General features: G+C 37.6%; 1 protein-coding gene and 2 long non-coding RNA genes across 4 annotated transcripts; 2 read left to right on the plus strand and 1 right to left on the minus strand.

Moving 5' to 3' along the window:
• Positions 1–5,578: 5,578 nt before the first annotated feature.
• On the minus strand, positions 5,579–34,409 carry LOC137038623 (uncharacterized). The gene is made up of 4 exons (XR_010897528.1): positions 34,311–34,409; positions 25,977–26,333; positions 9,630–9,932; positions 5,579–5,738 (listed from the first exon to the last, which is right to left on the minus strand). It is a non-coding gene; the product is annotated as an uncharacterized lncRNA (long non-coding RNA).
• Positions 16,166–24,393, plus strand: LOC137038120 (sterile alpha motif domain-containing protein 3-like). The gene is made up of 10 exons (XM_067412564.1): positions 16,166–16,209; positions 16,303–16,428; positions 17,818–18,004; positions 18,766–18,924; positions 19,028–19,115; positions 19,230–19,385; positions 19,552–19,758; positions 19,868–20,036; positions 20,127–20,206; positions 21,347–24,393. Exons 2-10 carry the CDS (start codon positions 16,335–16,337, stop codon positions 21,644–21,646), a joined length of 1,440 nt encoding a protein of 479 aa, XP_067268665.1. The 5' UTR covers positions 16,166–16,209; positions 16,303–16,334; the 3' UTR covers positions 21,647–24,393.
• A 14,184-nt stretch (positions 34,410–48,593) lies between the features above and the next one.
• Positions 48,594–51,730, plus strand: LOC137038121 (uncharacterized). Of its 2 annotated transcripts, XR_010897392.1 has the most exons (5): positions 48,594–49,374; positions 49,553–49,614; positions 49,737–49,824; positions 49,934–50,050; positions 50,348–51,730. It is a non-coding gene; the product is annotated as an uncharacterized lncRNA (long non-coding RNA). The 2 variants fall into 2 exon arrangements; XR_010897391.1 differs by having other exon boundaries at positions 48,594–49,614.
• Positions 51,731–60,948: the final 9,218 nt, after the last annotated feature.

Consider the following 60,948-nt stretch of genomic DNA (forward strand, 5'->3'; position numbering starts at 1 on the left):
GCATATTACTTTTAAAACTATTTGGTTTTAGATGTCCAAAAGTCATAAAGAGTGATTACATCCTGAGGCTAAGTAAGCCAGAAATCCCTTCTCGATTGCTGCACCCTGGAGACCTATGTTCAGAGAACAAAAGTTTTGCTAGCCTGGAACATGAGCGAAACCTGCAAATGCCTAATGTGAAATAATATTTGTGGCCTGACCTACAGCTGTATTACAGCTGCTATGATACTGAAAACATGCAGTGAACTATGTAGTCATGGGAACCTGAAAATGTATGAGACAAAACTTACAAATGTCCATTGTAATTTGAGTAGATTGGAGATTTGCTCTTTTGGCTCTCTGAAAATGTTATGGTACCGGTGACATCAATACTTCATTTGGTTAATTAAGCCAACGATGTGATGCTCATTTTTCCGGATCAAAAAAATTGTGTTCCGGGAGGGGGGAGGGCGGGGCTGTCCTCTGGTAAAAATTGCAATCTGAGGGGTAAAAATCTAACTCCGGTAGGGGGGGTCCTCTGGAAAAAATTGCATTTCAGACAATAAATGATCGTGTTCAAGGACGGTGGGGGCGGGAGAGAAAATTGCGTTCTGGGCTGTAAACAACAAGTTCTGAGAGGTAGAGTCCTCTGGTAAACATTGCATTCTGGGGGGTTGTAATCGTGTTCCAGGAGGGGGGATCCTCTGGTAAAAATTGCGTATTAGCCGAGTTCTGTACTGTAAAAAAAAAAAAAAAGTCTCCAATTGAAAATTTTCTAGTGACTGATCACATCTAAATATTTCAGTTGGCCAAACTGAAATTCTGTGAATTGATGATTCGCAGAAATTCAATTCAGCCAAATGAAAAATTTTGATGTGATCAGTCACGTGAAATGTTCAATTGGAGACCCGAATTTCTTTTTACAGTGTGGGAGGGGTGTCCTCTGGTAAAAAATGTGTTCCGTGTAGTAAAAAAATCTTGTTCCAACAAGCAGCATTTGCCATCAAGCAGGTAGCTAACATATTTTTCCTAGCCCTGCTGCAAAATTACACCATTTTTGTACAAGAAGAGCTATTTTATCCAGTGTAATTTATTACCACCATCATGCTTTTTCTTATCTATTTTTGTTTTCTGACCACCGAGGAGGTTTTGTATTTTGCGGCAGAGATCTCATGGTTCACTGGCTGCTGTCAGCAACTACTGAGAGGGGCCTCCTTGAGGGGGATTCCAATAACAGGGTCATTGCACTATACTGCATTGACGATAAAAGGCGCGCTCACACAGTTTGTCGTTGCAATTTAATCTTAACCTGTCATTGTCTTGGGGCCCCAGGCCAGCTCGGGGCCCCAAGCAATTTAATTGCTTACACAGTTTGTTGTTGCATTTTATTCTTAACCTGTCATTGTCTTGGGGCCTTAGGCCAGCTCGGCGCCCCAAGCAATTGCTTGGTTTGCCTGCCTTGTTACGACGGGCCTGTCCAAGAGCGGGGTCCTCTGGTAAAGATTTCATATAAGTTGAGTTCTGGGAGGGAGCGGGGTCCTCTAGTTCAAAAAATGCATTGTGGCAGTTCTAGAAGTTCTAGGAGGGGGGTCCCTGGTAAAAGAATTGTGTGAAAAATCTAGCTCCTGGAGGGGTCCTCTGGTAAAAATGTATCCAAATCGAGTTAACGCAAATTATTTTAACTGCACTCATTTTATTAACGCATTTTTAATAAAGTGCAACCGAACTCAGAGCACCTCCTCCAGGATTCGGTCTCAGGTTCTGTGTTTCCTGGTGCGCTCACAGGTCTGCATGACAGCTTTCACATTACCAATTATTCATGCAACCTGTGCCCTCTTCTGAACTAAACTGCCAGCGTTAAAACTCCCTTTATTCATATTCTTAAAATGAGAAAAATCACTGCTTATTCTGAATTTTCAAGTTTAGGCTTAAGAGACATGAACAAGTTCTTTGAAAAACATCTATGACCTTTGATACATGTCTAGTCTTCATGCTCTGTTGAGTATGGTTTGACTAATAATAAACCTACATTTGCATAAAGCATTTGTCCATATACCCATGTTGATAAGAGTATTCAAAATTAGAAAAATCTTAATTTAAGGTACATTTAGAACTGATAAAAATGTGTGATTAAGTTAAGATTAATCATGAGTTAACTCATGACAATCATGCGATTAATCACAATTAAATATTTGAATCGGTTGGCAGCTCTAATATTTATATATAAAATTACGACACAGGAGAATAAATAAATATTTATGTATAGTATATTTATTTGTTTATTCTCCTGTATCGTAATTTTTCCAACACCATGCTCCTTATTAAGAAACGCCACATGATGAAGTTCACCCCAAGGTAACACACATGACTAAAACAATGCAATAAACATTCATTTAACATAAGATGTCGAATAAAATGTTACTTTCCTAAAAATTCCTTTCCTATTTCACTTTTTGTAGACGATGAATATTATTCTTTATTATGGACCCAATTACTGACTGAAATCAACTGAAATCTACTTGCACTGGCTTGCATTTTGAATGGGCCCGTCACCTGGCCAAATGAATAGGCTTTATCATAGGGGACCTTTGTGGGACCCCCTCAGCATGGGAGCTGAGACAATGTTCTTCCCTGACGACAGCCCTGCAGCTCAGTAATGTCTGTTGAGTGTAGTTGATGAGTTAAATTTACTTCATCTGTGAGCATCAGGTTCATGCCATTCCTAGCAAGAGTTACTCTAGTCTGGCCTCCTCTGTTGTGAGTTTCCATGGAAGTGAGAACATCAAACTGTCACCAGTTGAACGGCAGACACTAACCACATGGTTTACCCTGTCACTTAATACTGCCTCTGTGGCTCAGAGGACTCATGATATCACTCATGTATCCTTTTTAACCGCTTAAGGGGATGGATGAATGAGTCCATTATTGAATATGCTAGCCATCCATTTCGTTTCACATAATTTTACTATACAAGGGCTTTAGACTTAAAACATTCTCACTCCTAAGGTGTCCGATACTGCTGCATGTTAAAAAGCCAAGGCTGGCAATTGCTGTCAATGAGAAACCTGTAGAGTTCTGCATGGTTGACTTATTTTTGTAGGCTTACACTCAAGGCCTAAAGGTTCTTTATTGGCATTGATGGTTCCATGAAGAACCTTTATCTATAGAACCTTTCCATTTCACAAAAGGTTCTTTATAGATTGTTTAGGGAACCAAAAAAAAAAAGGTTATTCTATTGCATTACTGCAGACATTTATTTTTAAGAGTACTGTACCAGGAAGTTAGCACCACCTATGGTTCCCTTGACAAAAACCCAATAAGATTTTTCCATTGACTTTTGAATTATTGCATAATATAAGCTCTATGACCAAAAACGTTTTGTTTTTCTTCACAAAAGTTTTGGCCTATATAAGTTATTACTGTAGCACTCTTGACGTATGACTTATTGTCATGATTTTTATGAAATTTTATGTTGGGGAATAATTTGGTCAATGTGATATGATATGTTGAGGTATGATTTTTAGTTTAAACATCCAATTTTAGTAGCCTTTTTCACTATAGGATTTTTTTTGAACACCTACTAATTTCTTAAAATAAAACAACCTAAGATAAAACATGTAACATGCAATAATGTCTTCCATAAAATTACAAATATTCCTAGTAATTTGAATCCAAACTATCACACTGTGCGAGTAACAGATGCAAATAATTGATTATTGCATCCATCTGCCTGATCAAACCTTTTTTCACATATATGAATTTAGCAGATTTTCAAAGCTGCACTATGTAACTTTTCCATTCGCTAGAGGGCGCCTATTCAAAACAAAGGCCGAGTGTTAATATTACTGTAGTATGAGCAGGCCGAGTGTTGTGGGAGCGATTGGTAAATGAACCTAAACGTGCCTCGCGGGCAGCGGGATTTTTATTTTGCCACAGTCAACATCGGTGGTTGCAACCCAGGCTCATTGGAAATACGTGACTCTGCCTACATTTTTGCAAAAACCGAAATATGTACCTACAGATAAGTTTACCTGCACTTTTTGGGTGAAACGTCCACCGGAGGCGCTCCGCCAATCTGATAGAATGAATATTTATAGCCTAATTTTATATTTTGGAGCAACTAACTCCACTCCACTCCACTCCAACCCTAAACCTACCAACTCTCAACAATATAAAACACGTAACAGGCAAATAAATGTACAGTCACATGTATTTATTGCAAAAACGATCGCGCTCCTTTGAGAACAGAACACACAGTCTCACACACACACGCACTCTTTCATTCATATTTCTAATTCAAATGATACTCACGGAAAGTGACGCAATCGGTCCTGAGACACACGAGAGCCAATAGCATTTTACAATCAAAGCTGACGTAATGACACATTTGGTCACGAGACACACGACAGCCAATGATGTCAAAGCTGACGTGACGTTTCTTCCGGCGGCAATATTTAAAATGTATTATTAATATTCGGCGGATGGACTCGACGTTACTGATTGCTTTTGGGGAGTTTCTTCACACAAATCAATCGTTTGGCCGCGGAACAATTGGGATTTTTGTACTTTCTGAATAAATTGTGCCTGCAGTCGTATCTGCCTGTTATATCCTGTTTTTTATAATACACAAATGGGTATGTTTAGGGGAGCATTTGAGTTACGCGTTCAAAATGTGTCTGAATATGTGTGTGTCCACAAGGTAAATGGATTTATAAACATACTAAATTGTTTTTTTGAAAATGAATTGGTGTGTCATACATACGCCATTTCATGAGATCAGTTTGTGAACGGAGAAAAAAAACGTACCACTTAGCACCTCCGGTGGACGATTCACCCAAAAAGTGCAGGTAAACGTACCTGGAGGTACATATTTCGGGTGTTGCAAAAGTGTAGGCAGAGTCACGTATTTCCAATGAGCCTGGGTTGGGTATTTCAGCTTTTCCGGTTATGAGTATGAGGTAATGCAGCTCTGTTTATCATATTGGATACATTTAAGTGTGTTTAAAATTATGTTATGTGCGTTCGCTCAGTGGCTGCTGTGACACTTGTTGCACACTGCAGTTAGAGTAAATGTTTCTGCCAAATAAAACCAGAAATCGGGGGTAATGCAGATATGACGCAATTGACAGGACTCCCTCACACGTTCCAGGTCCTTGGTTAAAATCGCAATTTTCTCACAATTTACAAATAGTTGGAAACCTTTGTGATACTGTAAGTACTCAATTGAACAAAATATATAACACTGGCCTAGTGGTTTTTGGATATTTTACTGCAAAATGTTACATAGGGCACCTTTAAGACTTGAGAATCGCACCCATGGCCGTGGCATTAACGCTGTGCTACTGTTTAGGCTGAAGAAAAGTTGTAGCTCTGTTTTAATAATTTGTATACTGCACTTTAGTTTATAAAAAATGCTGGGTTAAAAACAACTCAAGTTGGGTTGAAAATGGACAAACCATAGTTTGAACCCACAGTAAATGGACCCATTTAAACATCAGTTTCTAGGTTTGTCCATTTTCAACTTGAGTTGTGTTTTACCCAGCATTCTTTAGAGTGTGGTTATCTCTATTAGTTCAGTTTTAGTTCGTTTTACCTATTATCCTGTCCCGTAGCTGGGTCTTCTCCCTTCTCCTGCAGCTGGTATGATGATGGCAGGTAGAGATGTAGTGATGGGGTTAGATTGCCCTCAGTAAAATGTGTATCTTTAAGAACATTTTGGTCATCTTTTCTTCTCCAGAGAATCTTAAACATGGGTGTTTCTCCAAAAAAAATGAAATGATTGAGAATTAGTGTGTGGGAAATGGATGGATGTTGGATGATCATTAAATTTGCTGCTCTTAATAACTCTCTTGTAAGCATTTCAAACTATTTACTTTGAGGAGAAGAACATAGCAACAGCTTTCTTCTGCTAGTTTATAATTTTGATCACGAGACCTTTGAGATGACATAAACAATTCATTCATTCGCATGTTAACAGTTCAATGATTCCACTTGTCTTAGATGCCAAACAAAACATGCCTTTGCTAATCAAATACCTTATGAATGTCAGTAGAAAACCTTTCTGTAGGAGTTTTTGGAACATTATCATTCATTTTGTTATCACAGTTTTTTTGGATTGCTTACACACTAAAATTAAAAGTAGTACACCAGCAAAACCTTACAATGAAGAAGCAAAACATCAGCCCATATTTGCACAACGATAAGCACATTGTCAACCTTACGCTTGTTGCAAAACTCTACACACACTTAACGTACATTACAAGTCATGTTCCTTCCAATACCAAAGCACTGAGTGTCAAATTAACGAACCGTCCAACCAATTGGTCCAACACAGTCATCAGGTGTGCAAACACAACACTTGTGTGCTTAAATGTAGACACACCAATCAGGTGTATAAGCACTATAAAAGCAGCAGGTGAGTTCATCGGTCTTGAGAAATAAATGAGTTTCTTCAGTCTGCAACATTGGTCTTGTGTAGTGTTTGGTGGATTTACATTATGTTTGTAGTTTGTTGATGGTAGCCTACTTTAATCATAGGGAAGAAGAAGTGCTAAAAGTGTTTTAGGTTTATCGCAGCAGAGTGTAACTCGTGCAAACAGAGTATGGTAATGTGAAACGTGTGTTTCATATGGTAACAAAGTGTGATTTTTAAACAGAAGTGTATCGTTTTTACAAGTGTTTAATTACGTCAAGGATTTGTAGTGTTTTGCTAATAGCGTGTGGTTATGCTAATTGTGCGTAGTGTTTTGAAAACATGGCCCTGTTTTAAAAATCGTGCTTACGCAATCCAAAAAAACTCTAAATATTTAGTGGTGTTATTTAATATGAAATGGGATTCCAATTTTTTAAAATTAAAAAGTGTCCTGAGAATATTTTAGGGGAATATTTTTTTTCCCACCATGACATATGTTGATATGTTATCAGTTTGAACATCCAATGATTTAAAGGGGGGGTGAAATGCTGTTTCATGCATACTGAGCTTTTTACACTGTTAAAGACTTGGATTCCCATCCTAAACATAGACAAAGTTTCAAAAACTAATGTTGGACGTTTGATGGAGTATTTCTGTGTCAAAAATACTCCTTCCGGTTTCTCATAAGTTACAGAGAGTTTTTTTCGAGTATGGGTCGGCTTGACGTTAATAGAGCTGAAGGTCCTTGTATGGGCCGTACGGGCTCTTCTCCCGGTAGGGTGCGCGCGCGTGACTAGAGCGAGAGAGGAAATGCACGCCCATAAACACTCCGCGCTCCACTTTATTCCTATGGGTGACATCAAGCGACTTCAACACTTCAGCACGGCATTCCGGGAAGGCAGCGCTGCATTTGAACCGATTTGAACCCAGAAATGACGGGAAGCTTCACAACATCGCTTCAGTCGCGTCGCAAAGTGGATCTCCACGGTCACTGCTGTCACAGGACTTCACCAAATCATACCAAAGAAGTGTGTTTTTGACGGAGCGGTCCCAGCGATAAAGGTTTGGTCCTGCTTTGGAAGCGGCCGGTGAGTAAAACTGCTTCAAATGTCTGTACTGTTGGCTATCGTCGCGTGAGTAAACATCAGTAAACGACACGATCGCGCGCTTCGTCATTCAAATGCGCTAACGGTTACTCCATTGTTGTTCCATGTATAACGTTACACTAGTCTGACGTGCAAAACCGTTTTGCTTGCTACTGCTAAGGTTTAGTCGCATACAATAGTCCATAAACCGAATCATGTCCTCATAAACTGCGAGTAAACACACACAAATGTTGACAGGCCACTAAATACAGTACATACCACAGAGACGGACGTCCTGCTGTTGCTGTTTCTCCTGTTCAGTTTATTTCAGCCTCCGAATGACTCGGTATCATATATCTATTAGCTGAGACCGATAGCAAGGGTTTCTCCATGCTTGAGGACGTCACCGCTTTGCGCATTTGTTATTCTTTAGCTCCGCCCACACGATACGCCTCCAGGCACTCGTTTTTTTCCGGAAAGACTCGGTACAGCCCATATTTCTTTTATAAATATAATAAAACTAAAGACTTTTCGGAGATATGAAGGATGCAATACTACTCTATAGGTACTCAAGATTGACATGAGATTGACTGAAACTGAGGTGAAACAGTTTCCTTTAAAATAGTATTATTTTGTGTGTGCATGTGTGTGTGTGTGTGTGTGTGTGTGTGTGTGTGTGTGTGTGTGTGTGTGTGTGTGTGTGTGTGTGTGTGTGTGCTCTTGTTTATATTACATTGTGGGGAGAGTAAAACCTGAGATTACCTACATTGTGGGAACCAGCCAGCGGTCCCCACTTTTCAAAATGCTTATAAATCATACAGGATGAGTTTTTTTTGAGAAAGTGAAAATGCAGAATGTTTCCTGTGATGGGTAGGTTTAGGGGAAGGGGCAGCTGCATTCAAGCCTTACATCACCAAAGCATCGCATACACCAGTGTAAAGCATGCTGCCACTGGATTTTCAGCCGGATCTCACGAAAAATGCGTATAAATATTATGAGTGTGCAATGTCGTGGAATGTATATGCCAAAACTCATTTTGGCGTGCATATGATACGCTGTTTTTTACGTGCATATGATACGCATTTTATGGCGGATTATACATACGAACCCCCCACCCCACCACCCTAAACCTACCCAAGCGTGTCATATATACGCCATAAAGTGCGTATCATATGCACGCGAAAAACAGCGTATCATATGCACGCCAAAATTAGTTTTGCCGTATACATTCCACGACATTGCACACTCGTACTATTTATAAGCATTTATGTGTGATCGGGTTGGGATTTTAGAGTTTTTTTTTTTTGGGATTTTAGAGCAATCCAATTGACAAGTCTGGGTTTGGCGGTTGACAGGAGAACGGTACTCGTCGTTCCAGTAAAAGGAACTCTCAATTTCATGCTCCCAACTTTGTGGGAACAGTTTGGGGATGGCCCCTTCTTGTTCCAACATGACAGCGCACCAGTACACAAAGGAAGGTCCATAAAGACATGGATGAGCGAGTTTGATGTGGAACACCTTTGAATTAGAGCGGAGACCGCGAGCCAGGCCTTCTCATCCAACATCAGTGCCTGACTTCACAAATGTGCTTCTAGAAGAATGGACAGAAATTCCCATAAACACACTCCTAAAAATTATGGAAAGCCTTCCCAGAAGAGTTGATTCGGATTAAACCCTACAGATTAAGAATGGGATGTCATCAAAGTAAATGTGCATGTAAAAGCAGGCATCCCAAAACTTTTGGCAATATAGTGTATATACATATATTCTTTTTTTTATGGAAATAGTATTTTGACACACACAAAAAATACATTCCCAATTTGACACAATATACATTCCCAAACTTGTATGATTTTTTTTCGTTAGTTAAATGCAAATGAAGATATTATTCACTTTCATTGAATGGAAATTTGGAAATTGTGTGTTTTGTTTATATTAAGTAAAGTTGCAGTATATAATTTCTGTGCCATTAGTGACACCAAGAACAATTGCACAAATGACTGTTTTCAAATGGACACCAATTCATGTCACAGTTCATGGCTTGATTGGTTGAGCCAATGTTAGGCTGTATGATCAGTTCAGTTCACTACAGCTTGTGGTTTAAAAAGGATATAGGTCTTACAGAGACATCGTGAAGTAATGTGTTCCAGTACCTGGTGTGTTTAGTGCTCGGCGTACCATCTGATTCTCTAGTGGGACAGTGGAAGGCCGGTGGGTTAAATCCAGCGGGACTCTCTGTCTGTGTACACTGCTCCTCGCTCTCTCTCTGTCCTCTGTTCTTTTTATTGCAGTGTATGATTCCCATACCCTTAGTTCACCCTCTTTTTCAAAACGGTCTCTACTGCATTTCTGTCCCCTTGCAGAAGTGGAATGAGGTCTGTCTTTCTCATCTTTATGGGGTGATGATGTGGAGCAGTTGGAGGGTCGTGGTGACAGGACACATCGCACTCCACATGCTGCGAGAACATAAACAGAGATCATGACTAATAGGGTTTGAACGTCTTTAACTGCAGCTGCTGCCAGCATCAGCTGAATCTTGTTAAAGTAGTTATATTTATTAAAAAATATATAAATTAGAAAAAAAATAGTTTTACTACTTGTTCTAATTACTTAATTAAAATGAGCTCAAATTGATGTTTACTTCATCTGTTTGTGTTGAGATTACACAAATGACTTGTGTTACATTAACTGAAACTGGGCAAGGCTTGTTAGTTCCCAGCATGCTTTGCATATGGCAAAATCAAGAGAGAGTAAATGTTGTTATCTTATATGTAAAAGTGTTATTTTATGTATTTTTGAGCAAGATGAGAAAGGTGAGATTTGATTGTGTTTAATAGTGTTTAATATTCAATTAAGTTGCAATTATTAGAGCAGTTTAAATTATAGTGGGTTACCATTGTGCAGAAGAGGGGAGAATTTGCTTAGGCTGTGGAATAATGTCAAATGGCTGTGCTGAAGAAGCATTTAATGTTTAGCATTTCAAATGGTAATGAGTGCTATTGCTCGCTAAAGGTTTACTAGCTAGTGCAGTATTATTAATTTGTGTAATATTCAAATATGTGGAATTGAAGTGGATGAATACATATATAAAATTGAATGCATTAATAAATGTATGGGAGGCATATAACATTCACGTTAAGACTACTTAATTGGGTCACTTAAAACGTAATTATTCCGTGATGTTGAAGTTACATGAGCAAATTATGTTTGTTTAACTTAATTGATTCATGTGGGTCAGATTTACAATTAAATCATGTATCTAACTTTTTTGTCTGTGCAATGCATTACAAGAGTTCTGTAATCAGATTACTTTTTCAAGTAACTAGAAAGGTAATACATTACTTTTAAATTTACAAAAAAAAAATGTCTGAGTTACTTTTCAAATAAGTAAAGTTACTTTGTTTTTCCATTTATTGACTGACAGCTCTCCTGTCCATATGTCGAGAGAAATTGGGAATAAGTGAAGATGGGGTTGTAAGCACTGTGTGAACGAAGGACTAAACGTGAACATGCATTTACTCATCTCACTTGCAAAAAAAAAAAGAACAAAAAAAAAAGAAAAAAATTATTACTCAAAATTATTAAACCCGGTGAAATGCAATCTTAGAATATTACACATACCTGCAATAATTAAGTATATTAAATCACGTATATTAAGAATACTTTATGTGTTTAATCTCACTTTATTAACACATATCTTCTCTGGTGACATTCGATGATTCACTTCAACCATACCAAAAAGCAAAAATTAATTTAAATAAACATCACATTTTCGTAACATTTCTTCCCCTGCATCCTATTCTTCTTCAATACAGAATAGCTGAACAGCTGAATTGTATTTTTGTTTTTTGTTTTACTATGCCCTCTACTTTACTGGTGTGAATTTTTATTTCTTTCAGTCCGAGGCTTATTAATTTTACTTTTGTTATGAAAGGGTCTTTTCATTTGCCAAAAATAATACTTTTTTTGTTGTTATTAAAAGTAATGTAACACATCACTTTCCATAAAAAGTAACTAAGTAACTTTATTTAAAAGTAAAAATTACTTTTAAAATTTCCAAAGGCTTTGGCTCATTTGCTTTTTTAGGCTCTTAGTACTTTTGAAATAGCTGAAATAATTTGGCGAAGTGATGGAACTAACTACAGTAAAATGGGTTCCTTTTTTTGTTTGTGTTCCTGTGCTTTTGTTTTGTGACTTTTAGTTTGACTTTTTAGTTTCCTGTCTTCTGTGCTCTATTTTGTAATCCCTTTGTAGTTTTCATGTTGATAAGTTCCCTGATTGTGTCCAGATGAGTCTTGATAGTCTGACCCTGTGTGTATAAACCCCTATGTTAGTCAGGTCTTTTCCTTCCATGGCTGTTTTGTCGGCGTCCTTTATTCTTGTTTCCTTAGTTCTTATAGATGTTTCCCCCCTTTTGTTTTGGTTGTTGTGTTAATAAATGATTACTGCAATTAAATACTATAGTCCTGCGTCTTTAAAGTTCACCAATCTTAACAGTTTGACAGACCTGGAACTACTTTATAGCTGTGCCTTTACTAGAAAACAATTGCCTAGAAAACAATCAGAAACATTCAACAATAACTGTCATTATACAAAAGGACAGTGGAATGTTTGTTTCTGATTGGTTGATGAATGTTCAAGGCAATTGTTTAACTATAGCATAAACTATATGCTAATTGTCTATATCGTCTTTGACGATAGGGGTCCTGATGATATAGACAGTTATCAAATAGTTAAAATTGGCAGTATGGTTCTGTTCTGGGCAAGAGCAAGGAGAGCACTGATAAACTTCCGTATTGCATATAGCATTAATGTCAATATTAAAATGTACACTGTAAAAAAAGGCACATTTTTTACTTTTGCAGTACAATCGACTTGGATGTTTAAGTTATTTCAACTTAAATTTAGTTAAACTGACTTTAAAAAATGAGTTACATCTTGTATAACTAATAAAAACAAGTTTAATATTTAAAGTTACAACAATGTAAAAACATATGTTGTCATAACTTATTGAACACATCATTTTTTACAGTGTACAATCTAATTCAGGAATTAAGTTTAATTCAGGGGGAATCAGAATGCCAGATCCTGAATGGACAAGAGGAGGAGATGGGGATGGAGGAGAGTAAAGCAAAGTTCAGCGCGCTCCACTTTACACAGGCATTCAGTGCCTGTTCGCGGCGACTCAGGAAGTTGTTCAAAATCCTGCCATGCCACAGAGCTCTATTTCAAGGTTTTATATTAAATTTATATTATATTTCCCTCAGATCGTCAATGTACAATACTGATTTCACCCGGTGCTACAAGATACACCCATCGTGCAGCTCTTCTGTCAGAAGTCGATTCAAAATTGAGCTTGCGCGTATATAATGTGCGCGTCCGGTGTGAGAAACCGGCGCTGAGCTTCGGGTCCGGTGTGCGACCCCCTTAAAGGGTTAGTTCACCCAAAAATTCAATTTATGTCATTAATGACTCACCCTAATGTCGTGAGAATTAAAAACTCACCCGGAAGAGAAGACAATGCTGAATAAAGTCGTAGTTTTTGTGATTTTTGGACCAAAATGTATTTTTTAATGCTTCAAGAGATTCTAATTAACTAACTCATGTCACATATGGACTACTTTGATGATGTTTTTAATTAGCTACCTGGACATGGACAGTATAGTGTGCATACACTTTCATTGAAGGAACAGAAAAGCTCTCGGACTAAATATAAAATATCTTAAACTGTGTTCCGAAGATGAACGGAGGTCTTACGGGTGAGGAACAACATTAGGGTTAATGACATTAATTTCATTTTTGGGTGAACTAACCCTTTAAGTAGCTCAGGAGAAACATGATACCAGCTGATAATACTGAAGAAGCTTATATATGTACGCTGTGATCGTATTCCTAGGTAAGCGACTTACAACTGAGGAATACAGGAAGCGATCTGTCGTGGAGAGGTCGATATCGAAGTTTTGGACATTGCTTAGAGTAGCATAAGCTAGAATAAGGATGGGGATAGAGGAAAAACACCCCCCCCCCCCTTTTTTTATTTAGATAAGTTTAAGTTATCACAGAAGAGATGAGTTTTCAGTTATCTGTATGTTGTCAGCAATTCTGTATTCCGGATGGAGGTGGGGAAATCTTTCATCTAACAAGGAACAGTGAATTATAATTCTCTGGAAAGGGATTGCCTCTCTGTGATGGTACCACAAGCCTCCATTCCTTAGCTGAGCTTCTGGTGGGGTGTAGTCTCGTAGGAACCAATCGACGTGTGCGGGTGCTGAGCCTATGGTGGATCCATTCCATAAGGAAGAGTCAAAGCCTTGAACTTGACGTGGGCAGCGAGTGGTAGCCAGTGCAGAGAGATGAAGAGTGGTGTGCCATGGGCCCTTTTGGGCTCGTTGAACACAAGATGTGCCATAGGGTTCTGAATAATTTGAAGTGTTTTGATTGCACATGATAGAAGTTCAGCCAGAAGGGCATTGCAGTAAAGCCTAGAAATGACCAGTGCTTGGTGAACAGTCCACTATTAACTATTTGTTTATTGGCATGCATATTACTAGGATATTGGCTGTTTATTAGTACTCATAAAGCACATATTAACGGCTAAATCACATATTGAACAGACACGTTTCGTAGCTCTAGCTGAACTGATTTAATGAAAATGAACGTGGTCGCGGTGGGAGAGTGAAAGTGATCTAGTCACAGTGATTCAGTAGAGGTGGCTTTGGAAGTGGACTTGTAGGGCAGCGAAGGATTCTGGGAATTGTTGTCTTTCATCCTCATGAGACAAAAATACATTTTCTGTCTTTTCTCAGTCTAGAAAGCACCAAATAAAAAAAATATTTCACATTCCTACTACATTAATGACCTAGTTTAAATACAGATTAATCTTCTCAGAGCTGAAGTACTCCTTTAATTACATTAAAAATTTAGTACTGTATACTCTTTACTCAAGTAAAAGTAATTCAAAGTTTTACTTAAAGGGGGGGGGGGGGGGGGTGAAATGCTGTTTCATGCATACTGATCTTTTTACACTGTTAAAGACTTGGAATCCCATACTAAACATAGACAAAGTTTCAAAAGTTAAGGTGGACGTTTGATGGGAGTATTTCTTTGTCAAAAATACTACTTCCGGTTAGTCATAAGTTTCGGCAAGTTTTTTGAGATCATGCGTCCCCTTTGACGTTAATGGGGGCGGAATTTCCTTGTATGGGCCTTACGGACAATTCTACCGGAAGCGCGTGAGAGAGAGAGGGAGAGAGCGAAAGTAACAGGCTACCCCCATTAAAGCGCTGGCTCGTAGGCTGCTGGACAGGTGATGTGCACATAACAATGTCACCAAAAAAGTGCGTTTTTTGCCCCGCGTTAAGGCAACAGTGGATGTAATTTGCTTTTCCGGATCAGCAACTGAGTTGCGCGAATGTTTATATCTGTTCGCTGCATTTCGGTGCCGACTGTTTCATAAACAAGGCCCAGCTTGACGCCGGCTTTTCCAATCGCCTAATGCTGAAGGATGGAGCAGTCCCAACGATAAAGGTCCTAACGTTAGAACCGCAGGCTGTGAGTAAGAGTGCTTCAAATGTCTATGCTCATCAAGTAGCCCAAACATGATCACGTATAGTTAATTGATCAATGGAGCATGCGATGTGTAGTGCGTGTACATTTGTTTAGCTGGCCACTATATGTGTAACTTTATGTTTGTGTATTGTAAAAGCACTCCAAACAACAATACACAAAGAGGGGGGAAATATGTTGAACTAAATAAGCACGCTTCTTCATTCAAATGCGCTACTATTCCGTGTCTTTCTATGTAAACACTAACTTAGCCTGCGGTGCAAAACCAGTCCGCTTACTAACGTTACAATTGTCTACACAAACCACGTGTAAACACACAAACACACGTGCACAACTGCACTTCCCACATGTACACCTTCAAAGACAAAAATACGACGATATAATTCAAGTATAAATATGTAAATAACACAAGCCGCTAAGCATATTATATAGTTAGTGTATAACTTCACTGTCAGAAAAAAAGGTACAGAGCAGGTACAATTTTGTTCCTAGAGGTACAAAACTCATTTAAAGGTCCACAATTGGTCCTTAGGGTACAAATATGTACCCAACATGGCTTATAAGGGTACAACATTTTAGGTTTAGATGTGAAAGGTCCATTTTTGTACCTTTTGAAACGTTTTTTTTTTCTTTTTCTTTTCAGTTAAGCTCCAACTAGAAAAACTTTTGTCTGTTTCTAAATTAATTAAAAGTACGTCAGGTCATAATAACAGCAAGACAACATATTAAGTATAGTTTTAAATGTTAAAACTAAAATGGTGAGATGTTTTAGGTATATATATATATATATATATATATATATATATATATATATATATATATATATATATATATATATATATATATATATATATATATATATATGAATAGGCTACTTCACACCATCACTTCATGTAGCCTATCCTGTCTGTAAAATAAAATTGATGTTATTTTCAAAACACATTATGATTCTATTAAATTAAATATATTTATAATAATTGTTCATGTTTGCTGTAATGCAGTATACTTTTTTTTCAACATTACGATTGTTGTCGGCTTGTCGCTTTAAGAATTTCCCGCTCTTGAGTTGTTCAGTCAGTGTGCGCGCGGTGCGCGGTCCTGCTGTCCTGACTCCTGACAGAACTTCAGAACACGATTTCGTCGAGCATTTTTGGACACATTTTTCAGGTAAATGCGAGATAATGTTATATATTCACATTTCTTCAAGTATTGTGCTGTGTTGTGTTGATTTTGTCTAATTCGATGTTCCCCTGCTTAAAGCCAGCGAAAAGTCAGACGTCAGACTGTTCAGAATGGATTTGGGAAAAATGAATACCACACAATTAATAAAGGAGCTTATGCAGTTTGGCATCGAAATCACTGATGAGGAGAGGAAAAAATTTGAGGGTGAGTATGATTATTATCACATGTTGAGATGTTTTAAGATAATCTAATGTAGGCCTTTCTCGAGGATAACACACTTCATCAATATAAACTTTCATAGCTTTTGCCTCACATACCTAACGTACTTTCATAGCTTTTGCCTCACATAAGTTACCAAATTTAATTGATAAAAAACTGTGGCCGCCACTACATATTGGCAGGACTAGTCATTATAATTAGTGGTTATCTCAGTGTTTTACATTTTGAGACTAAAAATATCCTGCCTGTGATTGCGTGGTTTTGTTAGGCCGCACGAGACTAACTTAACGTACTCCGACGCAAACTTAAAATCAAGTGATTAATAAGTAAGGTAAAATTTACAGCACAGAGGCGGTATGAATATTTATTCATTTGTTAAGCACACTTGATAATATAAAAGTATTTGATATTAAAGCAGCAGACAGCAGTTCGTATTTTTTCCTCTTTGTCGCCATCTCTGTTCGAATTCTACAATTGCAGCTATTCGCGGATTTAGCAACTTTAGTGAATTGTGCCTCGGCTCGGCACATGCGCGGATGAATCCAAATGAGATGTGCTGTCAGTCACCGTGCAGGTGTGGAGACTGTCATTCGGAATCACAGATTCTACATTTTGAAAGTATGACCTACATAATAATTTTCTGTGTAAAATGTCATCTGAACAAGTAAGTAGCTAACATAAAATTTTGTTCTGACCAACTAAGGGGAAAAAGCATTGCAATAAATCACGATGATTAAATCTAACGATTTTAAATCTAAATTAATCAATAAATAAATACATGTAAAATAAATAAATATAAAACAGAAAAAAAATGACTGACCGCACACTGAATCCAGCAAAGACTGAAGTCTAGGAAAATACAAAAAACTTTTGTCGACTTTTTTTTTTAATTCGAATATTAATTTTCACCTTCGAAATTGTTTTTTTTTTTTTTTTTTTTTACTATTTGAATTTAAAATTATTAATTGACAGCCCTACATTCTAATCTTGCATTAAGCAGCAGACAATATACAGACAATATACAGCTCAGTGTCTTCATGCAGTTAATTAACAAACCATCGGTTTATTATATCGGCCTCTTTCATGCTATAGCCGATTTGCCGATGGTTGTGAATTGTCAAAAATTGGGCAATAATGTCTAAAATTAACTTAGTGATACATTGTCCTGCAGCGCCACAAAATCAGGTGCTGGCGCCTCTGTAGAACTTAGTAGCACTGGTGCCACTGCTCTCAAATGTTAGGTTACGTTTTTGAGTGTGTATTTTACCTGACAGGCAATGGTGCCGTGTTCCAGCCTCAAAAATAGTGGTTTAGTGCATGGTTATAATGATGGGTAATTCAGTTGTACTTTTCATGATCTCTTTTATGTTATAGACAATGATGTCGATGGAGAGACTGTTGACATTGGGCTGACGGAGTCAATGGTTTCATTCCTCTTTGAGGGATCATTTAAGAAGCAGGCAAAATTCCACCGATATGTCCAACAGATGAAGGAAATGGTGACATTAACGCTTGAACCTGTGCCTGCAGAATGCCTTTTTCAGTCTTCAGCTGGAGCAAGGTTGTTGCTGTTTAATATTGTTTCATTTGTTTCAAGAAACTATTCAATCAATTACAACAAACTGCAATCATTGACTTATTTACCACGTTAACCACGTTTTACAGCGCTATTTTTGCTTGTAATAAGAGCATGCGTCGCGTCATCTAAGCGTTGCGCCTGCCGCAGTCTTAGTTTACAGACTACTGGTGAAGGTAGGGGGTTTCAGAGAAACAGATAACAGATGCTTTGACATGGGGATACACACGGGAGCATTTGAAATCAGGCGTCTATCAGCCTACCGGCCCGCTGATCAATGCATGCTTGTGCTTTCAACCGCTTTCGCTTTCAAAGCACTTTCAAACACTTCCGTGCATTGATCATTGTTGCCAATCACAGACGCATCCAATGAGTGCGTGAGCACAATGGCCAGTCACAAAATATCACATTTTAAAAATTTCAGTACAAAATTGGTATCGTGGTCGGTATTTTATCAGCGCCCATACCTGGAGACTGAGTATTGGATTGGCGCATCCCTATACTGATAACCTTAATCAGGTGTGTTTGATTGAGAAGATATGCAAAATGTGCAGTGTTGGTGCCCCCCAGGAATGTGATTGGGAACCACTGGCCTATACTATAACAAAGTTATTGTTGTTTTTAAATGAATGTGTTCATTTGTTTTTTTCAGTAGTAAGAACTGGTACTTTACAGTATTTGTCATACTTTATGTATCCATGTAACATTTCATGCCTAATTATTACTTTCTCTTTTTTTTACCATAGTAATATCAGCCCATCAGCAGCTTATCCTGCACTTTTTGAAGTTCCTAAGTTTCCTTTTGATGTTCAAGCTAAGTTGGACCAAAAACAAAGCAAACTTTCAGCATCAGATAGGATAAAAATTATAAGAACATTGTATGAAAGCATGGCTCAGTACAGTATGTAAGTATTCCCCATTAACTGTGCCAAGGTTTTAATTAGTTACATTTCAATACAATTTTAAACAAAATGAAACTCTACACTCGTGTTTAAAATGTTTTTGCAGGTATCCGACTAATGAAGAGTATGTTCAAGTGGCTAAGGCCCTTATTCTGAGGTACCCCTTTTTAAAGGACAAAGAAGGCAATGGATATGTAAGTAGATGAGTAAATCTTAATATCCTACTCTTGGTTCTAGTCATACAGTTAATTTTGTGTAAAACCTTATTTTTTTTTTCTTCTTTTTGCCAAAATATGTTTTTTAAATAGCACACATGGCACATGTCTCTGAAACGCAAGTTTAAATTTGAACGGACACCTTTGGCTGATGTTGGAGAAGTGAAAAGACTTAAACAAAAGTTTGGTCATTCAAAAAAGTCTCTGGAACCTGAAAAAAGCACTTGCAAACAAATTAAAAGGCCTTGGGTGAGAGCATACATTTATAATATTTTTACAATTGTACGTGTTGCCAGTGTATTATTCTCAAATGTATCATTATAACAAGTGACAAGACACTCGTGAAAAGGCAAACATTTTCTTTATTGTCTTGCCTAGAAGTTATTCTACCTGATTGTTTTTGTCTGTGCACAAGGACATGGATGTTGCTGGAGAGGATGCTACCTCAATAGAGGGACATGTGAAAGTCCTACAGGACCAATATCGAAAGACACAGCCAGATGCTCGCATTGTTGAAGAGCGAATGAGGAGGACCTTTGCCTGGAGGCGTAAGGAGATTACTGGTGGGATGACTGTTGAAGATGCTGTCAACAAATATCCTTTCTTGAAGACTTCATCAGGGGTAAGTGTGGAAATAATAAAAGTACACAAACCATTAACATGTAGGACACTGAAACTGTATAAAAAAATCCTGACTTTCTTATGTTTTGTGTCTTTTTAACAAATTTCAGCTTTATCAAGAAATTGGTTTCCTGTACAAGTCTGTTAATCTTTGCCGGCACTTTCAAGAAAGCTTTGGAAACATTGCATCCAGTGTGCTACAACTTGCTTGCGGGAAATCTCTTTTAGCAAAGCCGCACATAGAAGCGAGAGAAGAATCTCTCATTGAAGACCATCATGGTAATTGAGGTTTTTTAAAATCTTGTCCTATTTACCAGTATTATATTATAGCAGTATATTATGTCAGTATCATGTTATCTTTTTTTTCAGGAATTGATTTCAAAGCAGCACTTCTCATGTTGCCAATCTTGTTCAGAGAGAAGCTTGAACACTTCATTGTGCTTGGGGAGGTATGCGCATGTTTCTCTGTCTCTGACTTGAATGTCTATCATAAATTAGACTTTTTTCATAAAACTTTGCGGACGTGAGTTTTTGTTGTAGATGTCTGTCTTTAAAAAAAAAAAAAAAAAAAAAAAAAAATGTTGTGTATTGTGCTAATTAATTGAGATTTCTTACAGCTCTTACAGGTTTTTGGCCTTGTCTGTTCCGTTGCTTCTATTACTCTCCCCTTTTTTGTAAGTCGCTTTGGATAAAAGCGTCTGCTAAATGATTAAATGTAAATGTAAAATTAATTTTATAATTCTTAAAACATATTTACTGAATAATAATCATCTTACTCCTAATACAGATTAGTTAAAGGTGACCTAAAAAGAGTTGAAACTATATTTTAAATTGTTCCCTGATATCTAAATAGTGTATGTGGCTTATTTAAGGGCATAAAATGTCCAGATATGGTTTTCCTGGTCCATTTACAACCCTAGAAATTGTCCCTAGAATGAAATAGGCTGATACTGCCTTATTTGGAAGGGTCATGAATAGTAATGTGGAGCTCTGCTCTGACTGGCTGTTTCACTGCACAGTCAGTTGCGGCATGGGTAACACTCACCTTTCAACAAAATGCGCCCTTTTGAAACCAAAATAGGTGACCTATGTGAATCATGTAGATTCAATGAGAAATATTTTAGGGGGAGAGCGATATTCATATTCTGTGAATTGCGAACAGGTGCGCATGCCAGAAGGGAGCGCGAGTAGAGGGCCGGCCCGCGGAATAGGCAAATAGGAGTAGCCAGAGCGAGCTGAGTGACGCTGAAAGAATGCTGCTGTTTGCTGTCTGCAAAATGATCAGACTTCCTCTGGAGTTCGTTCTCCTGAGTCGACCTTGGCAAGTCATTGGCTGGCATATGCAAATGTTAGGGGCGTACATCCCGGTTATGTTGAGATTCGCCTATTTTTCCGTGGTATTTTTCACGCACGAGATTTACATATGAAGACGGAAGCAATGGTGTTTGAGACTCACAGTATTTGATTTTTATGTACTGAACACTTGTTATTCAACTGTGACATGGTTAATTAAATGTTTCATTCTAGGGCACCTTTAACCTGTTTGATCATAAAATTTGACTGATCTTATTTGTGCTTTTGTCTTTTAGAGTGACCCATCTTCACCATATCCTACTGTTCAAGTACAGGAAGCCACTGACTGGAAAACTGTGCTTACAAGAAGAGTCACTGCTGTCATCAGAGTTGATGGGATAGAGATCTGCCGGGCTAGCGGTGTGGACGAAGGGGTTCTTGCTGCATTCTGTGCCTATTTTGTCTTCAATTTGACATATCCACCTCACTTGAAGAACACTCTGGTGTTTCTTCAGCGGTATGTTTTGAAACTTACTGTGGATGGTGACAAGCCTCTACCTACTCCAGTTACCAGAGTAATCAACCTTTTACAGTAATATCTGCAAAAATGCCTCGCCCGTTCTGTTGTCCTAAATGCTCTCGGAGAACATTCACAATTGTCAAATTAATCCAGCACATTGGTCTCATTCATGCACATGAGGCAAATTTTTCAATAACTTGTGGTCTTAATGACTGTCAGAGAACATTTTCAAAGTACGAGTCCTTTAGATGTCATGTTTACCGAAAGCATAAACATGCGGTGTTACAACAGACTATGACTGATCCTCTTCCTTTCTTTGAGGACGTTGAGGAAGAATGTCCTAATGATACTGTTGCACTTCCTCCCCCCCCTCCAAACATGAAGGAGCTGTTTCAGCAATTTAGAGAGAACCTATGTGCCTTTGTTCTGAAATGCAGAGAAAAAAATCACTTGCCTCAGTCAGTGCAGCAAGAAATTTTAGATGACGTCAATTTCTTATTTAGTTTTTTCAAAGAGAACTATGATGCATTTCTTGCATATCATCTAAAAGAAAATGGATTTGATCTTGCTGCATGCCCAGAACTTCAAGAAGTGCTACAGTCCCCTGACTTTTTTTCAGAGGCCTCAAGACTTGTTAGGTCTCCACACATGTTAAAAGAGTTTTGCAAATCAAAATTTGAGTTGACTGAGCCTGTGCAGTATACACTAAGAGACTCGTATGGTAACAAGACTGGAAGTTACTCGTACGTTCCTATATGTGAGGTATTGAGGAAATACTGTTCCCATGAGGACATTTGGGACCAAATACAAACTGAGTTGAACACTGAAAAAGATGAACTTGTTCTAAAAGATTATCGAGATGGACTTCATTTCAAAAACCACAAATTCTTTGCAAATAACCCACAAGCCCTGAGACTACATCTTTATGAAGACGAATTTGAGGTGTGTAATCCTCTGGGTTCTAAACGTAATAAACACAAACTGTGTGCATTTTACTATACAATTGGAAATATAGGTACAAAGTATTGTTCTCAGTTAAAACACATTCATTTAGCTTTACTTGCTCGCTATAGCCTTGTAAAACAATTTGGATTAGATGAAATTTTGAAGCCATTGATTGATGATCTTAAAAAGCTTTCATCAGAAGGAATTAATGTACTTGTTGATGGTGTGGAAAGAAATGTTCGTGCAGCTGTTGCAGTTGTATCTGCTGATAACCTTTCCTCTCACTTAATAGGTGGATTCAGCATGTCATTTAATGTTGGTAGAATTTGTAGATACTGCATGGCCACACATAGCAACATTAAGAGATGTTTTAATGAATCTGACTTTGTTTTAAGAACTGCTGATGTCCACAGATATCACTTGGAGTGTGTAAAGGAAAATCCTGACACAAAAGCCATTTATGGTGTTACCAGAGACTGTCCTTTTGACAAACTGGACTACTTTGATGTCACTACCTCACTTCCACCGGACGTGATGCATGACTTTTTAGAAGGTGTAGTTCCTCTAGTGTTGCGGCTTGTTTTATGTAAAGCTCACAGAGAAAAAGTCATAACCATACAAGAGTTTAATGAGGAGCTGAGGAAACTTACTTTTGGACAGAATGATAAAAAAAACAAGCCTGTTCCTCTTTCTGAAAAACTTCTACACAACTCAAATTTAGTAGGGTCTGCCACACAGAAATGGTGTTTATTTCGCCTACTGCCCTTTTTGGTAGCACATAGAATCCCTGAGGGCTGTAGCTATTGGCATGTCTACTTACTTTGTCGTGAAATTTCTGACATTATAATGGCACCAGTTGTAAAAAAAGAATGGCTTCCCACTCTTGATCTCTTAGTTTCTGAGTTTTTGTCATGTACAGTTGAAGAGTTTGGTGATGTTCTTACTCCAAAATGTCATTATCTAATCCATTACTCTCGTTTGATGCTATGCTATGGGCCTTTGCGTTCTTTATGGTGTTTGAGGTTTGAAGGCAAACATCAATATTTCAAACAGGTCGCTAGCGCTTGTAAAAATTTCATTAACATTTCATCCACTTTAAGTAACCGACATCAGCATAGACAATGTTGGGAATTGTCTTCTGTTAATATGTTGGGGGAATATGAGAAAGTGGCTGGATGTTGTGTGAACACACCCTTTCAGTCTTTGCCTTCAGCTCTCCAGCATTCAATAAGTGTGAACGAAAAGTACAGCCATGTCAATTTTGAAGGCAAACAGCTTCAACGAGTAACAGAAGTAGAGATTAATGATGTCAAATATTGTGTTAAAGATGTGTTTACTGTGGGTCACCTCCATGCAGAAGAAGTTCCATTGTTTTTTCAGATTAAGTACATTCTTAACATGGACACAGACTGGTTATTTTGTGGCAAGCTGTTAATACCTGAATCCTTTTGTCATCATTATTATTCATACTGTGTGAAATATGAAAGTGAATGGACTGTCCTTTCACCGGGTGAGGAGGTTGATTACCAGGCACTAGATACCTACAGTGTTGATGACAAATTATTTATTAGCAGTAGGTATTCTTGCTGAAAATGCCCTTTGCTATTGACGTCAATGAGCAGCAATGAAATAGCCTAATAATTAGCTGTATATCAGTTCTTGTATTTTTTTTATTTGTAAGGATTCTGCAGTATTTCTTGTATTCCTGTTAATTTTATTGAAGAGGTTGATGTTTTAACTTTTATAACTGTTTATATTTAATTAATGTCTGATGAGTTTTTATGTGCTATGAACTATTCTTGCACCTGCTGTTGTTGTACGATGCAATATATTTAAAGCAATTATCTTTATAACAGAAAGTTTATAAATAAAATTGTGTAAGCCAGTTTAAGATGTATTTTTTTTGCCCACATAGGATCAAAACTGCTTTAATTGGGAATCCTTTTAATAAGGTGCAATTGTGTGCTCTTTTCAGAATGCACAATTGTACCTTGGGGTACAAAATTGTTCCTTAAATGGTACAAAGTTATGAGGTACAATTTTGTACCTTGCTTTAAAGGTACAAAACTGTACCTTTGAGGGTACCACCCCAGTGACGACCACTTGTACCCTAAAAGGTACAGTTTTGTACCTTAAAAAGTACAGCTTTGTACCCTAAAAGGTACAGTTTTGTACCTTTTTTTTCTGACAGTATGGGGTACAAAATTGTTCCTTAAATGGTACAAAGTTATAAGGTACAATTTTGTACCTTGCTTTAAAGGTACAAAACTGTACCTTTGAGGGTACCACCCCAGTGACGGCCACTTGTACCCTAAAAGGTACAGTTTTGTACTTTTTTTTCTGACAGTGTTGTACCACATAGAGACGTCCTGCTCTAGTCGTTTTTGCTGCTGCTCCTGTTCAACTGCAGCCTCTGGGTCTGATTCCGGATCATAGATGTATGGCTGTATCTGATTAAAAGCCATTTTTTTATTTTGAATAAAGTTTTTTTCCCGCTGTTAGGGATGACAGCTTTACGACGCACTCGACTCAACACAAAAGCAGCAGCGGGCACACGTCATTATTTAGTTCCGCTCACACGACACGCCCCCACCCGCTCGGCTTTTTTCGGAAAGACTCGGAACAGCGCATCTTTCTTATATAATTATAAAAAAAATAAAGACTTTTCGGAGATATGCAGGATGCAATGCTACTCTATAGGTACTCAAGATTGACATGACACTGACTGAAACTGAGTGTTTCACCCCCCCTTTAAGTTTTACAAGTAAGAAAGAACTACATTTTTAATGTAATTAAGTATTAAAGGGGGGTAAGTGATATCTGGTAATCGTTGTTGATATTTCAAATCACCAAAACAAACCCGCCCCTACCCCCAAAAAGGGACTGAGCCCCTATTCTCCCCCATAGACACACCCCTTACCTGCTGATTGGCTACAAGTTTGTTATTCCACTCGGCCCAAGTTTTTTTTTCTAAAATGGTTTTGAAATAACACTTACCCCACCTTTAAAGGTAAGAAAAAATCTTTTATTTATGAAATAAATAAAGTGCATTATATATTATGCTTTAGAATGCTGTGAAGTAAAAGTTTTCCAAAGAAAAACACTGATAAAGAATACTTAAAAATTTACTTGAAAGTAAAAATACTCTAATACTGTCTGCCTCTGAATATTTGGATCCTAAACTGTTTAGGGTCCAGTTCTCACTAATAACTAGTTGCTTATAACATCCATATTACTAGGATATTGGTTGTTTATTAGTACTTATAAAGAACATATTAACAACCTATAAATAAGCATTAATTAGCAGTTAAACATGTTTTGGCATTTAATCAAACTACGCACGGGTTCTTAATGCAACTCGCCTTCAGTGGAACATGTTACACTAAACATTTTGCTCAAATTTAAGAAAAGCATTAACATATAGTTTACCAATTATACCTATTACCCATATATTAACATACCTATTAGCAGAGCTTTTTTGGCTGTGAATGATTTCTTGGATGTTTTCTCTGAGAGGTTTCTTAAATCTTTAAAGGACCTCCCCTGAAGCATGCCGTTGCTATAGGCACTAATGTTTGGAGAAGATGATCCATGTTGATGTGTTGGAAATGTTTTAAGAGGTGGGACCCCTCTGTGGTTTGTGACTTGGAGCTGCAGTCTTTGTTTCAGTATGGAGTTCCATGCCATTGAGCCCGCTGTTCTGGTGGATCCTGTGTGGTCTCTGAAACATCTCACGGGACAGAAATCCATCGTGTAGCTGTGCCCATTTTTGTTCATGGGTCAACATGGGACACCTCACTGAATCGAAAGGGATACACCTAGTGAATGTAAGAAGAAAGAACGAGAGAGAAAACATACAGCCAGTTATGAACATATATCTTACTTTCTGTCATTTCTGTTATGTATCACATTTTGAACTATGTACTTTTACTTTATCAAAATAACTATGCCTTTAAGAACATGTTTTTTATAAAAGGGTATACAACTAGACATCCAAAAATATGTTCTGGACAAACTCAACTTTATTAATGATGACTGTTTGATATTTACACAACATGAAGCAACCCAAAAGGATGAAAATAAAGAGCTACAAGAGTGAACTTACATGAGAACATCAACATGACTTTTACAATTATCATAATTTCTGTAACAGAATTGAATGTATAATGGAGCCCCTAAAGGGAGACAAAATTTCGATGGGAGGAAAAATGTTATTTCATTGGGCCAAATGTATGCATTCTCTCAGAACTTTTGCCAGATTTACACAAAACTGGTGTTGGAAATCAAATGAGATGGGAGGGAAAGCTATGTCTGTGTCTAGGGCACTTCTTTTGAATAAGTAATAACTGACTGTTAAAATATTTATTACTAAAATGTAATCCGGACATGTGCTTCCATTGTCATGTGACCTATCAGTGTCAGTTGCAGGTCACAACTCCTTTCCCATGGCCTACTATGATAGGAAAGTGTTCTTTGTATGGTTACTTCTTGCCAGACATTTGCAAGCAATTGCAAAACTGGTGATGGAATTAATATGAGATAGGAGGGAAAACTATATTTCAGCGCTTTTGTGAGTGAGCGCAACTTTCTTAGGGGAATGCAGAACTTTTGTGAGAGAATGCACAGTTTCCTGGGGGAACGCAATGGATTGAAAGTGAAAAACCTTTGAAATGATTACCAAATAAAACAATATTAATTCATTTCAAACATTTTGATTAGAGAAAGGGAAAATATGAAGAATCAGCTGAAATATTTTTTCATAAACTTTTTGTTTTAAAAAAAAAAAGTATCTTAGAAGTTAGAGCAGCACAAAAGGGCATGGCAAAATGGTATTTGATAAAAACGTAATTGTGCTATTGCGATGATAGAAAACTAAAATGACTAAAAAAAAAAATAATAATTCTGGCCCCAAATGAAAATTTTCTAGTGACTGATCACATCTAAAATGTTCAGTTGGCCAAAATGAATTTCTTTGAATTGATGTAATTCAACAAGATCTGCTGCATCCAAAAATGTTGATGTTTTTAATGAAATCTGAGAAAATAACTGCAACTATATCACTTTCAAGCCCCTGAGGTAGTTAAGGCATCATGTGAGTCCAGTGGTTTAACCCAAGCAGCAACCACCCACAGTTTCTCTTGAAGCCAAAACGGAAGTGATTTAAACTGCAATTCCTCGACTGGCCACTAGGGTTCCAGAAGGGAGCAGAATCTCATTGAGCCTCATGTTAAACTGGTCAATTTACAGCAGAAAAAAACATGTTTACAGCCTGGTACAAATTGTGGGTTTGGTCTATATGGCTAATGTTGTCCTTCATGACAACTGTGAGGGGGGTGATTTTTGTTATAACTCATTCCTTTACTCTAGCCTGACAAGCCAGATCCACATCAAGATGTTTGTTCTGGAAAACTCACCACTGACAGGGCTCAATCCGAGAGGCGGGATAAACGGTCGTCTTTCAAACTCCCTTTGCACGTGATTGGATAGAGCTACAACCAACCAGAGCAACGAAGGTGAAGCAGAGCTAGTTGACAGATTAAACTTTCGCCATATCGGCGGCAAAATTCCGAACACATTTTCCCTTTTTAAGAATGACTTCAGTGCCGTTCTTTGTTCTTTTCTCAGAGAAAAGCTTAAGTCTTCCAGAGTCGCGGTTAAAGCTGATTCGAAAGACCGCCCTTAACCAGCTTCTTTAACATTCTATGTGTCACGCACAACACAAAGGAAAATGGTGCGAGGACTAATTTTATTAACAAAAAATAAAACATAAACACAAAACAAAACAAAACCCACAAGGGGGCAAAACACATAAACTAGAAATAACAGAACACAACTTAAACATACCAGAAAGGAATCACGGGGAAGACGGGAAACGTAGACATTACAACGATCTGACAAAGACTGACAAACACCAGGAGCTTATAAAAGGGAATAAACGAGGCAGGGAACGAGGGAACACAGGTGGGAGAAATCAAACACTAATTAGATAACAAGGGGGAAGGGATCAGACGATGACAGAAGCACAAATGGCCATACTGACAAAACCCACATGTGCACACAAGACAGGACAGGCACTATGGTGTTTACTAGTAGAACGCAAGCACAACTTTGCCGTCACTAGGTTAAGCCCCGCCCACCGTCTCTATAGATGATGTGATTGGCCCGACCAGAGTTTGGTTTTTACAGCTCAGAACTGTATTGAGAGTTGCTAGACGATACTCACGGCAGATTAGATTTGCTGCCGCTAGGGTGCGTCTAGATTTCTAGGCTACCTTTATACCATATAAAGCCTTAAATTTGTGCATAATTAATTGAGTGACAGGTGGAATTTTATCCGCTGTCTGTTAGTCACCGCGTCACCTCAGCTCCGCCCACATCCCGCCTCTTTGCCTATTTTCTGTTATCCGGGCGTGACGCCCTACCAAGATGGCAACGGCCAGCTCATCTCTACGCTTCAAAACTGCTGTTCAGAATCCTAGGGTTGACATCACAGACACTACTAGGGGTGTGACGACAGTGGTTTTCAAACCTGTCCTGGAGGACCCCCAGCCCTGCACATTTTGTATGTCTCCTTCATCTAACACACCTGATTCAACTCATGAGCTCATTAGTAGAGACTGCAAGACCTGAAGTGGGTGTGCCAAATATGGGAGACATATAAAATGTGCAGGGCTGGGGGTCCTCCAGGACAGGTTTGAAAACCACTGGGTTAGTATATAACCGTGAGACTGACGGTTATAGTTAAACGCCGTCATTAGAACTCTATAACCGGCAAAACCATATTATTAAAATATTTTTTACAAATATATTTAAAAAAAAAAACATGCACTCCAGGGGGAAATTGTAGCTATCAGCTGATGAGGGAAACGGAGGCGGAGTTAGTGGTGCTTCGGAGGCTGCTACTGCTAGAGATGATTCGGGAGAGGTCTGAGAAATCTTGGAGACCATCATCTCCTTAATAAACGGAGGTCTGAATTCTCTGTCCCTTTACCGTTACGCGTGCTGACACAGTTAACCCGCTATCTCCAAGAACAACCAATTGATTCTACGGCTAATCCACTAGCATGGTGGAGAGACAATGAAACACGATATCCTCTCTTAGCAAAATTGGGACGTAAATACACCAACATGCTTCACCATGTACACGACCTGACCGGATTACTTTTGAGTGTGCGTCCTTATTTAACGTACACAGCGCGTGCTGCGCTCACATGCACCAAGCTATAATGTTGACAAGAGAGGGATAAACGTTTTATTTCGTAAGAAGTTATGAAGATAAAGTTGGCATAATGTCACTGTCCCTAAACCTACACATGTAAGCAAAAAAGCAATTACTTCAACTGCGCCTGACATTAGAATGAATTGTTTCTGAGATGATTATTACCCTTTACAACAAATAAATAGCTTTTATAAAACCGTATAAGTCCTGGTGGCCGTTGAGAGATCCTAGAATCATCATAACCGTCATCACCAATTCTGAAACCGGCACACCCCTAGACACTACCTCCATATTTTTTTAGTCTATGGTTTAACCTCAATTTTATGAAACGACGCGAGTGTTGTTTGGACCAAAAAAACCTGGCAAAACCTGCCCCAATGGATCTCTCTATGAGAACCCATTAACTTTTTCACCACAGATTTACATTGAAAATTTGCAAATTGGGATGAGTTTCTGTATAAGTAAAAAATTGTATCGTATCTGGGTTTTGACCCGATTCTGTATTTTGGAAGGCAGAAACAGCTATTTTTTGAAAACAGTCCCAGAGTTGTTAAATCTGAAAATGTACTTTGTGAAACAATGATGTCATCAAGCCACATCTCGGCCCTATTCTGACATGGCATGCACATGCTCCAAGTCTTCTTCTGCATTTTTATTGCATCTCTGTGGCAGAATTACAGCGCTACATTCTGGTCTGCATGTATACTGCACCGTTTTGAGTCGGTTTCAGTAGTTTTGTATGTATGCAGATATTTCTTGCAATAAAAAAAATATTGGATAGGGAACTGTGTAAGGATGTGCCTTATATCATGAATCCATGCGCTACATTTTAATATACAGTGGGTACGGAAAGTATTCAGACCCCCTTAAATTTTTCACACTTTGAATTATTATATTGCATCCATTTGCTAAAACCATTTAAGTTATTTTTCTCATTAATGTACACACAGCACCCCATATACATTTTTGCAGATTTATTAAAAAAGAAAAACATGGTCAAGTATTTAGAAAAACAAGTATTTAGACCCTTTGCTGTGAAACTCATATATTTACCTCAGGTGCTGTCCATTTCTTCTGATCATCCTTGAGATGGTTCTACACCTTCATTTGAGTCCAACTGTGTTTGATTATACTGATTGGACTTGATTAGGAAAGCCACACACCAGTCTATATAAGACCTTACAGCTCACAGTGCATGTCAGAGCAAATGAGAATCATGAGGTCAAAGAAACTGCCTGAAGAGCTCAGAGACAGAATTGTGGCAAGGCACAGATCTGGCCATGGTCACAAAAAAAATCTGCTGCACTTAAGGTTCCTAAGAGCACAGTGGCCTCCATAATCCTTAAATGAAAGACGTTTGGGATGACCAGAACCCTTTCTAGAGCTGGCTTTCCAGACAAACTGAACTATCGAGGGAGAAGAGCCTTGGTGAGAGAGGTAAAGAAGGCCCCAAATATCACTGTGGCTGAGCTCCACAGTTGGGATATGGGAGAAAGTTGTAGAACGTCAACCATTACTGCAGCCCTCACCAGTCGGGACTTTATGGCAGAGTGTCCTGACGGAAGCCTTCCCTCAGTGCAAGACACATGAAAGCCTGCATGGAGTTTGCTAAAAAAAACAAAAAAAACAACATATAAAGGACTCCAGGATGGTGAGAAATAAGATTTTCTGGTCTGATTAACTTTTTGGCCTTAATTCTAAACGGTATGTGGAAAAAACCAAGCACTGCTCATCACCTGTCCAATACAGTCCCTAAAGTGCAGCATGGTGGTGGCAGCATCATGCTGTGGGGGTGTTTTTCAGCTGCAGGGGCATGATGATAATAGAGGGAAAGATGAATGGGGCCAAGTACAGGGATATCCTGGATGAAAAACTTCTCCGGAGTGCTCAAGACCTCAGACTGGGCCGAAGGTTCACCTTCCAACAAGACAATGACCCTAAGCACACAGCTAAAATAACGAAGGAGTGGCTTCACAACAACTCTGTGACTGTTCTTGAATGGCTCAGCCAGAGCCCCGACTTAAACCCAATTGAGCATCTCTGGAGAGATCAGAAAATGGCTGTCCACCAATGTTTACCATCCAACCTGACAGAACAGGAGAGGATCTGCAAGGAGAAATGGCAGAGGATCCTCAAATCCAGGTGTGAAAAACTTGTTGCATCTTTCACAAAAAAAAACTCATGGCTGTATTAGATCAAAAGTGTGCTTCTACAAAATACTGAGTAAAGGGTCTAAATACTTAGGACCACGAGATATTTCAGTTTTTCTTTTTTAATAACTGCAAAACTGTCAACAATTCTGTGTTTTTCTGCCAATATGGGGTGCTGTGTGTACATTAATGAGAAACAATTACTTAAATGATTTTTAGCAAATGGTTGCAAAAAGTGAAACATTTAAGGGGGTCTGAATACTTTCCGTAGCGTCTGTATCCTGCTCTTTACGACACAGTCTAAAAATCCCAAAAATATTTGTTGCAGAATTCTGAATACATTTACAATTTATTATTAATTCAGTGTATATACACTGTAAAAAAATATTTGTTCAATAAGCTTTGACAAGACAACATATGTCTTTACATTGTTTTAACTCTAAATTGTTTAACTTTAAATAAGTTAAGAAATGTTAAATTTTGTTTATTAGTTATACACAATGTAACTCATTTTTTAAAGTCAGTTTAACATAATTTAAGTTCAAATAACTTAAATATTCAAGTCGATTGTACTGCAAACGTTCAAAATTTTCCTCTTTTCTGTTTTTTTTTCTTTTTCTTTTTTTTACAGTGTAGAGGTCGTTGTTTGGATGAATATTTGTGACTCCAGTGGTTTAAACATCCGTGGCTCCTCTGTACAAGCCCCATACCCTGCATCCCATTGTGCATAGTATCCACCCAATCTGCCCTAAATAGTATTGAAAATTACTAATGTCATATACACATACATACAGGCATGGGTTACTTTAATGATGTTTTTATTACCTTTCTCTGGGGCTTAAAAGTGGTAGTTGCGTAAGCTGTCAATGGAGGGACAGAAATCTCTCAGATTTTATCAAAAAGATCTTCGTTTGTCGGGAACGACATGAGGGTAAGTAATTAATGACAGAATTTTCATTTTTGAAACCCTTTAATATTTCATCCGATGTATTAACACATGAAATGGGGTCATTAAACTGTACCAGGCCAAGGAAGGACCCCACTAAACCCGGATTATCTGTCAGTCTGTGCTGTCATTATGACTCATTTAAGGAATGTAAGTCCCAGCTGCATCTGCTGCCTGCACATAACCCATGTGCTCTCTGCGTCCAACCCTCTTGTGCAGCGTTTTGATGTTTTATGATTTTGGACAGTGAGTTAAATCCTAATCCCATGATGAAAAGGCTTCGAGATGGCATATGGAATGTGAAGTCAACAGTAACACCAATAAGGGCTTCATCATTAGTCTTTAATTAGCTCAAGTTGTGTGAGTTTATATTTCAATATGTGCCACATGTTTTACCAAGATGTTCAGACAAGTTTTAGACAAGTAACTGTATTTATGTTTATGATATGTTACAAAGAGCAATGTTATACAACTGCTTTCCCAAATATATTTTTTTTTACTGCTTTTAATGTTTTGCATTCATCCATATGCTTTGCATGCATCCAATCACTTTAAAATAGTGCTTTATAATAATATACTTAAGTGCAAATTGAATGTACATGTTTTCAGAGACTTAAATGTATGTAATTTGTGATTAAATGAAGATTATACAGTAGTTTACATTTATAATACATGCAATTAGTAGTCTTTTTTGAACCACTTAATTATGACCAGTATCTTTATATGACTTTTTCAATTACTGTTGTCATTAATATAATTAAACTGTACTGCCAAACATGTATGGCATCTAAAATATACTTTCATGTCATCTCTATTGAAACTTGTATGTAACTTGTAAATACACATTTTTAATGATGCAATTTAGTACAGATATCTTTTTTTAATTAATTTTAAATGTAATACCACAGTTCAATTTATAATCAACATGACCTTTAGTCAACACACCAAAATAAGTGTTCCTTAAATTTCCCATGAAATCAATATGTTAGCCTTACTGTTATAAGCTAGCATGCTCCAAAACAATGATACAATTTCACAAGGTTTGCTTTGAAGTTTGACAATGTATCCAACCTGATCTCACAGCAATTCATATACATTTGTATGACCTTACCCATATGATTGGTACGATTTTGGCTAAATCGTATATTACAAATTGGTCAATTCATATGATTTTGTACGAATGACCTAACCGCAAACCCCACCTCTAAACCTACCCATCACTATAGACAAATGTGATGTGTGGAATAGCCAGAAATGCATGGATAAGGGCCTTCAAAATTCTCATGCACCCATAAGTACACAACATCTGTAAATCCTTAAATGATCCACCAACCAAAGAGATACATTATGTTCTCTTTCATGTGGCCCAACCCTGAAAAGGGATTGTTCATGAAAACCCCCTCGGTTCCTTTGAGAAACAGGGAAACGTGTAGGAAGGTTTCCATCTGCTAGTTTGAGAAGGTTGCAGTTGCACTCTTACCTGCCAGTAAAGTTAAGGTCCAAAGTGGTTCTTCTGCATTTATACAGTGTTTTAAACTCCAGCTCAAAAGTGAAGATGTCTCTTTGTTGAAGGTCTGACCATCTTTGGAGTTTCCTAGGGAACTTGCAGCTTTGGTTTGTGTTTTTGTTTAGTGTCTGGTGGCAAAGGTGAATGAGCAAGACCGATTATGTCGTCAATGGATACAACAACAAAACCTTGCATGAGCTCTATAATTATGTGTTTGAGTGTTAAACCAGGGCACCATTTCAAATACGAATGCTCAGCGTTTCCATGATTTCAGAACCTATTCCAGACAAATATTATGTTCACAATATGCATCTGTAATGCACATTCTGCGCATTCTGTCATTTTGCTTTCGCAAACTACAGAAACACCATCTAAAGAGTGTGAAACACATCGCATATGGATTAACATTCTGCCTGTTCGTTCCCCTTCCCAGCCTCCCGCCCATTGTTAAACTGTCAGGGCATGATGATGAGGCTTCTAGCTATAGAAAAGCATGTTTTCGATTTATAAGCATGTGCATTCATTCCAATATCATGTACCTTTGATTCCAATGAAAATAGTGCTTTTTCCATCTATTATAATTATGAGTATGGGGCCTGATAAGTCTGAAATTTGATTTGAATGTTAAGTCTTTTGTCTTAATTGAGTTTTAAACGTTGAGTCTCATTTACTCCACAAATCTGTCTGTCAGCAAATTGGCCAATGCACGCTCCCATGATCCTTTGTGGCTGCTGACTTATGTCAATTCTACAAATGTACATTACCTTGCAGTACAAGTGATGTAATCTCCTATGAGAGACGAGGATATGCTTGCAAAACAAGTTTGAATAGTTGAATGATTTTTAAATGTTGGCATTTCATTTTTTTAATGTTGGAAATGTGATGTCATCATTTTAAGGTCTGGTTTTATTCTTTCAACACGCTAGATCAAATATAAACTATTTAAAAAGGTTTGAAGAGTTCAGATGCTAAAGCCTCTAAAAGCTAGCAAGCCAGACCCACATCAAGATATTGGGTCTAAGAAACTCACCATTAACAGGGCTCAATCCGAGGGGCGGGATAAATGGTTGTCTTTCAAAGTCCCTCTGCACGCTATTGGATAGAGATACAACCAACCAGAGTTGTCTCTACTTAAACAAATCAAGTAATCTTGACAAATTATTACTAGTTTAGTCCAAAAACTCAAAAATATAAGTTAGTATAACTTATTAACCTACAAAATACATATACTTAAGATTTGAAGTTGTATGAACTCAAAATCATAATTAATTAAAATAGCTCACTCTGGTCTTGCTTTGATGTGACTGGCCATGAAAAGAGTTCTGTCTGGCAACAAGATAACTAATTCACTGATTCGAGGACATTTACCAAAGGCAGTCCTTATCGCCTCGTCTGTTGCTTTTTGCTGATTCAAATTAAGATGGAGACTTTTTCCTTGTGATGCAATGTTAAATTCGATAAGCAAAACATTTTAAGTTACTAAACCTAACAATAATATGTGAACTAACTTATAAATAACCAGACTTTATTTCTGTTTTAATGATAATATAGTTTCATGAAAATAATAGTTTCATTTGAAGTCACCATGATGGAGATCAGTGTTTGCTTTAGTTGGGCTCTTGACCCTTGACTGTGTAATATTGGTAGTTCTCTGGCTGCTTTGTGTTTGTGAGACACATTTGATAAGGAACAAAGAGTCAAGAGAAATTATCTTCAAGTGATTTTGTTAATTCATTGATTATGTTAATGTCATCATGTATTGACAGAATCCCTGATATCATGCTGAGTCTAATGCTCCAGTTGCCAAAGTGGTTTTCTAATAGTATTAACATATTCATAATAATAGCCATGAGATCCTTCACTATTGTGTTAACTGAACAATTAATTTGTTATGTGCACAAAATGTTTAAATCTACAGCATTAGTTAGACCCACACAGACATCAAGAATCCATGTATCAATCTCTACAATGGTGACAATCAAAAAAAAAAAAAATTCTGATAAACAGATCAACTCTGAACATAAAACAAGCTACAAAAACATCAGAACAAAAGTAAAAGCAAATAGTAAGAATCAAAGAAAATTTGTCACAATTTAGATGCATATTTTATTCATGCCACAATGCATGTTGGGACCCATGGGGAAGTTCTGATTGGTTGTACTCAGCATGGTGTACTGAACTTCTGGTGTATCCAGTTTGGTGAACTTAACAATTTAAGTACAGTGAACATGAGCACCAAGTTAAGTGAACTTAAATATACAAGTTTGGGGAGACTCCATTACTCAATTTAATTGAGGGAACGAGTTTACTCAAATCAATTGAGTTAAATCAACTTATTAGGGTTTTCAGTGTGAAGCGGAGCTAATTGATAGATTAAACTTTCGCCGTATCCAATCTGCAAAACTCTGAACACATCTTCCCTTCTTAATGACTTCAGTGCTTTTCTTTGTTCTTTTCTCAGAGAAAAGCTTAACTCCAAGTCTCCCAGAGTCATGGCCAAAGTCGAAAAGTCAGAAGACCACCGTTCGCCATGATTAGTCATGATTAGACCCGCCCACCGATTCAATTCACGATGTGATTGGCCTGACCAGAGTTTGTTTTTTCCAGCTCAGAAGTCTATGGAGAGTTGCTAGACGACACTGGCTGCAAATTAGATTGGCTGTCGCTAGGGTAAAAGCCACTTTGGTAAAAAAATGAGATAACGATACTGAATGCTGATAGTTAATGCTCTCTGCATATATAGTATAAGTTCATCACTTTCACTTTAAACCCAACCTCATCCCATTCAGAAGTATGAATAAAATACGTTTTTTATCAGACGGACTTAACACATTTAACCCTTTCATGCATGGCGTCCACAGTGGACAGATATTTGGAAGGCATTTTGAATGTCCCAACCACCAAGTGGCAAACATTCATAATGTTTTTAAGGATTTAACAAGTGTTAAATCCTTTTATTCTCAGAAAACCAGACAGGAACACAATATATTTTTCAGCTAAATAAGATATAACACAGCTTCTTGTACATTATCTTCGGTCCACTCCAGTGGACGTTATACGCCAAAGGGTATATTGGGCCTATATTTAGATTCTGTTTTAGTTCAGATTATGATATAATTTACACTTGGATAGTCTTATTAAACAGATGGAGCAGAGACCCACAACATGGATGATATTAATAAAACAGCAATTAATAATTTAACTAAAATTAATAATAATAATTTGAAATTATTATTTGATTGCAGCAGAACTATATGCAGGCTGGATGGTGAAAAGAGATGTAAAATAGATGAATGGTGCATAGGAATACTGACAGTCTTTATCATTGAAGATGGATGAGGTAGATGAAGATGGTGGAGAAGCTGGACGATGGAGCACACACCTCTGGAGAGACTGGAGATTGGCTGGAGACTTAGACGGTATATAGATGATATACAAACACGGAGGACTTGGAAGACAATGGAAACACAAAGGATCAGGAGAGCCGATGAAGACAAGTAGCAATCAAAGGATCCTTAAGGATTAGTTCAATACAAAATTAAAATTTCTTGATATTTAACTCATCCCCATCAACAACCGTGATGTTCATGTCTTTCTTTCTTAAGTCGAAAAGAAAATAATTTTTTGAGGAAAACATTCCAGGATTTTTCTCCACACCATTAACTTCCATGCCAAAATGTTGAAGGTCCAAATCATTGCAGTTTTCGAAGTGCTTCAGAGGCTCTGTGCGAATAGGGTCTTATCTAGCTAAATAAATTGTACTTTTTTAAAACAAATATATGAATTTTAAATGAATTTTAATTTTTTAATTTTAACCTAAATTGCTCATCTTGTGCTGCGGTTCACCAATCACATCGAAAACGGCACACTAGAAGTAGGTGGAAGTACCGCTCCAAGCGCACATGCGAGGACTAATACAAACACCCTTTACCAAAAAACACTCCATCTTCAACTTCAAAATCGTCTGACATCGTTGGTTTACCTTGTTCGTTTGTTTTTTGCCAAAGGATGTTTGTATTAGTCTTCGCATGTGTGCTTTGTAAACACGGGAGCGGTATTCCGCCGTGACTGGCAAGCTGTAGAGCAGCGCGAGATAAGCAATTTAGGTTAAAAAGTATAATCTTTTTTTTTCTTTCTTTCTTTTGTGGAAAATGATGGATGGTTTCGCTAGATAAGACCCTATTCATCGTCTGGGATCGTGCAGAGCCTCTGAAGCCCTTCAAAGTCCTTTAAAACTGCATTGATTTGGACCGTCAATATTTTGGTTGCCAAGGAAGTCAATGGTGTGGAGAAAAATCCTGGAATGTTTTCATCAGAAAACTTAAACATTTTTGACTGAAGAATGAAAGACATGAACATCTTGGATGAGATAGGGTTGAGTAAAATATAATTGTCATTTTGAATTAATCCTTTAAACAAGACCAGAAAAAGTGACTGTGTGAGATCTGTGCTTATGTGCTGCTATGATAAAAAAAGTGCATGCAGGTGAGAATCAAGGAGGATGCTGGGAAGTGTAGTGCAGACATGGTAGATCTGTGTCACAATATTAAATAGTATTTGATCATTTATTTCAATGCTTACAGTCTATATTTATTTATTAGGTCATATAAAAGTGCTAGGCATAGGCAAACTAGGCGGTCGCCTGTGCGCCAACAGCTGGGGGGCGCCAGTGAGCCCCCGCCCCAACAAGATTTTTTTAGTTTTTTCATATATATTTTATTATTAATATTTCGTACCTTTGCTATTTCAAGGCATTATGATTAGTTGCGATTATTGGAGTGAAGTCGCCATGGTGATTGTGGCGCTGCTGTAATGGAATGAGATCATGTAGAGGGCGGCGGCAGGGAACGTCGTCATCCGTGGCATTGTAACCATAGACTGTAAAAAAAAATATGGACGTAGTGTCCGTGACGTCAGGCTTCCGATAAGCCGTTCTGAAGCTTAAAGTAGGGTCGAGCTGGGCGTTGCCATCTTGTGAGCGAGTCAACGCGTGTCACTCCCGGATAACAGAAAATGGGCAAAAAGGCGGGATGTGCGCGGAGCTGAGGTGAAGCAATAACTATAGACGGCCACTTGTAACCACGCCCTTAATTATGCAGAACTTTTTATAATGAGAGAGCTTTATATAATGTAAACAAATGAGTTATAAAAAAATTCACCACCCTCAGAGTTGTCATGAAGATCAAAATTAGCCTTATAAGCCAAAACCACAATTTGTACCAGGCTGTAAACATTTTTTTTTCTGCTTTAAAGTTGAGAATTTTAACATGGGGCTCAATAGAGTGCCGAAGTCATGACGTCACTTTGTAGGCCAACCCGGAAGTTAGCGGCGCATGGGTTCCCTTGATCAAAAGCCTATGCATTTTCATTTATGCATAGACATAGACTGATAGCGGACATTAATATAATTTTGTCATAATTAGCTAAAGTTGATAGTATTTCTTTGTTACTGAAAGAAAGTCTGAAATATAGCTTGACTAAGTGATCCAACTCTGCCATGTCCTCTATCAGTATGCTATGCAATGAACACTGATCGAATGCGTTATTCTCAAGATTTTATTTCGACTTTTTTTCTCGAAATATAACAAGTTTTTTCTCGAAACACAACGACTTTATTCTCGATATTTAATGAGTTTATTCTCGAGATTGTATCTCGACTTTTTTTCTCGAAATTTAACGAGTTTAATCTCGCATTATAATAACTTTAATCTTGAGATGCTTTTTTTTTTTTTTTTTTCTTGGCACTAATCCTCTTCCGTAGAGGACAGATATGTAACTGCCTCAAAATAAAATATTTTGATGATTTTTCACTTGTTTAAAAGTAATGATAAACATAATATATATACTTTGTGATTCAATAATTCATGCATGAAAAGGTTTCAAAGATAAATAAAATATAAACATGTATTCAATAAACAATAAAAAAATATAAAATGAATAAAATAAAGAATATATTTGTCTTTCTCTCGCTCTCTCAGTGCTCTTTGTGTAGCAAGATTTCCAATGTTAGCCAACACTAACATTAGCATTATGAAGTGTATGTCTCAACATATTATAGATGGATTTAAAGTACACTTTAACCAGGGGGTCAAGTTTTTGCTTTACACCCAAATGCTCTTTCTTTTCTTCCCTCTTCTGTTGATTTTCACATATGGAGCCAAGCCTGCTGCTATAAAAATATGCTATCATGTGTATTATCAGAACCATGTTGCATTGAAACTGCCCACTGGCAGCGAAAACGGATACTAACAGTTCTTGAGTGATCCTCTTTATTATTTTAGCAGTAAACCATGATAACACACATTCTTTTTTAATGTGATTTGCTTGGTGCTGTGCTTGTGTTGGATATCAACGAGAACCCTATTGCACAGTTTATGCTCACTGTGTCAGTGGATCGCTCATTCTTCCTCCACATTTCAGATGGATCAAAGAAGACAGATGGTGATGGATTCACTGAGGGAAGTCTCAGGGTAAGGAATGCAAGGAACACTCACTTTATCGTCTTCAATATCAAGCAAGCAGCACATATAGCAGCCTGAGGCTTAAGATATAGATCTCTTACGAATGTCCATTTTATTTTTCAACACTCAGTTTGAGGTCTGAAACGCATCAGACTCCCTCAACTGACCTCCTTGAATAGATTGAACATCCAATATGTTCAAGCTCAGAAAAGAGCGTATAAGCCCTATAACAGTGTTTCCTATTCCTGCCCTGGAGGTTCTCAAACTCAGAGCCTCAAGGGACATGAATGGGAATCGCTGCACTATACGACTGAAAAAATTTACTTTATTAAAGTTTTAAAAGCCACATCCTGATTTCGCAGAGTTTAACACATTCCTGGGTCAATATATTTAGTTGATCCTGGAACAACATTCCAGTCCTAAGATTAAAATTTAGTCCTAACCCTATACCTACCCTTAAACCTAAACGTACCCTTAAGTTATCCCTAAATTCAGAGGGAAATGATAGGTGAATAATGCTGCATTCACATGGGGCATCTGCGTCAAAGCATGACAGAAAGACGCGACAGTCTTAGGCCACATTTACACTGTCTTGATGCCCAATTACGATTTGGTGACTATCCGTTTTTTGACAACCCGCTTCCATAATCTTTTAAAAATGATCCATATCTGGTATTTGCATTTACACTATACACTGAACGCAACAGGCTAGTGTCTGCGCTAGCATAGGTGATCTGACTGCCTGACGTCTGCATTGACACTTGAAAAGTTGAAAACTTTTCAACGTCTGTCATGGGCCATGCCAGGGATGCGGCTTAATGGAACCTACAGTTCAGCAATGCATGATGTCACCCATTCAAAGTAAATGATTAGCGTTGACGCAGACGCCCCGTGTGAATGCAGCGTTACACTGATGTAGAAGCACTTAACCCTGGTTGTAAGCCTAGCTTGACATAAACTGTGAACTCCCTCAAATCTGATTGGTTGTGGAATGTTGTTCCAGGATCAACAATGATCTGGGAACATTGCACGTGGTGAAATCAGGTTCTGTGTTTAAAGGGGGGGTGAAATGCTGTTTCATGCATACTGAGCTTTTTACACTGTTAAAGACTTGGATTCCCATCCTAAACATAGACAAAGTTTCAAAAACTAATGTTGGACGTTTGATAGAGTATTTCTGTGTTAAAAATACTCCTTCCGGTTTCTCACAAGTTTCGGAGAGTTTTTTTCGAATATGGCTCGGCTTGACGTTACTAGAGCGGAAGGTCCTTGTATGGGCCGTACGGGCTCTTCTCCCTTCAGGGTGCACGTGCGTGTGACTAGAGCGAGAGAGAAAATGCACGCCTGTAAACACTCACTCAGCTGCAGATCCACTCGTCCGTGAACACTTATGACACGCCGCGCTCCACTTTATTCCTATGGGTGACATCAAGCGACTTCAACGCTTCAGCACAGCAGTCCGGGAAGGCTGCGCTGCATTTGAACCGATTTGAACGCAGAAATGACGGGAAGCTTCACAACATCGCTTCAGTCGCGTCGCAAAGCGGATCTCCACCGTTCAATGCTGTCAGGACTTTACCAAATCATACCAAAGAAGTGTGTTTTTGACGGAGCGGTCCCAGCGATAAAGGTTCGGTCCTGCTTTGGAAGCAGCCAGTGAGTAAAACTGCTTCAAATGTCTATGCTGTTGGCTATCGTCGCGTGAGTAAACATCAGTAAACGATGTTGTCATTCAAATGCGCTAACGGTTACTCCATTGTTGTTCTATGTATAACGTTAGAATAATGGCTAGCCCAAAACTTCCTCTTCTTAAACAAGGACAAAACTGAGGTCATTGTATTCAGTCCCAATGACAACACTCAGCATATAAGCCCTGAGCTAGAAAGTTTATCCGCTTTTAGATCGACAAGGGTCCAGAACCTAGGTATTATTTTTGACCAGCATTTAAAATTTGACAGACATATCTCCTCTGTCATTGGATCTAGTTTTTATCAGCTTCGTCTTCTGTCTAAAATTAAAAACTTTCTCTCCCCAAAAACTCTAGAAATGGCTGTTCATGCGTTTGTTACATCGCGTCTAGATTACTGCAATTCTTTATATTGCGGTATATCTAAATCTCAAATTGCACGACTTCAGCTTGTCCAAAATGTTGCTGCCAGATTTCTTTTAAAGCGTCGTAAATATGAACATGTCACTCCTATTCTTAGATCACTTCATTGGCTGCCGATTTGTCAGAGAATAGATTTTAAAATTCTCCTCTTCGTCTATAAATCCCTTCATAACAAAGCGCCTGTCTATCTATCAGAACTCCTTCACTCCTATACTCCTTCCAGAAGACTCCGTTCTTGTGATCATGCTTTGCTGGTCGTTCCACGCGCTAGACTGAAGCGTAGAGGTGAGCGTGCATTTGCGGTAGCAGGGCCACGACTCTGGAATACCCTGCCTTTAGAGATCAGGCTGGCCTACCCTGTCTATTTTTAAGTCACTGTTAAAAACTTTTCTATTTTCTTTAGCGTACTGATTACCCTGATGTGTTTGACTTTTAAAAGTTGTGCTTTTTATTTTTTACTCAGTTCTGGTTTTATTTTTATGTATGTATGCTATTCTTGACCTTCTGTAAAGCACTTTGGTCACCCTGGGGGCTGTGGGAAATGTGCTATATAAATAAAATTGAACTTGAACTTGAACTTGAACTTGAACGTTACACTAGTGTGACATGCAAAACCGTTTTGCTTGCTACTGCTAAGGTTTAGCCGCATACAATAGTCCATAAACCGAATCATGTCCTCATAAACTGCGAGTAAAGACACACAAATGTTGACAGGCCACTAAATACAGTACATACCACAGAGACGGACGTCCTGCTGTTGCTGTTTCTCCTGTTCAATTTATTACAGCCTCCGAATGATTCTGGATCATATATCTATTAGCTGAGATCGATAGCCATGGGTTTCTCCACGCTTGAGGACGTCACCGCTTTGCACGCTCGTCATTCTTTAGCTCCGCCCACACGTTACGCCTCCAGGCGCTCGTTTTTTTCCGGAAAGACTCGGTACAGCTCATATGTTTTTTATAAATATAATAAAACTAAAGACTTTTTGGAGATATGAAGGCTGCAATACTACTCTATAGGTACTCAAGATTGACATGAGATTGACTGAAACTGAGTGTCCCCCCCCCCCCCCCCAATATTTCAACACTTTTAATAAACGCTTCGACATGAGATTAGGGATTCTGCCAATTCATGATGTTATCATCAATGAATAACCAACATCATTTGATGATATTTTCTCTTGACTCAATTTTCTCTTGACTTTTTGTTCCATAACAAATGTGTCTCACAAATACATAGCAGCCAGAGAACCACTAATATTACACAGTCAAGGGTCAAGAGCCCAACTAAAGCACACAAATCTCCATCATGGTGACTTCCAACAAAACTATTATTTTTATTAAAACAGAAATAAAGTCAATATCGTTAGTTATAAGTTAGTTCACATATTACTGTTAGGCTTAGTAACTTACGATATTGTGTCATCTGAAGTTAATTTTCTACTCATAATGACACATCCATACTCAGATAGCAATCTATCGAATGTTTGTAATCATGGCTGCGTTGCGTTTTATTATAGCAATGTACCATTACGATTTAACCAATTGATCTTGACTCCTTCTGGCCATTAAAAATCACACAAAAATAACTTTATATTTATATATTTGTACTTACCGAATTTAAGATAGCACACAATGAAAAAGACTCCATCTTGATTTGAATCAGCAACAAGCAACAGACGAGGCGAAAAGGACCGCCTTTTGTAAATGTCCTCCAATCAGCGAATTAGTTCTCTTGTTGCCAGACAGAACTCTTTGCATGGCCAATCAAATCAAAGCAAGAACAGAGTGAGCTATTTAATTAATTAATTAATTATGATTTTGAGTTCATACAACTTTAAATCTTAAGTTTATGTACTTTAGGTTAATGAAGGTTAATGTTAATGAAGGTTAATAAGTTATAGTATTATTATATATTTTTGAGTTTCTGGACTAAACTAGTATTATTTAGTCAAGATTACTTGATTTGTTTAAGTAAAGACAACATTAGGGTTTACAGTGAAGTAAAGTATGTTGAAAATGTCGTTTTACATTGACTTAAATGTTAAATTATAGCTTTTAAACCTAAAGATAGACATCAAGTTTTAAAAAGTTGCCAAACAAAAGGTAAATATTTGTGTTTCTCTCACATTCAAATCAGTCTGTGTATTTAAAATCCTTTGGATCACTAGATACAGGTCCTGCTTTCAAACATGTGAGAGATATTATTTTAACATTGTTTGAAGCTGGATGTTGAGTATAGTGCTGAAAATTAAGTGGCTGTCTTTGGCTAAGTGGAACATATTTAATAAACAGTTCATGAACAGCACATATTTCAAGTTGTCACATTGTTTTAAGTTTATGTGTGTTCACATTCATCTTCTCTGCAACCTCAGGGCTGTGGCTCCTTGAAAAAATAAATTAATATTTGCTACAATTGGCAGTCCATAAAAAACACATTTAATGAAAGAACAGAAACACCCCCACCTCCCCTTATGGATCTATAAGGCCTATGTCTCCACTATAATGTATCCACTCACTAAATAACTCTCCAGTGCTCCTGGTTTCAGAGATGCTGCTATTTCCTTCATAAAAAACAAACAGGCAATTCCATGGAATGAGTGTCTAGGAATTTGCCCTGGTTCTTTGTCTTCCCTCTTGAATTTTACAAGTAAAATGTAGTCTGGCCCTGCCAACATCTGCTCTGTGGAAGACACCAGTAAATCCACTTTTATATTGGCTCTTTATCTTTCTACCCAACACATGCGGATACTGCTGTCCACCTCAGCCTGTGGAGGAGATGTGTGAGTGAAATAGAGATACTAGAATTTCAGAGCTTTATGTAACAGTGTTTGCAAATGAGGCATAAGCTGCATCAGTTCCAGAGTTTTTATGGAATGGTAAAGCAATACATCTCCCACATGAAATGTATCATAAAAGTCATCCAGGTGACTAGTGTGCTATACTCCAAGCCATCTAAAGTTGTCACTTGTGAAAAAGAATACACTTACATACTTTATAAATTAAAATAGCATACTTAAGTGGGAACTGAATGTAATTTTTTCAGACACTCAATTACATACCAATACATTTTAATTTTATCATTTAGCAGATGCTTTCATCCAAAGCGACTTACAAATGAGGAGAGTAACAGAAGCAAATCGATCCAGCAATATGCAAGTGCCCTGAGTCTGACCAATACCAGTTAGTCCAGTAAAGTAAATACACAGAAATGTATTTATTTTAAATAGAATAGAAAGTGTTAGTATGAATGGGTCAAGTGTTGCCGAAAAATAGGCGTCTTCAGCAGTTTCTTGAAATTGGCTAAAGACTCAGGTAGAGATGGGCAGGTCATTCCATCAGCCTGGAAGAGTCAGGGGAAAGGTCACTGAAAGTGATTTTGTGTTTTTTTGGGACCGCACCACAACACTGCATGAAAACCCTGGAATACGGCATTATCCGGGCATGGTAAACTCCTGTGTAATTTGAGGTTTACCGGACGTATGTGGGAAAAAGCGGATCAGAGTAACACGGAACAGTATATTTCAAGATACACCCGGAAACCTCACATATGCGGACATATACAGGCATCCGTGGAATTTCACGGAAATATACAGCTGAAACACTGCTGGGTGCTAGGACTGGTGACTGTTAGGTGTGAAGAAGGCCTTTCATATGTTAATGACACTGAGGTGCTGGCTGTTCTCAGAGGGAGGGGTGGCAGGGGAGGACTTCAGGATTGAGAATTATGACTCTTAATCAAAGTTTTTTTTTTTTTTTAAAAACACCCCGAACATATAGTCACAAAAACAGAGTATTTAAATTAAGAAATTGAATGGAAAAAATGGAAAATTAACCAACCATTTTAGAATAACACATTTATTGTTAAGTTTTACAAAATGCAGTTGATAACAATAACATTTAATAAAAAGGAACGTACATAAATGTGAAATAATGAAAAAATGGCTTTAAAAAAAAACACACACAAAAACAGATATGCTCAAAATAAAATTAAAGGAATAAAAAGGTAATTGGAAATCGCATGGGGCTAAATCTCAAACATTGTGCGAATGGGAATTTTTTACCAAGGTCTCTAATGATTGAGTTACTTTCTTGTAACAATAGGTTTGTTTGGGGTACAGATATTCCTTGCCGTTGAAGCTTATCATCTTTTTCATTAATAGATGGAAAGACTCAGAAAGTGTATGTTGTCTTACACTTGGGACATACAACATATTCAGTGAAGTTGTTGTACTGGCATATTTTCTTAGTTAATATAAAGTCTTGGGAATCATACCAGCAAATTGCAATCAATCAACTTTATTTATATAGCGCTTTTACAATGACGATTGTTTCAAAATAGCTTCACAGTGTCAACTGAGACAGCATTGCAACAAAATTTTAGTTGGCTGTACGGTCGACAATGTTGGCAGATCAATATTATAGTTTATAGAATTAAATAAGACCTAATTAATTCATTTTATTTGTATATTTAGTTGAATAACTTCGATCATAAATTTAGTGTTATAGTTTGTGTGTCCCCAACCGAGTAAGCCAGGCCACAGTGAGAATATTTCCTATGAGCCATCAGTTGTCTGAGGCAAAGCAGCAGTGCAGTGATGGCATTGTCTGAAATGTTGAACAATGCTTGCCAGGTTAAAAGCATTATTGCTAATAGCTTTACAAGTAATAAAGCAGAGCTGTCTCTATTGCCATTATCTTCTTCAGGATTGTCATCTTGAAAATCCAAATGTTCACTGTGCTGACCATCTGTAAAGACATGTTGCTCTTCATGGTCACTGTCATCATCTGAAGACGTTTCACTGAGCTCCAAGGAAAGCCTGAGCAGCTCATAGCATTCTTCTTAAAAAAAGAAGAAGAAAAGACATTTGTAAGTAAAGAAAAATAAGAAAAAATGAATAGAAGTGTAACATAATACACATCTGTCTGTGCACATCTATCTGTGTGCATTAATTTAAATGTAAGGAGCCTTGCCTTCAGTGATGGATAAATCAAGAAGATCTGCCGAATCTTGGTTCTCATGTAAATGCTTGGTTTCTTCAAATATGCAGAAATCAACTTGCTCTTGGTCTCCAATGTCCTCTGTAACAATTAAAGAACAATACAACGATTTTAGCTACACACAAATTTACATACACAAGCTAAATACACAGATTTAGTTTAAACAGTGAAACCTCACAACACCAATTTGATTAATGGCTGGAGCTATGCATTTGGCTAGCATTATCTTAGTTATGAACTTTTTACTAAAATCACCTGCTAAGTATCATGCACTTTACAATACATCATGTGTACGGGTCATGGTGGGCCATAGAAATGTTAATGGACCAGTCGTAACGGTTTATCCAAATAACTATTTATTGTTATGAATGGCCCATTAGGCTATGCATTAAATGTTTAGCAAATACAGCTATGACCAAATTTGTAATAAATAAAAGTTACAAATGTATTAACAAGACGTATGCCTATACTGGAAAAAACACAAACTTACTACATTCTGAAAACAAGCAAATCACTATTGTGTGTCAACTCTAACCAAAGCAGAACATGGACATATACATAAACATCAGTGTAATGTTGCACGACATCAGTAAATATATAAACCAACTGCTGATGATCACTCTTATTTTACTTGTCATTTGGTTTTACATTTAAAAAAAAAAGTTCAATAACTTACCCAAATGAATACCAGCATCATCCCAGTCCACAGGTCTCATTTCGGCTGGATGAAGTTCATCACATGCACCCTCTTCCAGCTCTGTGTTGTGATTTGTCTCAGCTGTAATCACTCCATTGTGAAAAAAACTTTTTTTGGTCGCAAAACCGCCGGGCTCTCTTTCTCATTTTATTATCAAGAGGTGGTTGTCCTTCCATGTTGATAGATAATTATGTCCAGCATTATATTTTTTCACCAATTTAAATAGATACACCTGCAACGCGTCATACCGAGGGCGTGGTTTGAGTGGGGATTAGCAAGCAAACAACACACGCCGAAGAGGGGGCGGTTTGAGGTTTGAAATCAACCACTCACAATACAGGTGGGGACGGAGGCGCACCCAATAGTAGTGTATATTGTTACAAGCGCGCGAAAGTTAAAACCTCCGCATTGTTTGCGGAAGTACAGAGAACGGATTGTTGGTTTTTGTGGTGTTTGGTTGAGATTTGGAATCGATCATTTTCGACAGATTTAATATGGCGAATTAAAGGAACCTTAGTTTTTCTACTCCACTGAACAAAGGAGGACAAGCAGCCTCAAGCTCAAGCCCAGTTACTGTGAAAGCCTTGATGAAGCAGCTGATCTCCGGCCAGAATGCTATATCTCGTCAGCGTTCTACTTTAATATCTGCACAGCCTGAACAGGCTGATCTTCTCATAGAGGCTCTTCATCGTCTTTATTTTCTCGAGCAAAAGTATGAGCAGCCTAACAACATTGTGAAAAGATTTAAAAGGGCACATAACGTGAGGTAAGTTCAGTTATTGTTATATAATGTCTGTAAACCAAAGTTGGCTTACAATTAACGTTAGCCTTATAGTGTTATGTGTTTTGTCTCCAGCGGTTACTTTGATGGCCATCTTATTCAAACTTGAAAATGTTGTGGTTCTTGCAGATTGTGAATCCGTTTTTAATTTCAAACTTTACAGGAATCTGTAAGGTGACTCCACAATTCAGAGAACATCCCGCACAAATACGATCCACAAACTGGGTAAGATTGCTTATTGTATAGCCTACTGTAAATGTTAGGTTAACCTACTACTAACATCATATGGATTTGAAATGGCAAAACCGAATTTTTAAATTAATTATAACTGCAACTTTCCCCCCCAGAATAGTCATCACACAACCTCGCTTTGACCATTTTCCTTTGAAGAATTAAGGACAACTTTTAAAGATGTTGACCTTGAATGTGTAAAAGGTAATCTTAAAGATTTTTTTATTTAAAACTCATTTTATATAAATATTTACCATGTGTGCTTTGTTTTCCTTACTTTTACTGGTATTACAATTATTCATGATTTATTTAGCAGGTTGCAAGACATATTGAGAAACCGCGGAGGAAGTATTCTTTGGCTCAGCCTGAAAAGGCCCAAAAAGGACACACTATGAAGACCATGGCAAAGAACCGTCAAAGAAAGAGAAGGGTAAGTTAAGAAACTGGCTAAGCATTTATTTTCTCTTTAGGAGATATGATTTTGTCAATATTGTGATTAAACTTTACCTCATGTAAACCCATACTTTGATCCAAACTGAGTGCGACATAACCATACTCATTAGTGAATAATGCAAATTGCATGTAAACTGGAGTGAAGAGTTCTGCTCATGTCATGTGAGCATCTTCCTGCGATTAAGACCTTACTGTACATAGTTGCATTATTGTTGTTGCACATACAGTCACACAGTCTGTGTTTTAGTGGTTAAATTACTGTCATGTTTTGCAGTTGCTGGAGACCAGGTCCAGGGTTGTACAAGCTAACGCAGAAAGAGACCTGTGAGACCGCTACAATAGAGCAGATGTCTGATGAAGATGATGATGAAGGAAGGCCAGTGTGGATGGTGAGGTCTCCACCAAACAGAACCACGGTTGTTTGCACTCTGCCAAGTGCTATGAACCAGACAAGAGGCTGACCCATGCTACACGTCACATCATCAGTGCATCATTTTAATGTATTTTTACAATGCTCTTTGGAAAATTTTCCACCTATATATATTGTTTACTTAGAACATTTACATATGCATTTTTTCTTTTATTCCTTTACATCGCTGTCCTTTTAAATACATTTGACATTTTTTTCATTTGGAATATTTATGTATAATATACTTTTCTTTACATTCTAGTTCTTATTTCATAATGTCTATGTTGTATATTTATTACTTTTTAGATAAACAAAGTGTATTTTATTCCTTTTACATCGCCGTCCTTTAAATAGAATTTGCTCACTTGTTTTTTTTTCTTCACTTATTTTTATTGTTTACTTAGAACATTTATGTATATTATATAACCTTTTTTAACATTCTACATTCTGGTTCTCATTTTATAATGTTACTTTTTAGATACACTGTGTATTTATTCCTTTATATCGCCAACTAATTAACACAACATAAAAATATGTTGTGTTAATTTTTTTAACTTTTTTACCCTTTCATTTTAACTTATATTATTTTATATATTTATATTGTTTATTTGTTCCTTTTAAATGCCCTTTTATTTTGTTGTTGTTGTTTACATTTTCATCCCTTTTAAATACATTTTGTTCACTTGTTTTTGTTTCCCTGTTCTGTTCTTATGCTTGTTTATAATGCTCTTGGTAATGTTTTATGTACTTTAATAAATATTCAAAATTTACCTAAATTATTCTTTGTGTGTATTTTTCCTTTGGGGGGTGGGGTTTATGGTGTATGTATATTTGAGCAATATCTGCATAGCTGACCAATAACCAATCAAATCACTATGCTATAAGGCCTAGGGCAGGCTAAGTTTTAAAAGTAACCAATCAAATGACTTTGCTATAAGGCCTAGGGCGGGCTAAGTTTTAAATGTAACCAATAAAATCACTTTCCTGGGTTTTCAATGTGCCCTGTCCTCCAATAGCAGTTTGGGTTTTGGGAGTGGTTTTAAAAGAACAACCAATCCAGTTTGAGTTGAAAGGCCAATAGGGGATGGGAGGCAAAGCTGCTCAGAGGTGTGAAAATGTCTCCTGAAAAAACCTGATGGGATTATTTGCCATGGCAACAAATGGCTGTAGCATGGAAGTATACGGCCACAACATACATCCGATTTGGTATCATTCCGGATGTATACGGATATATACCAATCCATGGAATTTGACCTATCCGGCCAGTATACTCCTGGATTCTTCCGAATTTCAGCAGTGTATACAGGAGTATACGGGTCCGGATACACCTCTTTTCATGCAGTGCAAGTTGCCATTCACTTACAGGATGCAAGCTTCTGGATAGCATGTAGGTCTAAAGTAATGAGTTTAGGTGTAGGGGTGCAGAGTCAGTGGCTGTTCTGTAGGCATACATCAGTGCCTTGGTTTTGATGTGCAGGGCAATTGGCAACCAGTGCAGTTTTTGAGAGGAGAGGTGTGAAGAGTAGGCTCTCTTCAGCTCATTAAAGACCACTCTCACTGCTGCATTCTGGATTAGTTGCAGAGATTTTGATAGTGCATGCTGGAAGGCCTGCCAAAAGAGCATTACAATAGTCCAGTCTGGAAAGAACAATAGTTTGGACAAGGATTTGTATAGCATGCTACTATAGGAAGGGCCTGATCTTCCTAATGTTGAATATGGCAAATCTGCAGGACCGGGCAGTTCTAGCAGTGTGGTCTGCGAAGATCAACTGATCATCAATCACAACTCCAAGGTTCCTGGTAATCCTGGAAGAAGTTATGGGTGATGATAGCTGAATGGAGAAGTTGAGATAAAGTGATGGTTTGACCGAGAACACAAGCAGTTCTGTCTTAGGTGGTCCTTCAACCAGCAAGAAATGTCTGTCAGACAGGCTGATCTTTCGATTTTCGCCACTTCCTCTCAGCAGCCCTGGGTTTAGAATGATGCTCCTTCTTAACTCACCAAAGCCAGCTATAGTACTTAAACTGTGTAATCTAACACTAGATACAGAGAAGCAATCAAGCAACAAGAAGAACTGTAACGTGACATGACTACTTGACTGCAGTGCCGAATTGCAGAGCTTGTGGAAAACATACACATAGCTATGATCAGATGCTTGCTTAACTGTTGTTTTCTAACTGCTGTCATTTTTGTTGTGTTTATTTTGTTAGTGAGAGGAAAGCGCAGCACATATTCATTTAAACCCCGCTCTCAACAGTGTGGGTGGCATCAGGATGTTCACTAACAGTATACCCTTACAAAGGTATATCAAACTTCTTTTTACCCCTAAACGGAAAAAAAAGAACTTTGCTGTGAGTATATCGGGACCTTAAGTGTGTTAGAAACATTAATGAATGTGTGCTCTCTTATGTACACTTGGGTCACATTTTGTTTTGGTAATATTATCTCAAAGTACAGTTTAGTAAAGTAAATTGCACTTTTAATATTTAAAGTTCACTACAAGTGTAGATTCAACTGGGGTATGAGGAAAAGTGTGAATGAGTATAATTTCCAGATCACATCGATAGCCCTGCCCAAGGCTTCATGCGATTTCATTTTGAAAACCTGCATGATTCATTCACAAATTTGACTGATTGAGTTATTGAGTTCAACTCACTGATGCATCTATGTTGTTGAAGCACTAAACAGATCACTGGAGGTGAAGATTACCCGTGAATAATTTATTAGTCTTTTCCTCACAAAAAAAAAGCTGTTATATGCCTTCAGAATATTGAAATACCGTTCACAAATCATGGACCACTTGCATTATACTTATGGTGCTTTTGAAACTTAAAATCTCAGACCAACCGGAAAGTGACAAGGACTTGAGTGCTTGCCAGAAGAAATAAATTCACAGATTTGGAACATGTGGATCAGTTAGTTGCATTGATTTTTAAGTGAACTATCCTTTTAACCTGGGTGCTGGCATTGTAGATAGCTATTATTTCCTTATTCACTCTCCCCAAACACCAATGCTCACATACATCAACGTTCTCTGATTTAGTTCCGTGTGATAGTACAGTTTACTTTTGGAAACCTTCCCTTTTACCCCTTGTTTGCATTGGCGCAGCATCTGAATATCATTGGCTTCAAAGTCAGTTGCAGAACGAGGCATGACAATCAGTTACAATATGACCCAAGACCATCAGAGATGCAGGGCGATCTGATTTCACAACATATGGCATCACCTGTTCTTTTGAGGCAAGTATTGCGCTCATCCCGCCGTATTCCACTCAAACATCTGTGGCTAATTTATCATTCTCACATTAAACAGGATTTTTCAGATGCCTGACTGAATCTGCTCTCAACTCCGTAAGGCACTAAATCCTGTTATATCACTCATAGAAAATCTCAGCATGTCATAAAGAGAAATGTAATATTACACCATGTGTTTGGCCCAGTTTATGGAGGGTGGGTTGGTTAATGTATTAATTAAATGTGTATTTGATTTTACCAGAGCCTGGTCCTGCAGATCATATTTTATATGAGTAAAACATGTAATGGAGATTGGTGCAAGTTGTCACGCAAAAATGTTACAAGGACAAAATCTCAGTAAATAAAAACCACATATTAAATATATTCAAACAAGGGTCAACCATATAATGGATGAAGAAGTTAAGCAGGTGTTTTAAATGTTATACATTTATAGAATGTATTAAAAATAAACAATGTTATATTTTTGTATATTAGAATGTAATTTAATTGTTTGAGGACGATATCATTTTTAATGATGTTTTACTTATTCATTAAAATCGATCAAATGTGACCATAAATATATTTATAATGATTGTTATTAATATATATTTCACAAGAGTTTTTAAACTTACTGACTTAATCTTACAGTATATACTTATTTCCATGTGGTTTCTCGCATAATACATTAAATTAAATTCCATTCACATTTAGTTGTATAGTGCTTTTCATAATATTATTTCAAAGCAGCTTCACAGAAAATGCATGTATTTACATTACAATTTAAAGTGGTTTGTTATCAGAGGAGACTGTGTCCAAGCATTACAGAAATGTACATATACGAAGCACACAGTTAGCTATAATGTTTTATTAATAAAGTTTTTTTAAAAAATTAAACGATTAGTTTACCTTAAAATTAAAATGTCCTGATAATTTACTCACCCCAATGCCGATGTCCATGTCTTTCTTGCTTTCTTTCTTTTCTGGAAAAGAAATGTAAGTTTTTTGAGGAAAACCTTTCAGGATTTTTCGCCACACAATGGACTTCCATGTTGAACGTCCTCGTCAATGCAGTTTCAAAGGGTTTTAAAGTGCTTTAAAGTGCCAGCTGAGGAACAGGGTCTTATAGCAAAATGATCATTTTCTAAAAAAATTATGCCTGACTCGTTGAAGAACAGCACAAGACTTTGCTGCTTTTTCTTTCAAAAAAAAGTATAAAAAGTAATTTAAAAAGTTACCCTAAACTTCCAAATGCATGGAGCCCTGAAAATGACATGCAAGAACAAAAAGTTGGGGAGATCATACAATTCCCACTTTATATTAGGTGGCCTTAAAGCTGTACTATGTAATTTTGTTTGTCCGCTAGAGGACGCCTATTCAAAACAAAGGTGTAGTTTGATGACGGCAAATTTCAACAATGTCAATATAATTGTAACTACAAAAAAATAAATAAAAAATCAACAGTGTCAATATAAATGTAACTACAAAAATGTATTACAGATGTATTACATGCATATTTTAAAAAAATGTAAGCACCATGTAAAAACATGTATGTACACAGTAAGTGAATTGTATCAAATGATTAATTAAAATGTTAGTTAATGCCACCTAATATAAACTGGGTCCGTAACACTACTTTATTTTTCCTGCATGTTATGTGCAGGTCACACAAATAAAAATAAATAAAAGCTGAAGTAAGAAAATAGCTGCTCATGTGTGTCACTTGAAAAACACAGTGGAGCAGATGAAGGGTCTCATTTGCGTAAGGCCCTCCGCCTTTTATAGCTTGAATCAGCCTCACTCAGAGGCATAGGGTGATGTCATCAGGGCCTTTTCTGACTGACTCTTAAAGGCATTAGTTAGAATAATAAATGTAAGTGCATGTTATGGGTTCAGGTTACTGGGCTGTTTCCTCATGTTGGGACTGGATAGGAACAGGGCCAGAACAGGAAACAAATGATTAGTGCTTTTGTCAAATATTGTACTCAGACTTTGACCTTATACAGGAAATTAGTCTTTAGTGATAGAATGGGTGAGTTTTTATGTATTAAAAAGCTAAAATAGCATTAGGTGCAACAGCTCTGTTGTTGCATACAATTTATTGCTAGATATTCAGTGTTTTTCTTTTTTTAAATATGTCCAGAAACACATGTTCATTTACAACGTGAGTAAAATCATGCTTTTTATTAGAAATTGGTGGTGCACAAGAGAATAAAAGAATGAGTCCATCTTTCAACCGATTTTTGTTTTATGGCAGCGCACATGCCCTTGGGAACAGTTGTTGTTGACAACAGCATTTTCATAAGCATTTTCCCTATCCTTAGAGCAAATATACATTTTGATATGAGTTGTGCATAGCGTCCAGGTATCTAGAATCTCCTTCATCTATACACTGTAAATATATATATATGTTCAATAAGTTATGACAACATGTTTTTACATTGTTTTAACTAACCAAATAAGTTAGAAATGTTAAACTTTGTTAAACATTTGTTAATGTCAAGAACAGACCGGTCAAGAACGGTTTGACCTAAAATGATCAAAATTGAAACTACTGGGGAAACAAATACTCCTACATCTCGGATGCCCATAAGGTAAGCTAAAACATATCAAAATTTAATTTCAAAGTGAACTATCCCTTTAACCTCTTTCTGTTCCTGTCGCCTAAGAATAGAATAGCAAAAAAACGAACTAAACCGAAAAGGTAAAAACCAAAGTATGAATTGAACCGTGGACTAACTGTATTGTTGAATCCCTATTAAATATGCAAATATTATCCAATCCTAGCCGTGGGCGTTTACTTCTAAGTCTCCGGTGCGTCACGCCCATCAAAATTCAGAGTTCAGGAGAGAGACTCAAAACCAGTTTAGAAAATAGACTTTTCCTTATTAGTTATGATGTTTTTGAATGTAAAAACCATTCAAATGTCATAAGTTGACCTCAGACAACAGTATAAAAACATTTAAAAAGCCATTTCATGACACCTTTAACACTAGGGCAGGGATGTCCAAACTCTTTGGATGGCACTGTCTTATAAACAATGATGAAGTGCTGTTTCACTCAAAAGCCCCATTTCCACTGAAATTACCCGGAACAATTTGTCCCAGGAACTTTTTTTCCCAAGAGCTCTTTTCCCCCAGACCTGCTGCTGTCTGTGTTTCTATCACGGTCTAAAGTACCATGAAGATTAGACCGGGTGACATAGGACTTTGTGCATCGACTTTGACAGTTCCCACTGGATTTCGTCCTTTGCAAATAAACCTCGTTTAAACACCATTGTTGATATTCAGAAAATGCTACTAGATTTTAGATGTTGATTCCCTTCCAAGGGTATAAACACTCGCTGTATCCAAAATTAAATTCCCTTCAGTATAGTATGTGGAAAAACAGTACACCAACAGAGTGTCCGAATACAAAGTGTTCGAAAAACAGTAGGTGAAAAATTCCCGGATGGCCTATTACCAAGGGGGTAATCTAGCTCTCGGAAAGCGTTCCACCCACAGGGGCGGCCATTGCTAACCAAGCCATCAGCTGCTGTTAGCATCGCATTGACTCCCATTCAATTTTGAGTCACTTTGACAGTGAATAACTTTACATCTGAGACGTTTAAAGACTCCATTTTTCCATTGTCTATTTATAAAGAAACACGACAATGCATAAAAGGCTCCGTTACCTTGTATCTTACACTATCGCCCCCGTGGAAGCTGTTTTTGTAAAAATAGGCTAACGATTGCATCATAACCAATGCGACTCTGTCGCACAGTTGAGAAATTACCGTATAGACAGGAGGAGACGCTCAGAAGCAATCTTTTACTGTCTATGAGGCAGTCAGGGGGACGTGGAGACATAAAGTCCGATAAAGTCAAGGGAGAAGAATGGGGAGAAGCCGATAGTGAGAAAATATTTAAACAACGTGATTCAGCTTTCACAACTACTAGAAGACCTACAACTGTCAGACAGGTTGCTCATGTCACATCTACGTTGTCAAGCTCAGTCTGAGCCTGCGCAGTTCGCCCAGCCATCAGGAAGTGAGTGCCTCTGATTGGCCTCATTTTCCGCCATTGAAGTCAATGGGATAGCTCTGTCCATTTCTTTTATTGTCTATGCCTATCACTTCCAACGAGGTTCTGAAGTGTGCATTCAGTGGACACTTTATTATCCCATGAGGCCACGGAAGGATTTATGAATGACATTTATGAATACTATATAGAACATACTTTTTGAATGGTGATGGAGTCATTTTGAATTTAAATGTAGTACACTCTTAGAAGAAAAGATTCTATAGAACCTTAAAAGGTTTTATCGGCACTACGTATTTGGAACCCCTAATAGGTTCACTGCAAATAATACTTACTTGGTATTTTTGTCTTGTTTCTAGTCAAAACATCTAAAATTTCTTAAAACAATAAGTATTTACTAGACAAGCAAAAGTAATTGTCTTGTTTTGGGAAAAAATACCTAAAGGTTTTTTGCTTAAAATAAGCAACATAATCTGCCAGTGGGGTAAGTCAAATAATCTTAAAACAACATTATTTTACTTACCCTTAATTTTGCTTATTTTAAGCAAATACTCTCTTAATTTTGAGTTATTTTTTTCCCCCAAAACAAAACAATAATTGTTACTTATTGTTTCTTAAGCCTAGTTCAGACTGCACGATTTTCAAACTCGTCGGGTCAATGCTCTATTCACACTGCATGACTATCTGGGGTATCATTCAGTCTCTGCTGTGTTCACACTGACCGATGGTTTGACGACAGAAGAGTTCACACTGCATGACTGAACAAGAGGAAGAATCACCGAGAACTCTCTCTCTCTCTCTCCGGTGCACAAACAGAACTACGTTTTCCAACTACACGTGCGATGTGAGAAGTAAACAACACGAGATCACACGTGAGTCAGACCGGAGTTTTCGCGCGAGACTTGGAATTTTTATTAAAAATGATAAACTGCACAAAGTTTATCAAATTGTATGTGCGCTGATTTGTGGAGAAAAAGAAAAAAGATTATGGCGGAAAAAATTGTTTGAGAGACAGAGGGAGCCAGGATTGTGTTCTGCAAAGACAGTTTGAGGTAAATAAACAATTTTGTAGTGTGCTGCTGCTGCGGCTGGATGTGCAAATGTTTGGCCTTTGTTTCTGTTTGATAGAATTGTAAATATATCTATTAAAATACTGATGTTCTGCTCTATAACTCCTCCCTGAACGTCCTGCTGCCCTGTATCTCACTCTTTCATTGGCTGCCGGTCATCGCCGATGTAATTTTCAGTCAGAACTCATTTCACACAGCAGGAGTTTCAATCGCCGACAGGTCCAGATATTTAGCATGCCAAATATGATCTTATGGGCGTCAGTGACTCATCGGCGATTCTCTCTGATCGCGTCTTTGATTATTCACACTGCGTGACTGTCACTCGCGTGCATGAGCACCGATTTGCCTGTGATCTCGGGCATTTGTCGGCGATTTCACAAAACCTGTCGGTGACCCGAAATCGGGCCAAAAATCGGGCAGTGTGAACTAGGCTTAAATGTAAGAATTTTTAGATATTTAGACTAGAAACAAGACAAAAATACTAAATAAGAAATGCATTTTTTTCAGTGTTCTATAAAGAACCCTTTTTACGTGCCAAAAGGGTTATTTCTTGTCATTATAGAACCTTTTTAGCATAAAAGGTTCTTTGGAGTATCCTCAACTACCCGGTTGTTAAGGCTGACGTCACACAACCCATTCTCACTACCAAGGCGTCAAGAAGCATGGTCAAGTGCCTTCCGCGTCACAATTAAGACGCAAAAGGTACCCCAAGGAGTCATGTTTCGACGCCCTGGGTGTTCCATTCATTTCAGTGAGAAACCTTTGGCGCCATACACAGACGCACTGGGTATTGGGAATGTTATCGTTATGGTGATATTGTATTGGTTTATGATTTTGCCATTATGACATGTTGGAGTGTGTTTTTCAATTTAATCAGCAAGCGTAATTTTATTTACATTTATTTTATTTACGCTATTTAGACATGCTTAACATGTAACCCAACCCCATCCCATCCCTAAACCTACCCATTTGTGTGAACATGATATAAAACACAGGATATAACAAACGTCTGCATCCACGAGTTATTCAAAAAGTTAAATAATCCAAGTTTTCCGAGGCCAAACGATTGATTTGTATGAAGAAAATCTCCAAAAGCGATCAGCATCTCCATCGGCCGAAGATCATGAACACATCAAATTTCAAATATTGCCGCTCGTACTTCAGATTTCATAGTGAAATTGCATTGGCTCTTGTATGTCTTGTGACCAATTGCGTCATTACGTCAGCATTGATTGTAAAATGTCATTGGCTCTCCTGTGTCTTGTGACCGATTGCGTCATGCTCAGGAGTCTTTTGAATTATTTGAATGAGTTATGAATGAGTTCATTCACGGGGAAGCGTGATCATCATTTCAGCGATTAAAACATCAAGATCTGTTCTTCACATGAAGACATCGTAGGACTTCAAAAGACTTGGAATGCAACATGAGTTAATACTTTTATACTGTTTTGATCCGTTTTTGCAATAAATACCTGTGACTGTACATTTATTTGCCTGTTATGTGTTTTATATTGTTTAGATATGGGTAGGTTTAGGGTAGGAGTTGGGTTAGTTGCTCCAAAATATAAAAGTAGCCTTTAAATATTAATAAAATCATGTCTGCTTTTATAAACGCAAATAATTAAATGCGTCTGTTTATGACGCCAAAGGTTTATCATTAAAAGGAATGGAGCACCCAGCTCGTCGAAAAATGACGCCTAGGGGCACCTTTAGCGTCTTAATTGTGACGCCGAAGGCACTTGACCATGCTTTGGATTTTGACGCCTTGGGAGTGAAAACGGGTTGCGGCACATGACATCTTACACCACAAGAAAACTACAAACTAATATAACACACAATTGTAATTAACATTAATGTGGTGTAATACTACAAAAAAGTTATAATCATAACTGTTTTTCACCATACCAAAATTCCTGATGGCCAGACAGTGATTCATCTTTTATAAATCGTTAAAATAATAATGTATGTAACGCTTTGATGTGACTGCTGTGTGGACTGTAAGTATTTAAAATGTTTAAAGGGGGGTGAAATGCTGTTTCATGCATACTGAGCTTTTTACACTTTTAAAGACTTGGATTCCCATCCTAAACATAGACAAAGTTTCAAAAACTAATGTTGGACGTTTGATAGAGTATTTCTGTGTCA

Source organism: Pseudorasbora parva, chromosome 13 (assembly GCF_024679245.1).
Source record: "Pseudorasbora parva isolate DD20220531a chromosome 13, ASM2467924v1, whole genome shotgun sequence".
Taxonomy (NCBI): domain Eukaryota; kingdom Metazoa; phylum Chordata; class Actinopteri; order Cypriniformes; family Gobionidae; genus Pseudorasbora; species Pseudorasbora parva.

Coding starts and splice junctions, on each gene's coding strand:
- LOC137038120 (XM_067412564.1), top strand. CDS start 16,335: ATGGATTTGGGAAAAATGAATACCACACAATTAATAAAGGAGCTTATG. Junction 16,429..17,817: donor GGAGAGGAAAAAATTTGAGG/GTGAGTATGATT, acceptor TTTATGTTATAG/ACAATGATGTCGATGGAGAG. Junction 19,116..19,229: donor ACAAAGAAGGCAATGGATAT/GTAAGTAGATGA, acceptor TTTTTTAAATAG/CACACATGGCACATGTCTCT.